Below are 60,457 nucleotides of genomic sequence, written 5' to 3' on the forward strand. Positions count from 1 at the left end.
TAAAATAATATGATACATAATTGTGACATAAATTAATACTATCCAAATCAATCATACAACACACGTATAAGTGTAATAAATTAATAAAGTGATGTCAAATAATGCCTTATGTGTCATTCAGAGACCATCTAGTTTGCCAAATGACTTTAAATTTAGAGAATAAAAATGTAAGCAAATGATTAAAACATAGCTAAGTCTAGTAGCAATTACATCAGTTTAGACGAGCCCATCTCCAATCAATTCCTATTTGTGCATCAACAAAGACCTACTGGGGATGGTCCAGCTGAAAGCCAAGTTAGTCTCCTGGGACTTGGACAAAGCATTCTCCAGAAATGAGATCAACAGAGAGAGTGAGGAACAACCCAGAGTTTCACATCTGCAAATCCCCAAGTCCCATCTTCTTCCCTTGTGAGGAAGCAGCAGGGACGTGTTGACACAATCTAAACATATGCTGTCCTCTGAGAGAGGGGACTTTGCAGCCATTCTGCTCCACGGTTCCAAAAATATTAAGAGGATCACATTTTGGTTTCCTTCAGCCTCAAGTAAGGATGTGCTTGCCAGCCAGCCCCTCTAGGAAGAAGAAAGGAAGGATGGAAGGAAGACCTGAATGATGGAGCCAGAGCCAAAGGCTGGACCAATGAATGCTCTTCACCTTGGGATATTCTGACCCTGTGAGCAACTTCCTGATGCTGAGTTATAAATGATTCGGACCATCAAATTAACCACTATTTTATGCCAGTGATATCCACCACAATAATAGTCTTCTACACAGATATCCTTGCAGGGGATAAGAGAATAGATCTGTCTCCCTAGAAATGTGATCTGTTCTCTAGGTTGCCCAAGAGTAGTGAAAACAAGTTGTCTACTCTCATTTAGTAGGAGAACATGCTTTGTTGAGACAGTCAGAAAACATACTCTGGGCTGGGAAGGTGGCTCAGTGGTAGAGCGCTCGCCTTGCATGCATGAGGCCCTGCGTTCGATTCCTCAGCACCACATAAGCAAAAAGAAAAAAGCCAGAAGTGGCGCTGTGGCTCAAGTGGTAGAGCACTAGCCTTGAGCTGAAGAGCTGAGGGACAGTGCCCAGGCCCAGAGTTCAGGCCCCACGACCGCCACCCCCCCCCCAAAAAAAGAAAACATACTCTAATTTATACTCAGGTTTTTTTTTTTTTTTAAACTACACACCCAGAAGCTCTCTGGCAAAGGAAAGGCTCAGATATTGGTGACATCTTTGGAGGTGGTATGGGTGACAATGCACCTGAGGAGAACACATTACTGAGCGTTTATATTTCCTGGGTAAGAAAAGGTTTAGAGATTACCAACCCACCTTCAAGTAGCCGAAGCTGAACAACCAGGAAACCAGTTTGAGAATCCAAAGGAAGCTGGATATTGGTGGCTCATGCCTACAATCCTAACTACTTAGGAGGCTGATATCTGAGGATCTTAGTTAGAAGATAGCCTAGGCAGAAAAGCCATGAGACTCTTATCTCCAGTTAAGCAGCAAAAAGCTGAAAGTGGACCTATGGATCAAGTGGTAGAGTATCAGCCTTGAGCAAAACAAACAAACAAAACTGCTAAGGCTCTGGCACAAAAAATGAACATGGAGGAAGAGAACTATTAAATACAGTGGGAGCTCACAGTATTGTCACCCTTATTCCATTGAGAAGACTGCCAGCTGGGAATGAAGAGATTGGAGATTACTTACTCATTCATAAATGCTGTGGATGAAGACAAAAAAGGCAAGACTGAATTTTATTTGTATATTATACTTTAAATGTCCTTAAAAAATAGAATACCTTAAATAAAACCTGAGAACAACAATCAATGCATAGAATAAAAGTCAGAGACTATATAGAAATAGAGGTTATCTACTTATTCTTTAAATTGGGGCGGAGCAGTGCTCATTAATTGAATAGCAAGCTTAGTTCTGTGCTTCCTAGCAGCTAAGACAAAAAGGGGAAAAATCAACTATGTATCATGTGTTCATTCAAAGAAACGTGTGTGTGTGTGTGTGTGTGTGTGTGTGTGTGTGCACGCGAGGGTGCAATGAAAACTCAGGTAAACAGCCTGTCTGTAAAAGTGTATTTATTTGGAGAACTGAAATATCCTGAGGTCTTAAAGCAAGCCTCAAATATTCTCCACTGAGAAACTTATTTGAGGAGTAAGTTTGAAAGATGTGTTTTCCTGGTGCTGTGATTCAATGCACAGATTTGGCTGCAGGAAACAGACTCATTGTTTCTGACAATGACTGGAGGAAGTGTACATTTATTGAGGTAAAGGCTAGAATAAGCCTGGGCATGGTGGCTTATGCCTGTAACCCAGGTATATGGCAGGTATGGGTAGGAGGATCATGGTCTCAGACTGCACCTAGGAAAATTATGAGATTATGAAATTATGTAAAATAGCTTAAGGCCAAAAAAAGAATGGATTGGAAGCATGGCTCTGGTGGTACAGCGCCTGTCCAGCAAGCACAACCCTTGGTTCAACCCCACTACTGACAGGACTGGTATGGGCGATAAAAAGACTTCTTTACCAACCTCAAAAGTCTGGAACTGTGAGTTAAATTTTAAAGATTATCCTTTTCTTTTTTTTTCTTTTTTCTCGGTTGTGGGGCATGAACTCTAGGCCTGGTTGCTGTCCCTGAGCTCTTCAGCTCAAGGACAGCACTCTACAACCTGAGCCACAGTGCCACTTCTAGTTTTCTGGTGGATACTTGGAGATGAGAGACTCATGGACTTTCCTGCCCAGGCTGGCTTTGAACTGTGAGCCTCAGATCTCAGCCTCCTGAGTAGCTAGGATTACAGGCGTGAGCCCCCAGCTGAAAGATTATCTTAAGAAGATGTAAGAGTAAAGAAAAGAGTGAGACAAGGAAAGGAAGAAAGCAGGGAAGTGCAATTGTACAAAAAGCTTAGCTAGGGCTGGGAAGGTGGCTCAGTGGTAGAGCACTTGCCTTGCATGCATGAGGCCCTGGGTACGATTACTCAGCACCACATAAGCAAAAAGAAAAAAGCCGGAAGTGGCGCTGTGGCTCCAGTGGTAGAGCGCTCGCCTTGAGCTGAAGAGCTGAGGGACAGCGCCCAAGCCCAGAGTTCAGGCCCCATGACTGGACCAAAAAAAAAAAAAAAAAAAGCTTAGCTAAGATCAAGAACAAGTTGGTTCTGGAAATGAACAATAGAAGCCACGATTTACAATTAGCACCATCTGGGACAGCACCTGTGTTTAAGTGCACAAATTTTTATGGTCATAGCTCAGTGTTATGAGTATAATGTGTACTTATCAATGTCACCCCTTAGAGTATTCTTAACTGGGCTACCTGTTTTAGGCTTCCCATGGTAGTATTTTGTTGTTTTAGATACCACACAAACTTGCTCTGAAATGCATTTCTACTGACCACAGACAGTGGAAGGACAACTGAATGATGAATTGTAAAATAAGTTGACATGCAAAGTAATGTTCCCTTTCATGTATTTCAATGAGTTTTTATGATCTGCTATGTATGATTGTCTGTGGGGAAGCAGTGAGTGTTGTGATATTTATGGAGAGGAGGGTAGAATTCAGGGAACCCATAAAGGCTGATGAGGCATTCAGGGCCAGCAATGTATGGGGGCTGTTTCTACCCTTGGGTGCTGAGTGATAGGTGAGCATTAGCTTCACTAGAGCCATGGAAGCTGGACCATCTACCCAGAGCTGTGGTCACAGCAGGTGTGGGTGTGGTGCGTGTGAGGGAAATAAATACCTTATCTTTATTTCTGCTCCTCATTCTCCTACTTGTTCACAGTGTTCATAGTCTCTCTTTTACATTTTAAAAATTATTTTAAGTAACTGTACAAAGAGGCTTCAAATCAGCAAGAGTGTCACTCCTTTCATTATTCTTCACCAGTGTCACTCCTTCCGTTCATTATTCTCCTCCATCTTGTTTGGCCAAACCCATTCAGAAGCTGGATGCTGGTGGAGCATGTCTGTATTCTTAGCTAACTGGGAGAAAGAGACTTAGAGGATCATGGTTTGAGGTCAGCCCAAGCAAAAAGTTCAGAAGACTCTATCTCAACCATTAACTATGGTAGCATCTTCCTGTCATCTCCAGCTATGGTGGAAAGTGTTAATAGGATTGCAGTCTAGGTCAGCCTACACAAAAAGTGAGGTCCTGTCTCAAAAACAACTAGAGCAAAAGACGCCTGGAAATCCGATTCAAATAGTTAGAGCCCATTCTAAGTAAGTATGAAGCCAGGAGTTCAAACTCTAGTGCAGCTAACAAACAAACAAACCCATACGACCCAGAAGCCAGAAAGTGAAGGGAGTTCAGCTGATGTAGTCCTTAGAGACCAGCCTCTCATGGGGGGAAAAGAAAGGTAGGTCATGGATCTAGAGGTCATTGAAAAATAACCAGCCAAACCTTCCCTCTGTGAATCAGGTTCCTCAGGTACCAGATGTGAAAGGTTCATGGAGGTGAAGGATATAGAATAATATCATTTAGATCAGGGCAGAGGAATTTCAAGGAAAAGTGAGTAGCTTACAGCTTCAAATGAAACAGACAAATTTTTGAGGGTTAATTTTATACCCTGCTATTTTACCAAAGTTTTGGATCAGCACGAGTAACTCGGGCGTGGAGTCCATGAGGTTCTTTAATTAAAAGATCGTATCATCTGCAAGAGGGAGAGTTTTACTTCATCGTTCCCTATTTGGATCCCCTTTATGTTTGCATCTTGTTTTATTGCTCTAGCTAGGCATTCTAATACTAAATTGAAGGGGAGCAGAGAGAGCCGACATCCTTGTCTTGTTCCTGAATTTAGAGGAAATGGCTTAAGCTTTTCACCATGAAGTATAAAACAGAATAAAGTCAACACTTCCTGTTAGATTGAAGAATTTGGATATCTTTGGTGACCCTCATTAAGGTGGCCTCAGGGAACATAGGGAGTGGGTTCGAAACCAGATTGCTTGTGATAAAGAATAGTAAATGGCTGTTGTGGGAGAGACAGGGAGGGTTTGGAGGATGACCTGACATGGATGGAAACTGCTTTATACCAGGGGAGGTAAAGTTGCTGTTGAGGGGAAGTAGATGGAAGTAGATCTTCAAGACAGAGAAAACATGTTGAAGAAGTAGGAAAGGCCGGGAGCATGGAGCAGCGTGGAGGAGAGGCTGGAGGCTGAAGTGAAGAAGGAGAGAAGAGAGACGGTTCATAAGGATCAGAGAAGTTTGCACCGGTCTTGGTGAAGGTCACAAGGGAGCAGGTTGAGGCTCGGGGAGGGTGTTGGAGATGATAATGGCACTGTTCCGGGTGTCACCAGTGAGAAGAATTTTGTGATTTTAGCTTCGTCCCGGTGGCTATAGAGATGGTGAGTATTACAGAAAGTCAACAGAATTGACATGAGGCCAGAGAGTAATGAATGGCAAACCTTGCTGGGAATTCAATGGAAGGGGAATGCATTCGAGGTCTTAGATGGACAGAGTGTAGTCCTAAAGAAGCTCATTTTGTGGAGCTGGAGACAGCAAGAGGTAGAAAAGGAGTAGTATCAAAGATTATGGGTGACATTTGTGGAGATTTCAATGGGGCCATCTACATTAATTTTGACAAAAATCTTTAGTTGCATCCTATTGTTATCTTTATGGATGACATAATGGAAGCAGAAGAAAGAGCCCACAAGATTCCCATATGGGTCAATTCAATAACAAATTAGCAACTAGTCAGCCCAGTTGTAGAGACTGAACTCTTGAAGAGGACATAGCATGGTTTAATATTTGTGTGTGTGTGTGTGTGTGTGTGCGCGCGCGCATGCACACGTGCTGATGTGAAGATGTGAGACAATTCACAGCAACATTATCCATGATAGCCAGTAAAGTGGAGACAGTTCGTTGCCTACGAAGGGATGGATGGACAAGAGATATGTAGCACACATACACAAATGGTAATACTTTTGACTTATCATACAACATGGATGCACCACGAAAATAAAATAAGCTTGATAAAATAAGCAGGACGTGGTAGGAATTTGATTCTACTTATGTGAGGGATGAGATGAGGCAAAGGCATAGAGACCGAAAGCTGAATGGAAGTCATACTGCATGTTGGGTATGGAATTTCTGGATGGCTGGAACCAGGACTTGAGTGGATCATCTTAACAGTCTGTGAACCTGATATTTATCTGTCCTCAGGGGCAGTGCCTGTGTCCTTAACAGACCCAATGCATTGGACATGGAAGAAGCAAATCAAACTGGGGTGATCCTCTTCCACTTCCGCCCCTTCTCCAAACTCCCTGAGGTGCAGATGTTGATTTTTGTGGTCCTCCTCGTCATGTACCTCATCAGCATCAGTGGAAACAGCTCCATTTTCCTTACCATTTGGATCAATCCGTGTCTCCACACCCCCATGTATTTCTTCCTGGCAAACTTGGCAGCTCTGGAGATCTTCTACTCATCAACCATCGCCCCTCTGACTCTGGCCAGTGTCCTCTCTACAGACAGGACACTCATCTCCCTGCCAGGATGTGGTACCCAGATGTTCTTTTTCATCTTTCTGGGCAGTGCTGACTGTATCATGCTGGCGGTCATGGCATATGACCGGTTTGTGGCCATCTGTCACCCTTTGCACTATACGCTCATCATGAGCTGGCGCTTGTGTGTCCAGCTGGCCCTGGGGTCCTTGTTGCTGGGGTTTGTCTTGGCCATGCAGCTGACTGTGCTTATCTTCCAACTCCCTTTCTGCAGCAGCAAAGAAATCAGCTTGTTCTACTGCGATGTCCTCCCCGTCATGAGAATGGCCTGTGCCGACACCCACGTCCACGAGGCCACTCTGTTTGTGGTCAGCGTCATCGTCCTCACCATCCCCTTCCTTCTCATCACCCTCTCCTATGTCTTGATCGGGGCTGCTATCCTGAAGATCCGCTCAGCGGAGGGGAGGCACAGGGCCTTCTCCACCTGCTCCTCCCACCTGACTGTGGTCCTCCTTCAGTACGGATGCACAAGCCTCATCTACTTGTGTCCCAGCTCCAGTTACTCTCCTGAGAGGGGCCAAGTCGTGTCTGTGGTTTACACATTCATCACCCCGATGCTAAACCCCTTGATCTACAGCATGAGGAACAGAGACCTGAAGGATTCTTTGAAGAAAGCAATAATGAGGCTCCTTCTGCTCTAAATGCAGTAAGCAGTCTGAATTTCGCTCCACAACATGGCTGGGTAGAGGCACTGAGCTGACTGTCCCAAGATGAGGGGACAAAGGCTGGCACATCCTTGCTGTACACTGTTTGTTAGTCTTCCTGGTTGGATTACTTTCCAACAGTCACATTCCCTTTCTCAGCCTCGGGTTGGTTAATCTCCAAAACAGGGAAAAACAATGGTTCCAGTATTTAAACTTTGGGAAATCTGCCCTCCATTTTTCCATTTACTGATCTGACCTCTGCCCTTGACCTCGCTCCCACATGACACATGTTCCAGTTTTCTGATATTCATTTTGTTAAGCTGTAAGTTAGGGGCTGGGAAGGTGGCTCAGTGGTAGAGTGCTTGTCTCGCATGCATGAGGCCCTGGGTTTGATTCCTCAGCATCACATAAGCAGAAAAAGCTGGAAGTAGTGTTGTGGCTCAAGTGGTAGAGCGCTAGCCTTGAGCTGAAGAGCTGAGGCCCAGAGTTCAAGCCACATGACCGACAAAAAACAAAACAAAACACAAAAGACAAAAAACAAAACTGAGCCAGGTGCCGGTGGCTCACACCTGTAATCCTAGCTACTCGGGAAGCTGAGATCTGAGGATTGCAGGTCAAAGCCAGCCCAGGCAGGAAAGTCTGTGAGATTCTCATCTCCAATAAACCATTAGAAAACCGGAAATGGTGCTGTGGCTCAAGTGGTGGAGCGCTCACCTTGAGATGAAGAGCTGAGGGACAGTGCCCAGGCCCAGAGTTCAAGCCCACGACTGACCAAAAAAACCAAAACAAAACCAAAACCAAAACAAAACAGAAACAAAACTGTAAGTTAGTTGTTCAAAGAAGTGACACCATTGGAATTCTCCTATGCTTTAGTTAATATGTTATGGTATATATACATCTGCTGCTGAACCTTTGTTGAAAAATGTGTTGGAAGCTACCATTGACATTGAATCCTGAGATTTCAGAAGTGACTGAAATATTCCAGGCATTTCTCAGTTTGCTATGTTCTTTGGGAAAGCATTGTAGCCATGAGAAGTTAGAAGTCATCTTTTCAAGAGGCTGCACGGGGCAATTGATGATTTCTACATGTGAACTTATTTACCTTCATAAAACCCATGAGCTGTGTATTATGAACACCTCTGTGTCTAGAGGATGAAACAGAAGCACAGGAGAGGAAATACATAAAAAGTTCCAGAATGAGTGAGCAATGATAGAACTGAGATTTGACCTAGACAGTTGGGTTCTATGGCATGTAACCACTAACCCTCCCAAATGTTATTATAGTTTTCTTTGTGAGCATGCAAAAAAAAAAAACCAACCCCACCTTATTTCTCTAAGCTTAATTTAATTCATAATAAAATGGACACAACCTCTACCTGAAAACTTGTTTTTACTAGTTTTACTAAAAACATGTTTTTACTAGTTAAATAGAGGTTAGAGTAGCACAGACTTTTTTTTGCCTGGGCTTGGCTTTGAAGTATAACTCTTAGACCTTAGTCTTCTGAGTAGCTAGGATAATAGGAATGAGCCACTAATGTCTACCTTTGAATATATGATACTTTTGACTTTGAAAAATCAACAATTATTAGTTTTGGGAGTTATTAGTTTTGATCATTTTCCTTATTTGATAGAAAAGAAAGTAAATTCTGTGATGTTAGGTGACAAACATCTCATGATAGACTTAGATCTATAACTCAGACCTTCTGGCTATGTTTCTATTACCATCTAGCAACTTTCCTTGCTTGAAAAACCATCATAGGAGAGATTAAATTTCTTAAATGTTCCCATAAAAGTAAGGATCAAGCTGGATGCCAGTGGCTCACTCCTGAAATCCTGGCTGCTCAGGAGGCTGAGATCTGAGTTTCACGATTCAAAGCCAGCCTGAGCAGGAAAGTTTGTGAGACTCTTATCTCCAATTAACCACCAGAAAACCAGAAGTGGTGCAGTGGCTCAAGTGGTAGAGTGCTAGCCTTGAGCTGAAGAGCTCAGGGACAGTGCCAAGGCCCAGAGTTCAAGACCCACGACCGACCACAAAAAGAAAAGTAAGGATCAAGAAATAATGGAGGATGCTATAGGGAGGAAAGTCTTTGTTCTGTATAGCAAAGAACTTAAATTTTTTTAAAATTATCTTTAAGTGGTTGTAAAAGAAGTTCCCCTTCTACAAAACAGTATATGAATACAAAGTGTCTGACAACATTGTCACCCATGGCTCCTAACCCACCCCTTCTCTCATTTTTCAGCGAAGAACTTTTTAATACAGTATTGTTCAACCATGGAAGGTACTAACTTGCAAAGGTCTGGAAAAAACTGAAAAAGTCAAAGTGATAAAAAATGAGAAAAGACTGTTGGGTATTCTAGCAGATGCAGCCTAAGGAGACATTAACCCATTAACCAATGTGTCTGTCTAGTCATCTGATCATCTGATTTTATAGTGATGTGTGCCTTCAGAGGTGTGTGTGTGTGTGTGTGTGTGTGTGTGTGTGTGCCAGTCCTAGGGCACGTTTGCTGACCCTGAGCCTTTTTCTTCTTTTATTTCTCAAGGCTACTGCTTTACCACTGGAGCCTAGCTCCATTTTCAGGATATTTTTTGGTGGTTAATTGGAGATAGGAGTTTCACATTCTTGCCTAGGCTTGCTTTGAACCTCAATCTTCAGATCTCAGCTTCCGTGGTAGCTAGGATTATAGTCATGAGTCTTTAGCACAACTCCATAAGCCATAGAAAATTGATGGATGATTTGTGTCCATAGAGATGCAAATGAACTTTGATTGCACCTGTTTCCTCGCCCTCAAAGCCAGTTTTTTTTTTTTTCTTTTTTCTTTTTTTTTTAAAATTTTATTTGAGAGCATACTGTACAGAGGGGTTACAATTACATGGGCAGGATAATGCATACATTTCTTACCAAGCATTGCAGCCTCCTCCTTTGTTTACCCTTCACCTCCCTTCCCAGCCTCCCCCCTCCCCCCCACCCAATCATACCCCCCCTCCCCCCCACACCGACATTGTAAAGCTGGTTTTGACATGACATTTTGTACTTCTCATTGTTGCAACAGGTCCACCTGAATCCTTAAACGACTTGTTTGTCCCCATCTCCTCCACCTGTTATACTGACATCAAATATAGTGAAAGCAGGGGTTACACTGTGGGGGAGGGACATACAAAGCAACCAAGAAATAATCTTATAAATGCGTTAGAAAAACATGCATGAAAGAAACAAAAACATTAAAATACATATTTGAGGGTTCGTTTTCCTAACATCACATTATCTGACTTTTTCCGCTTGACTCATACCTATACTAGATATTGCAAATAAGGGAAACCATGGGACCTATGTTTCTTTGGGCCTGGCTTACTTCACTTAATATAATTTTTTCCAAGCCTTTCCATTTCCTAACAAATGGGGCAATGTCATTCTTTCTGATGGAGGCATAGAATTCCATTGTGTATATATACCACATTTTCTTGATCCATTCATCTATTGAGGGGCATCTGGGTTGGTTCCATATCTTAGCTATGGTAAATAATGCTGCAATAAACATAGTTGTGCTGGTAGCTTTAGTATGGTCTTTTTTGTAAACATTAGGGTAAATGCCCAAAAGTGGGATTGCTGGGTCATAGGGGAGCTCTATGTGGAGTCTTTTGAGGAACCTCCATACTGCTTTCCAAAGTGGTTGAACAAGTTTACATTCCCACCAACAATGAAGTAAGGTTCCTTTCTGTCCACATCCCCTCCAGCATCTGTTGTTGTTAGAGTTCTTGATTTTTGCTGTTCTAACTGGAGTGAGGTGATATCTCAATGTTGTTTTGATTTGCATTTCTTTTATGTCAAAGCAAGTTTTGTAAGGATTAACTTATACATTCCAGCATTCTTGTTGCCTACATAATATGATAACCTATTTTTTTCCATTCTCCTCTGGACACTTATAAGTCCTTTCTTGTTTCCTCATTAATGAACTAAATAAAACATTTAATGTGTATCCATTTTATAGTTGTACAAGAGCCATGATCTCACCCTTTTGGAAGCAATTATGTTTTAACCTGAAACCCTGGGTGTATTCGGGGGTGGGGGAAGGGATGAAGGACCATTTCTTTTAACTGTATTTTTTTCAACTTTTCTTTCTTGCTACTGGGGATCGAACCCAGGACCTTGCACTTGGTAGGTAAGCGCTTTGCCACTGAGCTACATCCCAGCCCAAGAAGGACCATTTCTTGATTGCTGCTGAGGCAAAGATTCTTTACTCTTAACTAGTACGTTCTTTCTTTTTTTTTTTTTTAAAAAAATTTTAGGCGAGAAGAGTTATTCATATCTGTATTTCCCCCAGGAGGCTAAATTACCTAGTTATTCCCAACTAACATCAAAAAAAGAATAGTCAGGTGCCTGTAATTACGGGTTCACGCCTGTAATCCTAGCTACTCAAGAGGCTGAGATTTGAGAATCGCGGTTCCAAGCCAGCCAAGCCAGCCGGGGCAGAAAAGTCCCTGTGAAACTCTTAACTCCAATGAACCACTCAACAGCTGGAAGTGGAGCTGTGGCTTAAAGTGGTAGAGTGCTAGCCTTGAGCACAAAAAGGTTCAGCGACAGGGTCCAGGTTCTGAGTTCAAGCCCTACGACTGACAGGAAAGAAAGAAAGAAAGAAAGAAAGAAAGAAAGAAAGAAAGAAAGAAAGAAAGAAAGAAAGAAAGAAAGAAAGAAAGAAAGGAAGGAAGGAAGGAAGGAAGGAAGGGAAGGAGAGAGGGAGAGAGAAAGGACGGAAGGAAAGAAAAAAGAAATTAAAGAAAAAGAAAGGAAGGAGAGAGAGAAAAAGGAAGGAAGGAAAAAATTAAAGAAAAAGGAAGGAAGGAAGGAAGAAAGGAAAGAGAAAGGAAAGAAAGAACCCACAACCGACTGGAAAGAAATAAAGAAAAGGAAAAGGAAAGAAAAACGAAGTGTTTCATTTCTGATTGACCCACCTTTCCCACGCGCGGCCACCAGGGGGCGGGAGAGCCTGCGCGATCTCCGGGACGGGACTGCCCGTCCACGGGACTCAGGGGGCGGGAGGCCTCGGTGGGACGTCCGTGGGAGGGAGAGGATTAGGGCTGGGAACCGCAGGGCCAGTTCAAACAGCCCCACCCCGGTCTTTACGGCCGCGGGTGAGTCCGCCGGCCTCGGAGGAGGGCAAAGTCCGGACAGAATTGCGAGTTAACCTTGGATGCACTGAACGAACAGCTTTGCTAGCCGAGGACGACATCCGCGCGCCCCAGCCCCCTTGAGGGCGCTGCCCGCCGCTGACGGGTCACGGGTCCCCACGACGACAATCGGGGGAGGGAGGGGTGATGGGGAGCACCCCCACATCGCCGGACGGGGGCGCGTGGCGGTCAGGAGGACGCGCGCTCCAGTGCCCGCGAACCCTGCGAGGTCTCCGGAGAGGGGTCCCTCGGTTCTCTCGCCGCCAGCTCCGAAGCGGCGCTGGATCAAGCGCAGGCGCCGTTCCACTCGTGTTTCCACCACCCGCAGCACACCCCCACGGCCTCGCCGCAGCCGGGCTCTGGCGGGGTCCGTCTCTTGGGTATCGTACATTGATTGATTGGTTGATTGATTGAGGAACCGAACCTGCGGAGGGGCCGCTGGGTCCGGTGTGGATGGAGGGGTTAACGCGGGACTCGAGGGTCTTTCTACCCCGCCCGGCAGCGCTCAGGTGCGGCTGGATCCCGAGCGAGGGGAGGTGTGGCGCTGGCGCGGGGCCGGGCGGCGCTGGCCCTTTAAGGAGGAGCGCGGGGCGCGGCCCAGGTGCGGGGCGGGTCGGCGGGCGGGGAGCGCGCTGCGCGCCGGCGCTCGGCCCCGGGGAGCCGGATTTGGAGCGCGGCGCCGGCGGGGGCCGGGAGGGGGCGGCGCGGCGGACCTCGGGGGCCCGGGACGCTCCTCCGACGCGAGCGGCCGCCGGCCCGGCTCCGCCTTGCGCCCGGGAGCTCCCTCGGCGCGGCCCGGCCGCTGGTCGCCGCTCCGCCGGGGCGCGCTCACCTGGGACGCGCTCCCCGCCCCGCGGGCACCTGGGCGCCGGGATGAAGGACCGGCTGGAGCAGCTGAAGGCCGTGAGTCGCGCGGGGCCGGCCGGGGGTGGGAGTGTGGGAGGAGGATCGGGGGATAGATCGGGAGGATGGGGGGTGTGGATCCGGAGGATGGGGGGGGCGGATCGGGAGGATCGGGGGGGGGTGGATCCCGAGGATCGGGGGGGGAGGATCGGGGGGATCGGGGGGGCGGATCGGGGGGGCGGATCGGGAGGATCGGGGGGGCGGATCGGGGGGGCGGATCGGGAGGATCGGGGGGTGTGGGTGTGGGGGGAGGTTCGGGGGATAGATCGGGAGGATCGGGGGGTGGATCCGGAGGATGAGGGGAGGGCGGATCGGGAGGATCGGGGGGAGGTGGATCCGGAGGATCGGGGGGGCGGATCGGGAGGATCGGGGGGGGGGGGGGGAGGTGGGTCGGGAGGATCGGGGGGAGGTGGATCGGGAGGATCGGGGGGGGGGCGGATCGGGAGGATCGGGGGGTGGATCGGGAGGATCGGGGGGGGGGGCGGATCGGGAGGCTCGGGGTTGGGGTGGGGAGGGGGGCGCTGGGACCCTCGGGGAGGCGCAGCTGCGCGGGGAGCGGCTGTCGCTGTGACTCCGCAAGTCCAGGCGGATGGCGGGGGGCGCTGCTGAGGCCTGCGCTCTCCCTCCCCCCCCCCCCCCCCCCCCCGCCACCCCCCTCCTCGCCGCATCCCGCACCCTTCCTTCCCGGCCGGGTCATGTGCTCGGTGATTCATCCCGGGGCAGCGATTTCCCTGAACGCCTCTTAACGTTCCACCGCCACGGGGCTGGACAGCGGCTCCCCGCGAGCCGGAGGCGCAGGGCCGGGGTGGGGGGGGGCGGGGAGGGGGGCAGCTGGGGTTCACCGTGAGGTCAGCCTGCCCGTGGCTGCTTTTGGCCCTGTGCCTCCTGCCGGGCTCCCCCTCGCCTTCTCTTCCTATGTTACTCTCCTGGGGGAAGGGGCGGGGGGGGGGGGGACCAGGCCCGGCCACCCCCCCCACTCCCCCCTTCCTTCGGGGAGCGGCTCCGACCGTCAGTCACGCGCTAGGAGGGGAGTCTGCTTGGAACAGCTGTAGTCCCGGCCGAGGCTCAGCCCGGGGAGACCAAAGCTGGGAGCTTTGGGTTACTTCCTCTTTTGAGACTGCTTCCTGATCTGCCCCGTGGGTTATGAGGATTGAGTGGCCAGGGCACTTGTTCCAGCCAAACGTTCACGCGTGGTTTTTCCAGGCAGCTATGCATTGAGTCATTGAATAGTAATTATTAAGTGCATTAGGTGTGTGTGTGGGGGGGGGGGAGCAGGGCAGGAGTACAGCGTCAAACCTTGGGTGACCCAGTGACATAGGCTGTACCTTAATGGTATAGTTTAAAAATCTATCCCTGGAGCTAGCCAGGCAGTGGCTCACAAGTGTAATCCTCGCTGCTCAGGAGGCTGAGATCTGAGGATCAGGGGGAGTTCAAGCTCCAGGACACACACACACACACACACACACACACACACACACACACACACACACACACACACACACACACACACACACACACACACACACACACACACACACACACACACACACACACACACACACACACACACACACACACCCCAGCCTTGGATACAATGTATTCTGTCTACTTGAGAGCTTGGTAGAAGTGTCTCCCTTTAGCCCCCAGTCTATACCTTCCAGATCACACACACACACACACACACACACACACACACACACACACACACACACACACACACCAGCCTTGGATACAATGTATTCTGTCTACTTGAGAGCTTGGTAGAAGTGTCTCCCTTTAGCCCCCAGTCTATACCTTCCAGATCACACACACACACACACACCCAGCACACACACACACACACACACACACACACACACACATCCAGCCCTGGAGCCAGCCAGGCAGTGGCTCACATGTGTAATCCTAGCTGCTCAGGAGGCTGAGATCTGAGGATCAGGGGGAGTTCAAGCTCCAGGACACACACACACACACACACACACACACACACACTCACACACACACACACACACACACACACACACACACCCAGCCTTGGATACAATGTATTCTGTCTACTTGAGAGCTTGGTAGAAGTGTCTCCCTTTAGCCCCCAGTCTATACCTTCCAGATTGAACTCGGCTGGATCTTTCCAGGTAATGCACAAGCACATTTGGGAAATGGACTGGTTTAGAACTGGGGTTTTCTCCTGGCCTCACTGCTTTACTGCCCACTCCTTACACGACAAGCCTGACTTGTTCACTGAAAATATGTCTAGTTGTCCAAGCTAAGTGCTAGAGAGTATGCATGCAGAAGAGCTGTTTGGTGAGTGGTGCATAGAATATCTTTGAAAGGATCATGTTGCAATTTAGTTTTCTTTTTTTGGGGGGTGGGGGGAAGGAGGGGCAATACTGGGGCTTAAACTCAGGACTAGACCCTGTCCTTTAGCCTTTTCTATTCAAGGTTGGTTGAACCACAGCTCCACTTCCAGGTTGGTCCGTTCCCTCCCCCCCCCCCTCTTGTGGGGCTTGAACTCGGTCTGGGCGCTGTCCCTCAGCTCTTCAGCTCAAGGAGAGCACTCTACCACTTGAGCCACAGCACCACTTCCTTCTGTTTTTTTTTGGATTGGAGAGTCATGGATTTACCTGCTGGGTCTGGCTTTGAACCATGATCCTAAGATCTCAGTCTCCTGAGTAGCACCCAGTTTACAATGATTTTTCTTTCTCCTTCTTTATTTGGGTGAGATCTTCATGACCCTGTCATGGGCAGGCTGCCGAGGTGCAGAGGGGCTTATTGTGGGAGTCTGCCTCCCTGTCAGCAGAGTCTCTGGGCTTCCTGGTTACCTAAAAGGGCAGAATTTATTGCCCCTGTTTTATAGATGGGAAAGCTGGAGCTCCACCTTGGTAGGGAGGGATGCCTCAGGCCATACAGCCGGTCTGGGCCCAGCTGGGAGAGGAATTCAGATTCCTGATGCTCATCCTGGAGCTCTTTCTTAGGAGCATGCTGAGTGGGGAGGCAGAAAGGAAAGAAGAGCCTGAATTGGAACAATTTTCTAAATCAGCACGCTCACCAATTATAAAGAGGGGCAAAAGCAAATGGCTGTCAGAGAGAGGCAATGTCCTTCCACAGCATGGTACTAGGTGACTTGTTTTTTTTTGGTAGTTGGGCTTGAACTCAGAGCCTGGGTGCTGTCCCTGAGCTGTTTTGCTCAAGGCTAGTGCTCTAGCGCTTTGAGTCAGAGCTCCAATGTCTGGTTTTCTGGTGGTGCATTGGAGATAAGAGTCTCACAGACTTTCCTGCCCCAGCTGGCTTTGAAGCTTGATCCTCAGATCTCAGCCTCCTGAGTAGCTAGGATTAGGGGCATGAGCTACCAGTGCCAGGCTCTGTGACTTTTTTCAATAGCTCATTGTTCATAGTCTTAATTGAGCTTTGAATTCCAAGAGGGAACCCAAGTACCACCCTTCTCCTTCCAGTGCTTCAATGGTCACCCTCCAACATGTTGAAAGTGGAGCTGTAGAGGTGCTGGTTTGGGGGAGTCTTGTTCTGGAGACATGGAGGTGTGGGGGGTGCTGTAGGCACAGTATGGGCTAGGAGAAGTATGGCCTAGCAGAGCAGAGCCGAGGGAACTGGGCTGCAGGTTTTAGAGCCTCTATTGTGGCCCTGCCAACTTCATAACGATGTTCCTTTTGTTGCTTCTGTTGCCTCTCGATGAGTCCTTTGTAAAACTAGGATTTGGGGCAGATCTCAGAAACCCTTACTGGCATTCTCAATAGTTTTCTGTGCAGCATGTTACAGTTTGTGTGGAATTTGGTGGGCGGTTTACCTGTTCTGTCCGTTACCTATCTCTTACCCCAGGAATTGCCTGCCCTGCAATCAGGTACACCATCTTCTCCCTCTGATTCAAGTTAGCCATTGCATGTATTGGTTAGCCAGGACAATCAGTCCAAAGTCTGTTGAAACACTCTCTCAACCCCAGGGGAGGGAGATGATAACTGCCATCAGATAGCCAGCGGATGTCTTGAGTGAGATTAGTTTTTCTCTGGGTGGGTAGATACAGGGGAAAGATGGGGAGGAGAGGAGGCTGATGGGTAGAAACCAGGAACTTGTAAGAAAGCATTTTCTTCTTCTTCTTATTGTGCCGTTAGTGGTGGGCCTGGGTGCAGTCCCTTAGCTTTTCTCCTCAAGACTGTGATTCTACCACTTGAGGCACATCTCCATTTCCAGTCTTTCGCTGGTTAATTTGAGATGAAAAAGTCTCATGGACTTTACTTCCAGGGCTGGCTTCCAACTTCAATCCTCAGATCTCAGCCTCCTGAATTGTTAGGATTGTAGGTGTGAGCCACTGGTGCCAGGCCACAGAAGCAATTTCGAGTAGTCAAGAGTTGCTCACAGAAGGAGCAGGCTGGTTGGAGAGGCACGAGGGACAGGCAAGAAGCTTGCTGGGATGTCCAACTTGGCTGTAGAAATTTGATCATCTCTTGGAAGGCCTCTGTGAACCCTGACCATGCTTGCTTCTTCAAGATGATTCATTGTTTATGAGTCTGTCCGAAGCCTTTGGAATCCATGAGGCCTAGGAGCTCAGAATTGTACCTTGTCATGCGAGAGTGATGAGATGAGGTAAGCTAGGAACAATCACGAAGTACAGCAAGTATGAGTTCTCTACACGGAAGGACAGAGCTTTGAGGTCACATGACCTGATCTATCTTATCTCTCGACTAGCCCTGCTGCTAGAGAGGGGTTCCCATTGGGGGCTGCTTCCTAGCTGATCTAGCAGCATGTGGTGAGGAATGTCCTTCTTTATCTGCACCAGAGCTGAACTCTGAAACGGCTGAGTCTGGAAAATGCTTGGTTCAGGGAACTTTTGCTTGGTCCTGTTTTCCATTCAACAAGTGTTTGCTGACTATAGTAAGTGTTACTTACTATGTGCTGCCTCCTGCAATAGGTATGGAGGAATAGTAGTGGTCACTTACACTTGTTTTTGTCCTTTAGGAAGTAGATGGTCAGGTTGACAGGCACACATAAACAGATAGACCATCCTTGTGATGGAAGCAACGCCCTGTTGGCCAACCTCTTTGAGATGGGAGATGGATGGGATTCCTAGAAGAAATAATGCCTGAGCTCAGGTCTCTCTTCAGATGCATGGAGTCCCTTAGGAGGAAAAGCAAGAATCCTAGATTTTTCCAACCACTGTCTTCATCGCCAAGTGCTTTCTGTACACACTGATAAGGGTTCTATCTACTCAAGACTGTTATTGGGGGCATATAGAGAAATACAAGTTCTGCTCTAACCACCATGATTAGAACTTTTTGACCCGTATTTGCCATATGATGTTAGGGAAGATGATGATATAAAGTGCTAGTCTTAAAAGATAGCCCTATGGGGAAACACCGAGATAGATTTCATAAAAAAACGGATCAAAAAATAAATCAGAGATAGATACTGATAATGGAAAAGCCAGTGATATATGGAACAGCGATCAAGGACTTTGCACTGCATTGGAGAGGATATATTAGAAGGATCTTCGGAGGGCTAGAAATGAGTGGTATGTACTGGAACTCCCAGAACAGCACCAGTTAGGGAGACATGCATGAACTCAACTAACCACCTGGGGCTTTAAAGGCCAGACTCAGTTTTTTTGTCGTCTTGGTGCTGTTTTGTGTTTGCTGTTTTCTAACATGGAGTTTCCTGTCCTTGCCCACTAGAAGTTGAGGATTTCCAAGGGATCAGAGAGCCTCAGGTTAGTGTTATACTATAACCCATCAGAAATGAGGAGCTGTGCTTTCCCCTTTTAAAATTTAACTTGGTGTTCACTGAGCGCCTATTGCATTACCAGGTGCTATGGGTCAACCCCATTGAGATTCCTTACTAGTCAGGATTCCTTCTTCCTGTCCTCTCTGTGTATCTGGGATGGTTCCTCTCCTGGGAGATCTGTTTTGCTGTGAGCAGACAGGAAGCTGAGAACAAGAAAGGAGAGGAGAGTGATAGGGATTGAGTAGGGATTATAGACTCATCAGCTGGAGGCCAGAGAGAAACGCCTGGATGAAAGAAGGGGATTAATTTTATTTTTATTCCAGCGAGCAGTGGGGGAGGATGGGGGACTGGCAGGAGCCCAGGGAGAGATGCTTGTTTATGCCCTCTTCCCTTCCATCTAGCGCTTCTTCCCTGTCTTTTGCCAGAATTCTTACACACATTGAAAAGTTCATTTCCTTCAACTGTGCCTGGAAATAGTCTCCTTCTAATCCTGCAGCTTGCATTGACTGTATGTTGCTTTGCAACACTTTTGTATTGTCAGAAGGTTTAAAATTCCCCTCCCCCCCCCAGAGGGGAGAATGATGGAAGGGGTGATGTGGACCAAGACGCATTGTGCTTGCAAACTGACAGACTGAATTGTAATGCAAAATTTCCACTGAGTGGGTTCTACATTAGCTTCCATTTTACTTTGTTATTAGGAGTTGGATTCTTTGCCTTCCATGTCTGTTATGTTTAAGATTGGTGATTCTAATTCTTGACACGCAATCATCTACAATAAGATGGCCATGTATTGAATAGCTTGCTAATGGACTATTGTTTGGTTCTTAACCTATCTTTCCTCTACACCTTTCAACCCTACAAGATTCTAGATAATGTAATGTTTCATCTCATTTTATAGATGAGGGAGTACAGGGATCAGATTTATTTCCAGCTGGGAAGTGGTGGGACCAAGAATTGAATCCTTAGTTGGACACTAGTAGCTCATACCTGTAATCCTAGCTCCTCAGGAGGCTAAGATCCGAGGATCACAGTTCAAACCAACTGGGGCAAGAAAGTCCTTGAGACTCTTACCTCCAATAAACTACTCAGAAAAAGCCAGAAGTGGACTTGTGGTTCAAGTGGTAGAGCACTAATCTTGAGCACAAAGAGCCTCAGGGACAGCTCCCAGGCCCTGAGTTCAAGCCCTAGGACTGGCCAAAAATAAGCATAAAAACAATAAACCAAAAATTTGAATACTTGCCTCATTGGACCATCATCCTGTACTGTCCACTGCAGTGCCCCTGATACAGTGGCAGATAACGATATTCCTCTTGTTCCCCTGTGGATTACACATTGGTTTTGTTGGCTGGTTTATAACGGCTTGGTCCTTACCTCTTATTATTTGTCTTGACTTATTTTCTCACCCCACTCGCTGTGGATTTGGTGAAAAACGTTCCCTGACATGAAATATTCACTCAGGGAATCTCTGTATTCACTGGCATATAGACCAGAAGGCACCTATCTGTCACCCAGGATGGATGAGTTCCTAGTCTCCTACCTTTATGGAAACCCAAGGTGATATGGAGGGTTGGGTCTCACCAGAACAACACAAGGGTGTATGGATATCTCAGTGAAAATCCGAACACCTCATTTTCTTTTCTCCTTGCAAAATCCTGCTCTTCCCCTCAGGTTGGGCTGGCTACACTGACCAGGGCTGTGCAGATTCTTTCTATGTGTTGTTATGTAAAAAGAGCCATATGGTATTGCAGAAGCTGTTTACCTTGTCAGGTCTAGGGCTCTGGAAGTAAGCAGAGACCATGCATGGCTCATTCTCTCTTGGGTCTTTCCTAGCCTAAAATCCAGCCATATGGTGGATGAATGGGGTTATTCTGCCCATGTGTTTACCGGTAGATTCTGTAATCCCTGAGGAGCCCGCTCTCCAGCTGGGGTTATACCGGGCTCTCATCCGCCTGTTTCTCCTGCCACTGTCTTCCCTGTGAGGTCAGCTTGAGTTCTGGCATTTGGCTGTTTCCATGGCAACGTGCCCTAGTGTCTGTGGAGACTAGTGAAATTCAGCCCCCACCTGAAGAGATTAGTGGAGCATGTACTGTCTGAGCGTGTCAGCTATCTGGTTTTCTTTTCTTTCTTCTTTTGCAATTTTTTTTCTTTTTTTTCCAATAGTCTTTTAGATTTACAGAAAAACTGCGAAGATAATACAGAGAATCCTGATGTTTCCCTCACCTCAGTGGATGCTGTTTGTTCTAACTATGACTTGAGTATTCTAGAAGGATCATGTTGGGAAAGGAGGTAGTAGGGCAGGTGGAAAGGAAGGATCCGGGGAGGGCTCAGGAAGGATTAAGACCCTGTTAGGAAGTTGTAGGAGGTGTGAGACTGAAGAAGAGGAGGAGGGAGAAGTCAGAAAGAGAATGTAGAAGGCTGGGCTGAAGGTCCCTTTGGCGAAGCTGAGCAGTCCAAGAGGAAGAAGAAGGGATTATTTTAATTTCCTTGAATGGCTCCAGGATGAGCCTGAAAGCAGGAAAAGGGTGTGGTGTACCTAGAACAGCCTTTCTGTAGGTTTCCTAGGATTCCACCGAGTCTTTAACATTTTCCCCCAGGAGTCACCACTATCAACATTCTCTGATGGGTCCCTCCTCTCAGGCCCTATCTTGCAGCCTTGTGATTGTGGGCACCCTGTCCTTTTCTTCATGTATAACTGCTTATATTAAATGCAGTCGTCAGTCATCGTGTGATGGTGTAATAGTCTTACTGTCTTCTATCTGAGACAGTGAGATTCTGGTCAGCTGGGTGGTGCTGTTTGCTCAGATTCTCATCTCTCTCTCTCTCTCTCTCTCTCTCTTTCTCTTTCTCTCTCTCTCCCCCTCCCCTGTATGATTGCCAGATAAACATTAGATGTTCCATAAGTAGTGTTGGATGAATGAATGAACACGAATCTGTTACTCTTTTTTTTTTTTTCCTTGTTATTGGTCATGGGGCTTGAACTCAGGGCCTGCGAATTTGTTATTCATGGAACCTCGAAGTGAGGTGGAAAAGGTATGGATGTTGGCCACAAGACTTCTAGATCCTGCCAGAGTTAATATAGTAGTGAACCTTGGATGGACCTAATGAATGTGCCCAGAACTGGCTTTTGTTCCTTTTTAGCTGGGTAACTTGGGAAGAATTAAACACAGATTTCCCATTTGTGTAGATAGCTACCATTCGTCCTCCTCTCCCCTCTTTTACCAGCTTCTGCTGCTTTTCTTCCTTGAGAATGTTCACTGTTTCTAGGCTGGTCCTAGTCCAGGTTTTAAGAAGTCAGACCAAGTGATGATAGTGTCCATTACACATAATGTGGGTTCTTTAGAAACACACAAAGAAGGTTAAGAAAAATTGACCCTATATTAAGACATGAAACAAGTGTCAAATTCTACATGACATAAGTCATATGTTTCCTGAGAGGGATTGATATCAATACAGATTAACAATGCGGTCATAGTCATCCCCTCCCCGCCCCTCCCCTCCCCGCCCCCACCCTCCACCCCCCACCCCTGTTTGTCCAGGTTGGAAATATAATAAATGCCTTTCTAATGAACTCTTAGCTTAACATTAAATTGAAGCAGAATGACAAACTATGTAGAAGTGAAGGATAATGAGTCATGAGGGTAGCAAATTTCAAAATTGGTGAGGATATAGCAGAAATAGAATCCAGCAGCTTTATTCTATAAGTTCATGTACCTGAAAAATTAAAGTCTTAAAAATGAATGAAGTGAGCCGGTGGCTCATGCCTGTAATCCTAGCTACTCAGGAGGCTGAGATCTGAGGATCATGGTTCAAAGCCAGCCTGGGCAGGAAAGTTCGTGAGACTCTTATCTCCAATAAACCGCTAGAAAACCAGAAGTGGTGCTGTGGCTCAAGCGGTAGAGCACTTGCCTTGAGCTGAAGAGCACAAGGACAGCACCCAGGCCCAGAGTTCAAGCCCCACGATAAAAAAAAAAAAAAAAAAGAATGAAGTAAACCAAACACTGGTGGCACATACTTTTATTCCTAGTTACTCAGAAGGCTGAGGTTTGAGGATTGTGGTTCAAAGCCAACCTGGCCAAATTTGAGACTCTTATGTCCAAATGACTAGCAAAAAGCCAGAAGTAGAAGTGTGGCTCAAGTAGTAGAGCACCAGCTTTGTGCAGAAAAAGCTGAGCAAGGGCACCAGGCCTTGAGTGTGAAGCCCAAATACTGGCACAACAACAACAACAACAACAATAATAATAATTGCTAAATTACAGCCACTGTGGATTTTCGTCTTCCGCAATCACTTGCCTTCTAAGAACTGGCTGGCACTGGAGTCTCATCTTCAGCAGAAACTATAGGGAAGATTAGGCCCCATTCTCTGCTTCAGATGACCCGCCGTGGCATTAGTGGTACCCAACCTTGCTCTGAACATTTCATGTGTGATAGCTAATTTTGTCTCCACCATGGTTTTCTGAGATTATCCTGGTTATGTTATACACAAGGAAACGTAGGCAGGAAGGAATGAAGGGTTTTGCTCAAGGTTACATCCTTGAACAGAGTGATAGTGCACATCTATAATCCCGACTACTCAGGAGGCCGAGTCAGCCCAGACAACCACTTCCACCCTCTCCTGCCATCTTACCAGACAAGCTGACATGATGGTGCCTGAAATCCTAGCTATGGGGGAGGCACAGAGGGGAAGGTTGTGGTCTGAGGCTGGTGGTCTCGGGCAAGAGCAAGACCCTAAATCAAAAATGACTGAAGAGTCAAGAGGGCTGAGATACAGCTCAAGTGGTGGTGTACCTGCTTAATAAGTAAGTATAGGCTCTGAGGTCAAAACCCCGTATTTACCGCCCCCCCCCCCCAAAAAAAAAAACAAAAAGAAAAACAACATCACCGATACCCAGCAACCAAGTGACAGAGCTGGGGATTTTGTGCAGGAAGTCAGCTGTAATCCTTGCACCTTTATACCACGGCATTATAGGTGCCAGCAGCTTTTTCCTTCACGCATGTAGATGAATCCAACACGGCTTAATAGATGTTGCTGCATTCCCTGAAATAAGTAGAGGTGCGCCCGCTGAGAGCCCCCGCGGTCACACGGAATTTCTGCCTCTCTTCTTTGTGTGTTTGCTTTTTTTGTTTTGTTTTTTGTTTGTTCTGTTGGTCATGGGGCTTGAATTCTGGCCCCCCCCCCCCCAGCTCTGTCCCTCAGCTCTTCAGCTCAAGGCGAGTGCTTTACCACTTAAGCCACAGTACCACTTCCTCCGCTTCTTTTCCATTCAAGAGGAGGGACTAGAAAAGCTGCTGCCGGGCAACGTGTGTAGGGAGAAGACAAGAGAATTTGTGCTCACCTGTACTTGTCTAGAGGGCTCTGATCCACCAGCTGATAGATAGTCCTTCCTTGATGTAATGTGGACAGTAAGGACCACGTGTCCTTTGTCTTCTACTGGTTCTTCTATATGTCTCATTTCTTAGAAGATGTCTATTTTTCTACTTCAGTAGTTGGGTCCTCCCCCCTCCCCCCCTCTTTTCCTCCCTCTTCTCTTCCTCCTTTTCTCCCTCCCAATTCTCTCTCAGAACTTAAAGCAGCGAATGTGCAGACTAACGAGGAGAGGCCCAAGAGTCCCCCCATCTTCTCGCTTCTCCTCCCCGATTTCCCTATGTGGTTTCTGAGGCACATTTGGGGGATATCCCGGGGTTTTCTCAGGCCACAGGTAGAAAGCTAAGCTTCTTCCTTGGTGAGAAAAACTATCGTTTAACTAAGACTTGTGTCGTGTTATCCCTAAGCTCCACAAGACCTTGCAGCTGGGGCGATTTCTGTAGGGCCAGGTTGCTACTTCCTCACTGCTCTTAGTGGCAGACCTTCAGCAGGGCACAGTATACTAAGATGGGCTTAGGACTGATGACCTGTGCCTGAGCCCTGGCTCCATAGCTGGGAGACTTGGAACTGCGTCTAGTTCTTCTGGCCTCCCGTTTCTCAGCCGCAGAACCTAGACAGGATTTCTTGCCCTCGGTGTATGAGGAAGCAGGTTGGGGTTCAGAACCTAGTTGGGGTTCTGTAGGTGGCATATACATTTATTAATGATCTGAGTTAGTAAAGAAGAACTCTTGCAGTTAGACTAAGGAGGATAGAGAAAGTTCTTGACAGAAAGACAGCAGTGAGAACCATAGTAGCTTCAATTGCTTGAGATTAGATTCTGGACCCACGATCTCTTCCCACCGAGTCCAGAGAGGAGGTTATCACCCTGGCTGTTGTCTCTGAAATGTGGCATCTGTATGATGTTGGAGAGGGGAGATGATGTCTGAGTTCCCTAGTCAGCCAGGCCCAGCCCAGTGGGCTGAGAACCTTTACTTTCTTTGCCCCTAAGATCCCCCAGAACCCTGGATCTGCCAGAGAGCCACCTACGTTAGAAGGGAAGGGAGCCCTGCCTTGGGATTTGGTGGGTTCCCCGCTGCAGGGAAGGCTGTCAGTAGTTTGGGGTTCATCCATCCCAGGTAGCTTGTGATGGTATATATTACAGTTTGGTGTTACTTTATGGTTATGGGTGTGTGTAGATAACTCTGAATGGGAAGATCTCAATCTAGGACCCGAGTGCTAGTCCCACCTGTATCAATAACTGGTTATTTGGGCAGAGGCCATGCTTTCGTCTTGTAGTAAGGTAATTTAGTGGTAAAAGCTTCCAAGACCTCAGTCAGCTCTGAGTCCCCTGTTCTGTCTCCCCCACCCCTTCACCTTGCTTAGGTGAAAGCTATGGGGAAATTGATGTGGTGATTCCATCTTGTGTACAGTTAACTTCATGGAGTTCTGCTCTTACGTTTGACATTGCAGGAGAACCTTTACAGTATTGTTTAATTCATGTAACAGTCCTGGTATATGCCTGTGTATCTCTATGTGTTTATTATTATTTTAAGAGGACATTTATTTATGTATTTATTTATTTGTGCCGGTCCTGGGGTTTGAACTCATGACCTCAGTGTTGTCGCTGAGATTTTGTGCCCAAGGCTAGCATTCTACCACGTTGAGCCATAGCTCCATTTCCAGCTTTTTGGTGGTTAACTGGAGATAAGAATCGCATGAGTCTCACAGACTTTTCTTGCCCAGGCTGACTTCAAATTGTGCTGCTCTGATTACAGCTACCTGAGTAGTGAGGATTCCAGGTGTGAGCCAGTAGCACCCTGCTAAGAGAGGGTATTCACTTATTTTAACAGGGTAAATCAAATTTATTTTATTGGAAGAGGAGACACTTTTTTTTTTTTTAAAGGAGGGGACTTCTCTGTTGTTGTAAAAGTCAGGTAGTAAAATTCTGTCAGTGGTATTAAATCCATGAGTAGGTAAAAATATCAGACAGGTGTGGTACTTGATTGATCTCTCAGAGCCAGGGAATGTGTTAGAGTAGCTGTGGGTGACCCAAGGCTTCTCTTTCTCCCAGTCCATTGCTTTTTTTTTTTCCCCACAGAAAGTAGACGAGATTGTTTGTTCAAAGCCCACAGGTGATCAGCTTGGAAGGAGGCGATCCCTGTACAAATTCTGGAGAGGTTTCAAAACTGAGCTCATGATGGGGGAGAGTCCTCATGATGGCTGCCCTGTCACGCTTGAGGACACAGCCATTTCCAGTTTCCACACACTTCTGTAATCCACCCATGATGTAGCCTCCTCCCATTTCCTTCACAGCTGGGCTTGCTGGAGTCCTGTCCTGTGGATGATTGTGTGTGTGTGTGTGTGTGTGTGTGTGTGTGTGTGGTGTACACATGTGTACCTGGGCTCTCTCCCTCAGTGTGGGTATTCGGATGACCTCTGAAGAACAGCTTTTTACCCAGCCTGCCTGAGAGGAAGTCAGTTCCTGTTTTCTAGTGAGGATAACAGAGGTTTGGGCAATGGAATTCTGAGGAGCGTGCTGATGCTAGACCATGCTTGTCTCATTGTAGATCCACCAACAGGTGGATCCAGTTTGCAGGTCTCTGTGAAAGGTATTCATTTGATTGGAGTTGGTTTGATTTTGGTTAGATATGTCCGGAAATGTGATGTAAATTAAATCCTGACACGTGCAGTGCAGGGGAAATGACAGATCCTGGTCCAGTGAACACAAGAACTGTATTAGAAGACTGCAGTTCAGCTCATCGAACAAGTACTGGAGAACCTGCCATAAGCCAGGGGCTGGCTCAGAACAGCACAGGGATAGGGGTGTAGGGGGGAAGGGGAGAGGGGGCGGCAGATGTTGGGGTGGGCAGCTCTGCTGGGGACAGCCATTCATGATACACTTCTCTCACAGTCCGGTCCTGATGATCATGTGGAGAAGGCTAGGGGTAGTCTGCAGAGAAAAAAATGCCTTGTGCAGACAGACAGACAGACAAGTCTGACAGATACAGATACATAAGGCAACTCCGAACCCTCGGAAGTTTAGAGTCAATGAAGAGAGATTGCTAAATACAGGGATAAGTAATGGTTGCAATGGTTCTTATAGAAGGTCTATATAAAGCACAGGGGATTTAGGAGGTTTTGAATTTTGTAAGGGGAAGGTATGGATCAGGTGAGGGCTACAGGACTGAGCTGAATTTATTATTATTATTATTATATTCAGTTAGTTGGTCCTGGGCCTTGAACTCTGGGCCAGGCGCTGTCCCCGAGCCTCTTTGTGCTCAAGTCTAGTGCTCTACCACTACAGTGCCATTTCTGACTTTTTCTGATTAGTTTATTGGAGTTAAAAGAGTCTCACAGACTTTCCTGCCTGGGCTGGCTGTGAACCATGATCCACAGATCTCAGCCTGCTGAGTAGCTAGGATTACAGGCATGAGCTACTGGTGCCCGGCTGAATTTTTATTTTATTTTATTATTTTATTTATTAGCTTCAAAAATGATTTTTAAGTTGTGGTCCCAAGGGGTTTCAACTCATGTCGATTGATGAATACAGTGCATCTTGATCTGTGTCACCCCTTTCCTCATCCCCTGCTCCCCCATATCTGAGCTGAATTTTTAAAGACTAAGTAAAAAATTGCCAGTTGGACAAATGCCTTTCAGGCTGAAGGCCTTGTATGACAGTGGTGACCTAGAATGAATGATAGTGTAGGAAGTGGGAGGAATTTCAGTGGAAGGAAAGTGGGTGGGGCTGGAGTGTATGTGTGTGTGTGTGGGGGGGCGGGGGGCTTGTGACTGTCAGGCTTTGGGTTTTAATCCTAGAAGGGGAGCTGTCATTAAATCACTTCAGGGAGCAGAGGGACACAAATCAGGAGATGATTGTGGAGACAAGTGGGAGAATGAGATGCTGGAGACTTCCCACCCATGGTGGCTCCCGGTAACTCCTGGCTCTGAGATTTGTGGGGATGGCCCTAGGGGAGGTGACAGGGCCCTCATGGCTCCCCTGTTTGTGGAGTTGTGAGAGCAATGTATCTTGGGTTTAGGTGGCCACAGGCCATTGAATTGTGGCAAAAGCATTTCTCTTCCCATTCTCCTCCCCCCGCCCCCCCCCCCCCCCCCCCCCCCAGCCAATTCTCTCTGCTTTGAAATCTCCATGGCAGCCGGCATCTGGGGAGAGCCATCAGGAAGAATGTAGGAACAGTGGAGGTCCTGTTGCTGGGTGGGAACAGAATTATTTCCTGTATGTAGTTGGGTTTGTGTGTGTGTGTGTGTGTGTGTGTGTGTGTGTGTGTGTGTGTGTGTGTGTGTGTGATTTTTGTGGAGGAAGGTGTGAGTGAGGTTGAGAAAACTTCTGTCCTCAGAGGTTGCTGGGGCCTTGGTGTGAGGTTCCTTATGAACTTGAGCTGTCTTACAGGGAGAAAACAGCACTGTTTCCTTTGTAATTGCTGCCGGCGGGGTGGGGGTGGGGGGTTAGTCAAAAGAATGGGGAAATCTTAAGTTCGGAAGCTCTTGCTGTGGAGGAAGTGTGTTTGGAGCTGGTGTAGAGTTGGGCAGGGAGGGGCCGTGTCCCATAGATGGCTTAGAGTCTGCCCGTCTTCCTATTTTAGGTATGCCGCTTGGGCTAAGTTGGTAAACCACCCCTAAACGTTAGATTTCTCAACTAAAGTGAGTTAGTGTGTGGGGAGAGATTGGTAAAGAAATAAACCACCACCACCGCCGCCACCAGCAACGACTACATGATATTTGAGTTGAGGCATGTAGTTCCATGGCGGAGTGTGTGCCTAAAATGTGCAAGACCCTGGGTTCAGTCCCCAGCTCTGCAAAAACTTAGAGCAGAATAACAACAACAACAAAAAGCAAACAACAAAACTCATTAACATTTATTGAGCATTTATGGTATTGAGCATTTATGGTATGCTAGGCCCTGCACATTTCGTCCTTACATAGCTCTTAAGAAGAAGGTAGTATATTATCAGTGTTTAGCAGCTAAGGAAACCCAGACCCACGGAGGTTAGGAACTTGCTTGATTCTATTTTTTTTTTTTTTCTCCTTCCTCAATGTTTGCACAGAGTTCAGTAGGTGGTCAAGCTTGGCTTTTGATATCAGACAATGCAACAGCAGAGGTCGATATTGTCTTAGAGTTGCTCATGACTTTTCAAGGAAACTATATACAGAAAGCCCAGGGTAGCTCTTGGGGCTTAGAGGATCATCACTTAAGGTGGCTGCTAATTGTGTTTTGAATTCTCTCCCCGCTCCTTTGTCTCTTACAGAAGCAGCTGACGCAGGACGATGACGCAGATGAGGTGGAGATTGCCATTGACAACACGGCTTTCATGGATGAGTTCTTCTCTGAGGTGGGCAGCCTTCCTTGATTGTTTTCTGAAGGAACACGAGGAAACACAGCTTCCTGAGTAAGAGCAGAAAACCTCAGATCTTTCCGAGGAAGGACAGACACAGTTTTTACTGGGCTGTCATAAACCGCTACAGGGAAATTCTCTTTTTATTTATTTCTTGGGAGGATTTGAACTTTTATCTGATTAAAGTAGAACATAAATTAGAAGTACCTGAAGATATATATTGATTCATTCACGCATTCATTTTGGTACTGGGCTCTCTGCCACTGAGCCACACCTCTACTTCCAGCTTTTTGCTAGGTCATAGGAGAGAAGATTGTCATGGACATTTCTGGTCCAAGTGGCTTCAATCTGGATCCTTGGTCTCCTGAGTAGCTAGGATTATAGGTGTGGTCCCAGAGAAGATATACTTTTAAAGTCTTAGGCTAACATTTTAATGAATTTTTTTTTTCCCTTAAAGGACATAGTTTAAATGTAGCATCAATCCAGTGTCACAGCCAGGAGTAAAAATCCAAAAAACCAAAACAACAAAAACCCTATTCCATCTTTAGACTTGTGATTCAGATAAATCAAATTTACTGCTTCAAAGCATTTCATGGTCCCTTTGACACTGTAGTGGTAACAGAAATGCAGATGAAACCAGCTTATTTCTGTGACATTCAACAGGGACAAAAATAGGTTGCCCAGATGTGCAAATATACCTGTTCTTTGATCTTGAAGGCCCTTGTAGGGATCGTGTTGTGGTGGATAGTGAGGAGTTGAGAGCTAAGCAGAAGTTGATCAAGGAGAAAAGTACTGGCTTTGGCACCAGGTAAACTTGGCTTTGTGACTGTTCCTTAATGTGCTATTATATAGGGTGAGATCATGCCCATAAAACACACACAGGAGGGTCAGGTATGTATGCACTGGAGGAGTTGTATTTATAACACACATACATGTTGTCATTGAAGCATTGAAGTTTTTGACATTGTCCTGTGGTTTCTTTAGTTGTTTTTGTTGGTTGTGGGGCTTGAACTCTCATCCTGGGCACTATCCCTCAGCTCTTTAGCTCAAGGCAAGTGCTCTACTACTTGAGCCACAGCGCCACTTCTGGTTTTCTGGTGGTTAATTGGAGATAAAGAGTCTTTCCTGGGCTGGCTTTGAATTGCGATCCTCAGCTCTCAGCCTCCTGAGTAGTTAGAATTACAGGCATGAGCCACTGGCACCCGGCTCTTTAGTTTGTATTTCCCCTAGGTGGGCAATAGAAGGCATTGTATTCTTTCTGCAGGGAGACTCAGGCACTTCCTATCTCTTGGGGTTGTGGATGTGGAAAAGTAAGTTCACAGGTATCCTCCACATGGAGTCGGCGGGGCCCATTATCTGCCAGGATAATAAATAAGTGGGTTGAAGAATAGCCCTGAGTATGTGGAGGCCTGACAGAGAGGTTAGCTATATGAGCAGAGGCCTCTTGTAGGTGGGCCTTGTCTTTTTGGAGAAAGAGAGAGAGTGAGATCGAACAATACTTGGGCTGTTCTCCTTGTGGACCAGGGAAGGACAATGTCCTCTATTGAGCGGACTCAAGGAGATGTTTGAAGACATTGTGGCTTGTTCTGCAGTCTTGCCCTGGGCAACCACAGAGACTAAAGAATACCTTCTCTAATGAAAGGAACCTTCTCCAATGACCGGTTCCCCCATCCAGCAGCAGGATGGTTGAGAGGAGCTGGGGAGCCGGTGAGCTTCGGCCTGTGGGACCCTGGCTCGTGTCCATCCTCAAGTATTTCATAGCGCTGTGACCTTGGTCTCACGGAGCTTTCACTTCCTTCTGGAAACTGGGAAAGGTAGTCTTTACATTTCTGGGCTGTTGAGAGGATTGGATGCTGAGCCTCACCCATCTGGCAAACATTGTGTGGACAGAAGAAAGATTGTCTGGGTAGAGGAAAGATTTTTTTTTTTTCTCAAGAAGCCCTTCAGAGGCCCTGTTCTGTTTCTAATCCCTTTATCTTTGTGAAAGGATTTTCGGTCTAGAAAATTCCCACAAAACCCTATCGTAGCTAGGGCAGAGAAGGAGACAACATGGTATGGAACTGTTACCCTCCTGATCCCAGTCTCCTGCTGTGGTAGCTGCCTTGACAGGCATGTGCCCTGTGCTCAGGTACTGGTTGAGAAGGGATGGATGGAGGTTTTTAAAAACATTTATTTTTATTTTTTGTTTTATTTGTAGAGGTTTGAACTCAGGGCTTTTTGTCTGCTAGGCTGGTGCAATGCTACTGAGTCACACTTCTAGCCCTTGTTTTTCACTGGTTATTTTAGGATAGGGTTTACTTTCTACTAAGAAATGCACCTGAACTACAATCCACCTGTTTAACGTTTCCTGTTATTGCTGGGATCACTGGCATGCCCCTCTGTGTCCAGCCTCCCTCCACCGGGGCAGTGTCTCAGCCTTCCCTGCCTGGGCTGGTCTGAGCCTGTGACCTCTCAGGCGCAGCCTTCCTTGGGGCTTTGGGATGATGGGCGTGGACCACTGGCCCAGCTATAGGAGCCTCATCATCTTTTGGCCCAAGTTGGCCTCAAAGCACAGTCCTCCTGTTTGTCGTCTCCCTCATAGTTAGGATTGTAGGTGTGAGCCACCATGTCCATCTTAGGATGATACTCTTGTGACAAAACTGGCTTTTTGGCCTGGCTCCTACAGGTAACCCTTTGTTATTTGCTACCTATAGATAGTGTGAATCACAGTTTGGTCATATAAGCCATTGCCAGAGGTAGATGGAATGATAGAACCAGTGTGTATTCAGAGTACAATTTACACTGCAAAATTCTAATGGCATCCCCAGCCTCCCATTACCACAGGAAAGAGCTGTCCTCCATGTTTTCAGTCCATTTTGACCAATCAAGAGCTTGGTAAATGATACACTCCAGATTTTCTTTATTTTTGAGTCTCATTTGGAGTTGTATATATCTCCCTTGATCATTTCCTTAGTTGGGAGAGAGAGAGAACAAAGTTTGAGGAAACGTCTCTGTGTTTGGATGTGGAAATCTTAAGGATATATCGCTCTGTATTCATTCAGTGAGCCAAATGTATAAGTGCTTACTGTTTTGATTCAAGCCAGGGTGTAGGTGCTGTGGATGCAGTGTTCTGGGTGATCAGGCCCTGGGCTCTATGATGGCTCTTCCCTGCTAAGAGAGATAGAGTTTTTAAATGATACAAAAACTTACCATATCATAGCAGAAATATCAACCTGGTACTATAGGAGCTTAGAAGAGGCAGCATCGCATTCTTCCTCAAGGAAGGCAGGGGTCTGGTTCTTTAATGGACTTGCACATCACACTCACTCATAGAGATACTGATGTGTAGAACCTGCCATGGCTCAGACTTGGATTTCTCAGTTCTTTCAGGTGATGGAGCTGGAGCGCATCATGTTCATGTTGAGTGCAAGGAAGCCAAACTCTCAAAATTGATAGTATACATTCTCACTCATTTGAGTAATATAGACTTCAAATGATGATCATAGAAATGGTAATGGGACAGAATTGTGAAAGGAAGACTATGTAGGAGAGGATTAGATGGTGAGGGTGAGGGGGAAGGAAGGGACTGAGGGGTAAAGAGGATCAAAGGACATTTCACACATACACAAACAAACATGTAAATGTTTGCATATGTTGTTGGGTCTTCGTCCTTCCCACGGAAGATGGACGCAGTCCTGGGTCCGAGGAAAGGTAAGTGCGGCACTCCCCGTTCCCCAGCCTCCCTCAGCCCAAGAGACAATCAGACACAGTGGGGAGCCAAATCCAGCAGGTAGAAAACTCCTTCATTAACAGAGAGCAGCCCTTTTTAAAGCCAAAAAGGGCGGGTGGCATGGCAAGGAAGGAAGAGGAGCCAATCACTGTCAAGGTCAGACCCTGTCATGCACCTAAGCCTTCACGGGCAGGTTAGGCACTGATCGGAAGATCAGTTGGGCTCTGCCCACTCTACTCTCTCCCAGCGCCATCTTTGCTGCCCATGTGCTCTACAGTAAATTGGGCTCTGCCCACCCAACCCCCTCTCAGCGCCATCTTTGCTGCCCATGTGCTCTACAATATGCATATAGGAACACAGCATAATGAGCCCCACCAAATGCTGCTTGTAAAAGGAGGGAAGAGAGCAATGGGAATGGGCTGGAGGGGCTGAATGTGTCGAAAGGGCACTGTTTCTACATAAATGGAAATTTCCCAATAAACCCTCCTCATATTCCAAACTCTAAAACAGTAATGAAAAAAATTCTAATGAAAGAAACAGGAAAGCAGCAGCAACAAGAAGTTCTTCTAGATGGTATTGCTGCCTTCTACAGTGATGAGCCACTGTGGAGCGTGGGGGAGAATCTCTGAGGATTTAAACAAGGAAATGATGGGTTCAGAGAGTATTTTAGAGAAGCTGACTATGGCAGTGCGTGAAGACATGCAGAGCCCCAAGAGGAAGACCAGCAGGTGCTGAGTTCTGCTGGCTCTGGGACCCTGATGGACAGTACAGTGTGTTGATGAGGATTGTTTCGCACAGGGAGTGTGGAGTTGGGGGTTGGTGCAGGGCGTCAGAGGTAACGGGGCTCCAAGGCCAGCCTCTGTGATGCCTCTGGTCTCTCCTCTTAGGATTGAGGTAGCCTGTTCTGATGACCAATTCTGACAAATCACCTCAACGTTTAGGGGGTGTAAAGCAACCTGGAAATGAGGAATTTGGATAAGGCAGAGTCGAGTTAGTCTATCTCTGTTCTCTAAGACCTTTGCTGGGAAGAGTTGAATAGCCAGAGGCTGGAATGTTAGAGAGTACTGTGTTCTAATGTCTGGACCTATTCTTGGCCTTTATTGATGATAGCTTGAGGTCCTTAACAGCATGGTCCACTGAGATCTTATTATTACACCAGAACTCAGGGGTGCAGGGCGAATGTTCCAGCTACTGTGTAAAACTTCTAACAAGGTAGTCTGCCAGATTCAAGAGAGAAGCACCTAGAACCCACGTCTCATTGGGAGGAATAGTAAAGAGTTTGCACATGTTTTTAGACCACTGCAGAGTTACAGTTCCATTTGGTATAATTGTTGTGAAAATGGGAGATGCTAGAATAGCCCCCATGTCATTTTATCAGGGAGGGAATATGACTCATCCCTGGCTGCCGCTGGATCCCGTGGCCGTGACCATCCCTAGTGTGCAGGGACCCCGGGAAAGCAAGCACTTAGCCAAGAGCAGATAAGAGTCTCATGGACTTTCCTGCCCAGGCTGGCTTTGAACCGTGATCCTCAGATCTCAGCCTCCTGAGTAGCTAGGATGACAGGCATGAGCCACTGGGCGACATGGACTTTCTTATAAAAGGATGAATGGACACATCAAGGAAAATGCTCCCCCTTCCTCCCTCCCTCCCTTCCTTCTTCTCTCCCTCTTTCTTTTCCTCCCTCCTTCTCTTCCTCCCTTTCTCTCTTCTGGCTGTCATAAAGCAGCATAGACTAGGTTGGCTTATAAGTAACTGAGACTTACTTTCTGTAATTCTGGAGTCTGAAATTGAATTCAAGGCTTCAGCATGGTTGGGCCCAATGGAGAGGTCTTATTCTCTATTGCAGATTACCAATGTTTTATGTCCGAGCATAGTAGAAAGAGAGCCAACCTAGCTCTTTGGTCCCTTCATATAAGGCTACTAATCCCATTCATTAGAGCTCCACCTTCATAACCTAATTGCTTCCACCTACAAATAGCACCAACATTAACTGTTAGTTGCCAACATAGGAAATTTGGTTGTGGGTGGGAGCACATCCAGTCCATAATAGATGAACTTAAAAAATTTGAAAACTATTTGTCTGGTATATTAATAATGCTTATCACTTGAAGTGACTTGTATTCGTGTATTCCTTCAACGGAATCTACTGAGTGATACCTTAGGCTTGACACAATAGTGGATCTGAAGTATTTAAGATGGGAGAGCCACAGTTCCAGCACTGAGGAGATCTGGGTCAGGAATGGTGCGCACAGGCAAAGTTCTGTAGGGCCTGGGCGTGTGGGGTAGGACAGGGTAGCACAGAGATTTGCTGTGTGGGCTTGATTTTTGTCAGACCAGAGAACCTCAACGTGAATATTACTTGGAAGTTTAGGCATTAAGTCAAATCTAGCAGGTTAAAGACTTCTTAACCCTTTAAGAAGGGTATTTGGATGACGGGGTCATACTAGGCAAGGCAAGCTGGTAGATCCTGCATTGCCAGGCTGTCCCAATAGGGAAGATAGGGACTCCTGGCAGTCGTTTGCCTATATTTGCTCTCAATTAATCCCAGCCCCTGTTCTGTGTTGCAGGGAACTGTAATCTATAAACCATACTTATTACACAGATTAATGAGTTTCTCTCATATTTCCATGCTTGCATTTATCATGCTTTGTTTGAATCGCCCTCCCTAATGCTCTTCCTGATACCCTATTCTCTCCATTGTGTGTGTGTATAACAACACACACAATTATCCATCCATCTGTTGGCAGATACCTAGGCTGATTCTATATCTTGGCAATTGTGCATATTACCACAATAACCACGGATATGCAGGCATTGCTATTGTATGCTGACTTCATTGTCTTCCAGTATGGTATGGTCATTTCGCAGTTCCACTTTTAACTCTTTGAGAACTTCCATATTGTTTTCCATAGACTCTGAACCTAGTTTACCTTCCCGTCAAAAATGTGTAAGGTTTTCTTTTCCCCCAATATCCCAAATTAATTAACTGATTGATTTTGAAAGGGCATCTCATTGTCTTTTTGATCTTCATTAGAAAATTACATTTACAGGTTCTCTTGCAAACTAACTTTTAGTATGTCTGACCAAGAATAATGCTCTGGAGTGAATATTTGTGGGTTGTTCCCTGAATTTATATGCTGAAGCCTAAATTTAATAGATTTCCCAGCTTGCAGCATTGTGAGAAATATAGACTTACTATTTAGAAGATGGATGTGTATCATGTTTGTCTAAGAGGAGTCTGAACAGACTAGGCAGGAGTCAGTAGCAGAAGATTCTCCTGTCTTGACATGTCTCCTCAATGGATGTTTCTTTCATTCGATAGATATTGCCTGTGTTGTCCCAGTTCTGTAGGTCAAATCCACCGTGGCCTGGCTATCAGCAGAAAGCCCTGGCTTTAGGCTCTGTTGACCCTGTCTGTTGTTGTTCATTTTCAGGGTGCTTGGTTGGTCCTTCTTTGCTTGGCTTCTTGGCCCCTCCTTCCTTGTGGAAATGTGTCCTTGTATTATATTGCTTTGGCTAAAGTAACTGATTGGCTTTTGTCTTCCTGAATAAAAGTTGAGAGATGCACAGCTCAAATACACACAGTTGATTTGAGATTATTGCCTAAGAAAACGTGCTTTTGCTGGTCAGTATAGTTCTGAGTCAGTATAGTTCATTAAAAAGTTGAAACACTAGACTTAGTCTTGTTAAAACCGGATAGCGACTTTGGACATCTGTTGCTTGACTAACTGAAGCCTTCCTTCTTGGAAGTGCTGCTTTGTTTTTTTGAAGCAAAGGAAGTAAAGCGGACATGACTGAGCAGCTCTGATGTGAAGACTGTTTTGGGTTGTGTCATTGTGGGGGAAAAGCAAAGGTGTACGAATTGTGAAAAGGAGAATTTATTTATTCGCCTGTACAAACCGCATTACTTTTGTCACTTTAGAAGGGTGATTCACAGTAAGTTCTCTGTAAATAAAAATGCAATTAATGTACAATTAATGCAAAAATGCAATTAAAGTACATAGGAGATTAGAGGAAGCAGAAGTTAATTTGTGTGTGTGTGTGTGTGTGTGTGTGTGCGTGCGTGTGCGTGTGTGTGCGTGCGCACGTGCTGGCCTGGGCATTGCTCCTGTGTTCTCTTGCTCAAGGCTAATGCTCTACCACTTGAACCACAGCTTTATTTCTAGCTTTTTGTGGTTAATTGGAGATAAGAGTCTCTCGGGCTTTTCCTGTCCCAGCTGGCTTCCAACCTAGATCCTCAGATCTTGGCCTTCTGAGTAGCTAGGATTAGCTGCAAGCCACCAGCTCTCGGTTAGAGGTTAATTCTTAAGAATAAGAACCAGAGCTTGTCGCTTAACCTTTCCACCTTAGTCCACCACAACCTAACAGTTCTCCAAAGGAGTTTTGCTTTCTGTTGTCTAATTTGACTCTACTGGTGAATTAGGTCCCAGAAGGAAGAGGCCATCTATGACTTCAAAAGAATTTCCTTCTTTTAGCTAGGTGATACCAACGAGTGTACTATGGTAGTCATGATTGCCAACACTCACCATGAGGGACCTGCTGTCCTTAGATTTCCTTGATTGCTTTCTGATGACACAAGAATATCTTGTGAACATTAGGGTTGCGGTCTTGAGTCACATGAGACACGCTTGGGAATATGTAGAGTACTATCTAGCATACAGAAATAGGAAGTATTTATCATTGTTATATTTATCATTGTTATAATCTAGCATTTACTCAGCAGTTGTATTAAGCATAAAACTAGTCTGTTTCATATTTTTTTAAAATCCTATATTATCTGAAGTCCCATATTGCTGACAGATCAGTGAACATACATTTTAAAAGTCAACATATATCCAGGCACTGGTGATTCACACCTGAGAACCTAATCTAGCTACTTGGGAGGCTGAGATGTGAGGATTGCAGTTTGAAGCCAGCCTAGGAAGGAAAGTCCATGAGACTGTTAGACTCTTATTTTTGATTAACTACCACCAAGCTGGAAGTGGAGCTGTTGCTCAAGTGGTAAAGTGCACAAAGGCTCAGGCTCTAACTTGAAGTCCTAGTACTGGTGTGTGCATGTACACTAAAAGCCTTGAGCAAAAATGCTCAATGGATAGTGTCTAGGCCCAGAGTTCAAATCCCAGGCTGGCACACACACACACACACACACACACACACACACACACACACACACACACACAATATATCAACATGTAACAATAAGAAGTTGGGATGCATTAGCTGCAGATTTAGCATGGGGATTGTTTCCTCAGCACTGTTTCTTTAGTGCTCATTTAGGGAACTGTGGTCCAAGGACAAAAACATGAGGCCATGAACTCTGTGAAATGCAACTGAACCAATTTCTCAGAAAGGACATGCACATTAGCCTGATGTGAGCTGAGTGCACATGAACTTGGGAGAGACGATGGTGTGTTCTGTAGCGGGTCTTGCGTGGAGATAGTGATATTGCGGGAGTCTTAAAGAATTACGATGCAGGAGAAGTGGGAGCAGAGGCAAAGTTTATTTGAATGGGAGAGTAAAACATCAGGAAACTGAAGCAAGACACTTAACTACTGGTAGGTTGTTACTGATCCCCTACCAGAACTCCTGGTCAGGAAGGCCACCAGATGCCATAGGAAGCCTTGTTCAACTACTTCTCCAGGTGCGGGAGGGGGAGGCAAGGGAGGAGGGACCAGGATGATCAACGTTTAGGCCAGGACACTGTCCAGTTCTCCAACGAATCTTCCAGAAGAGATTCATTTTTCTAAGGCAACAAAAATCCATTGACCATGTAGTATCTAAGACCTCTTTGGTTGTCAAAAGTTGCTCATTTTAAATTGTTTAGTGTATTTTATTCTAGAAAGATCCAATCTTTTTTTTTTTTTTCAACATCAATTCCATTAAAAGTGTGGAGTGGAAACATGGTGGACTCAGTGCTGCTTTTTGAACTGGAGGAGTTGGTGTGAGAGAGAAAGGGGAAGGTAGGGACACGTGGTAATCTGGGGAGGTAGTCTAGAGTTCAAGTGTGGTAACACGTGGTAATCTGGGGAGGTAGTCTAGAGTTCAAGTGTGGCAACCGAGGCCACCCATTTTTTTAAATTGTTGAGTAGGCTCAAGACTGCTAAAAGAGAAAACAGTATGGAGAAATAGACAAGTCTCAGATCGCGGGGATAAAGCATACCCGCCGGAGTCTGAGTGCAGTGTTTGAACGCTCTCTCTACCGCTGGCTATGGGACCTATGACTTCTGAAAACTTGAGCTTTCTCATTTAAATATAGGTGCTAATGCCATCTTGTAGGGTATTTTGCCAGCTTAAAGTACTTCACAAGTATATGAGTGTCTACTTGTATATTTATTTATACTCCAATGATGTAATTACATTGAAATTTTATTCTACATTTTAAGGCAAGTGACTGTATAGTCCGAGTATGGCACTAAGCCAATATATTTATGGCAGGGTAGGGATAATTGATTTGATGGTTAGAGAGCTTTTTATTAAGCCTATTTTCTGTCCAATTTGGAGAGCTGCCATCAAGTGTATCTATCTATCTATCTATCTATCTATCTATCTATCTATCTATCTATCTATCTATCTATCTATCTATCTATCTATCTATCTATGTCTAGTACTAAGGCTTAAACTCAGGTCCTGGGTACTGTCCCTGAGTTTTCTTTGCTCAAAGCTAGCACTCTACCCCTTGAACCATGGTGCCACTTCTGGCTTTTTGCTGGTTAACTGGAGATAAAGAGTTTCACAGAGTTTTCTGTCTGAGCTGGCTTTGAACCTTGATCCTCAAATCTTAGCCTCCTAAGTAGCTAAGATTACAGGTGTGAGACACTGGCACCCAGCTTACCGTTTTTCATTAGGTTTTTAAAAAGAAGTGGACCATTTACTTGAAGAAAAGGACCCTGGGAGATTCTTTCACACTGAGTTGTGTTTTTGTTTCGTCTTCAGTGGGAAGAGCCTGCTGCGTGGCATTTTACAAGGTTTCCATTGGTTAGTTGCAGTGGGAACGCGCCCCTTCATTCTGGGGTGAGGTGATGGATCGGAGTGTTGAGGTCCCTTCTGCATGGGTTGCCCCTGTACACTGTAGCAAACACTGTGGTGCTGGTTCACTTGTGCATTTGAAAAGAGACCTGAGAGGCCAGGGCCATAGCCCTGAGGTCAAACCCCAATACTTCCCCTCCTTGCAATTTTTTTTTTAAAGGGACCTGAAATTTTAGTGTTCGTGCACCAGTGGTGTCTTGTGATAGAGTTCTGTCCAGGAATGAAAGGCTGCTGGAAACACCCACCTCAAGCAACAAATGTGCAGAAATGGCCGCTGGCCCTAGCTTCTGACCATTTGCAGGAGTCAGCTTGGTAGAGACTGTGTGTGCACCACAGCAGTGTGTCCAAGACAGCTTGGCTGTCTCCTCACCGACGACCCGTGTATCTCCCTATTCCTCTGTCTTCTCTCTTTTCCTTTTTCATATTCTTCTGTTTTTCACGCTGCTCTTTCCCCCTCCAGCTCCTTCCTTCCTTCTTCAGTTCTTCCTTTCTTTCATTATTCTTTTTAATTGTTATTATAAAGGTGATGTACAGAGGGTTTACAATTTATGGCAGTCAGGTATCGAGTACATTTCTTTTGGATGATGTCACTCTTTGCCTTGGCACTCTGCCAGTTTTCTCCTCCTACCCCCCCCCACACGTGGTATAGTTTATTCTTCAACAGAGTGTCCAGTAAGTACCATTGCTGCATTTGTTCACCCTTTGCCCCTCCATTTCTGTACCTCCCCTTGCACTCCCAAAGACGGGTAGATGCAGTTCTTACTTTACGAAGCTAAAGAATCTGCTGACATCTTCCTTCTCATTTACTTTTCATGGGTTTTCCCGATATTCTTGATTCTGATCTGAATCCTACCACGTAAGGTAGAGAGAAAAGCACGTGGCTTTTATTTTACTTCACTTTATTCTTCATTAGTTGTACAGAGGATTCCAATTCAGCCTGTCAATTTATCAGTCTATCTTGATCATCAGTGACCATCTTGATCAATGTCACCCTTCCACCATTTTCTCCCACCTTTCCCAACCCCACCCATCGCCCCAAGTTATCATGTTCCATTCTCATATCTGTCCATGAATATTATGACTGTTTTTGCCCATGCTTCCTCTCTCCATTCACTTTCCTCTTTTCTCGTGACTCCTTCCTCTTTAACATGTATTCCGGCTTCCTGCTATTCATTTTGTTTAAACTGTAAGTTTACCTGCGTATACTGTATACAGTAATTGGCATATATGCAGATGACCCTGTATATGTTTGAGTATGGCTTTTTACATGACGAGTGTGTTAAGATTAATTTTTCTGACCTGTGAAGAGGCCACTTGGTGGGTAGATGACACCTTTGCAATCATTACTTTCTCCCACAAATGGAGAGGGTAGATGGCGTGCACCCGGGACCTCTTCTAATCATCCATCTCTGCCCTGTACATGTTCTTCTTCCTCTTTGATGGTGATGGTTCTTGTCTTTCTGATAATAGATTGAGGAAACTCGGCTCAACATCGACAAGATCTCAGAGCATGTGGAAGAAGCGAAGAAACTCTACAGTATCATTCTCTCTGCACCAATTCCCGAGCCAAGTGAGTGTTTACTGAGTTGAGTCACCCCACACTGACCCTTTGCCTTGGGGCTGAGCCAGTCTTTATTTTCCTTCTTTCTGTGAGTAGCAGGGGATCACACACATTACCTCCCGCTGTATTCACATCACACAACCTCCCTGCCTCCTCTTCCAGCTCCAAGCCCCCACTGCCCGGCCTCTCTCGGCTCTTCCCTTCATGCTCCCACTAGAAATGCTTACCCAACACGTACTCCATTCTCTGACCCACCTCTATGTCTTTGGACTATTTTTCCTCCCTGAAATGTGTTTCTCAGCCCCCTCTCCAGATCTTCCTAAATGTAAGTTCATTTCCCTTCCCTCTATGAGGTTTAAGTTCAAAGGAATCTCTCCTGTCCCTAAACTCACATTTTGTGACTGCCATGAGGCAAACTTTGCTTTCCCTAACAGCAGTTCCACATTTTGAGAGTACAATTTAGGGCTGGACTTTCTGTTCCTGAAGACGAAGGATAAGCCTGGTTTCCTGTCATTTTATGTCAGCTATGGGGATTGGAGCCCAAGATTTTACTTACTAAACATATGATTTGTTTGTTTGTTTGTTTTTTTGGGTCCGGTCGTGGGGCCTGAACTCTGGGCCTGGGCACTGTTCCTCAGCTCTTCAGCTCAAGGCTAGCGCTCTACCACTTGAGTCACAGCGCCACTTCCGGCTTTTTTCTTTTTGCTTATGTGGTGCTGAGGAATCGAACCCAGGGCCTCATGCATGCAAGGCAAGCACTCTACCACTGAGCCACTAAACATGTGATTTGTAGTTACTGAGCAACACTCCTCGTCTGTATACGCCTTTTACAAATAAGCTGTCTCTCAGACTGTAATGACAGATTGTAGGGAGCACATTGGGATAAATGCTTCATGGGTTGTGGGTGCCTGAGAAAGGTTTATTATTACTATTATTGTTGTTGTTATTATTGTAACTCTTTTCTAACCGATTCTACTTCCTTTGTTTACTCAGAAACCAAGGATGACCTTGAGCAGCTCACAGGAGAGATCAAGAAAAGGGCCAACAATGTCCGGAACAAATTAAAGAGTAAGAAGGGAGCAAAGGGATCGAGGAGCCAGGGCTCTTCACCATCAATGACAACACACACACACACACACACACCCGTGTTCACCATCAATGGCAACACACACACACACACACACACACACACACACACACACACACACCTGTGTTCACCCATTTTACTCTTTGCATGGGTACTGGCCCTGGAATGATCTACTGTAGTCTTAGAAATTTTCTTCCTTGTGGATCTTTTTTGTTTTGTTTTGTTTTTGTTTTTGGGTCCGGTAGTGGGCCTGAACTCTGGGCCTGGGCGCTGTTCCTCAGCTCTTCAGCTCAAGGCTAGTGCTCTACCACCTGAGCCACAGCGCCACTTCCGGCTTTTTTCTTTTTGCTTATGTGGTGCTGGGGAATCGAACCCAGGGCCTCAAGCATGCAAGGCAAGCGCTCTACCACTGAGCCACCTTCCCAGCCCCTTCCTTGTGGATCTTGACTACAGTTGAAAGAATTTAAACATGAAGTAAAGGGATGGGAGTTAATGTGTGTTTTCAGCTACTGACTTGGTACTTTAGGCTGAGTTCTTATTCTTTTCTCTTAATGGTTCTGTTTCCCCAGTACCTGTGTCCATTAGAAAGGTGTGTAGATGCAGGGTTTATAATTCAGTCTGTGGATGTTTTGCTGGGCTTGGTATTTCTTGAGGTGAGCTTCTCATTACTGCCCTCCTCCCCTGTATCACATACAGTGAAACTGTTGTCATGGATTCATTTCTCCAGGGGTACCCCACAGGTTGATTTAGTTCCATTACCCAAAATATTTGGTAAGTTCATACTGTTGATCAGAGGGGAAAGTGAACCACTCAGCCCAGTTTATTACTTCCTTCCCAAGAATATGTTATAATAACTATGTTAGCCGGTGGTGCCATGCCTGTAATTCCAGCATTCAGAAGGCTGAGGCAGGAAGATTGCCAGTATGAGGCCAGCTTGGGTTATGGAGTATGGTCCTGTCAAAAGGCACAGAGCAAGCTGGTTGCTGGTGGCTCATGCCTGTAATCCTAGCTACTCAGGAGGCTGGGATCTGAGGATCACAGTTCAAAGCCAGCCCAGGCAGGAAAAGTCCATGAGACTCTTATCTCCAATGAACCACCAGAAAACTGGAAGTGGCACTGTGGCTCAAGTGATAGAGTGCTCACCTTGAGCTGAAGAGCTCAGGGACAGTGCCCAGGCCCAGAGTTCAAGCCCCAGAACTAACTTAAAAAAAAAAAGAGCAAAACAAAGCCTGGTATTTGAGTGAGTATATATAAAGGGCCATTAGGAAGGAGGGAGGATGATGATAGCATGGTTACCACTGCGATAAACGTGGTAGGTGAATGCTTATTTAATCTCCACATTGATATTATGAAGTTGGTACTGACGGGCTGGCTAGTCCAAATCTGAAAACCCAGACTTGACACTGCTCCAAAGTCTGAATCTTTCTGAGTAACAAGATGATACCACAAGTGGAAAATTCACACCTTCACTCACGTGGCAGACCTCAAAGAATAGGTGCATTAGAAATACAGCACAAAGCTGGGAGCTGGGAGCTCACATCTGTAATCCTAGTTGCTCAGGAGGCTGAGGTCTGAGGATCACCATTCAAAGACAGCCCGGGCAGGAAGGTCCATGAGACTCTTACCTCCAGTTAACCAACCAACAGCCAGAAGTGGAGCATAAGAGCTCAGGGACAGTACTCAGGCCCTCAGTTTAAGCCCTAGGATCAGCACCAGCCTCCTCCTCCCAAAAAAACCAAAACCAAAAACCCTAAACAGTATATAATTATCTTCAAGCTTTGGTTATGAGGTATATAGGAAAATGAATTTTATAGTCTGTCTTCAACATAGATCATTATATCCATGCAAGTATTAAAAAATCCAAAACACTTCTTTTTTTCTAGAACACTTTTGATCCCAAGCATTTCAAGTTAGGGATACTCAACTGTCTGGTATTTATTCCATTTTGCAAACGAGTCAGTGGAAACAGATTAAGTGGTTCCTCAGTCACACAGCTAGTTAGTGGCAGGGCACAGATTTGGGCGTGTCTCTTGGTGACCAAGACCCACACCGTTAACCGTTTTGCTAAGGAAGACTTAGTAACAGGAAGGACTGACAGAAGCATGTCTGTGTACAGCTCACAGTAGCTGACCTCTATAGAGATGCCGTCTCTCCGTTACTCCATCCCCAGGGGTTCTGTGTAAGAGTGGGCGGGGAGGTCTGCACTGACCGCGGTGTGTCTTGGAAGGAAAAGCAGATGTGTTGTTCAAATAACCCTCCTTCCACTCTAGGCATGGAGAGGCACATTGAGGAAGATGAGGTCCGGTCGTCAGCAGACCTTCGGATTCGGAAATCCCAGGTAAGTTTGTCTCTGGTCTAACAAACGCCCGATTATTAGAATTTCCTTTCCTTGGAAATCCATTGAAGACCTGGCAAAAGGGAATTGTTGAGATTGAAGCAGGAGTCCAGCCTTTTTGGCCCTTTTCTTCCAGGATCCTTCTCAAAGGAGGTTCCTCTAGTTCCCAGGGCACAGCCTATGTATAAGCAGAAATTGGTGTCTTCCCTCTAAAGACTCAAAGTTATTAGATACCAAGTTTGGAGCAAACATGCAAAGCTATGATCCTTCTTCTTAAACAACCAATACACGTTGGGAGCCAGTGGCTCATGCCTATAATCATAGCTATTCAGGAGACTTGAGATCTGAGAATTGCAATTTGAAACCAGTCCAATGCAAGAGAGTTCATGAAACACTTATCTCCAATTAACTACCCAAAAGGCCACAAGTGGAGCTGTGGCTCAAGCGGCAGAGCACTAGCGTTTAGCGCAAAAGCTCAGGAACAGCGCCCAAGACCTGAGTTCAAGCCCCAGGACCAGCACACACACACACACACACACACATTCAATATGACATTCAAGTGGCACAAGATACTCATATAGGACCCAAGCGAGAATAGTGTAAGAAGACATAACTAAATACATGGTGCTCTCAGCATTGAATGATCTAAGGAGAATTAGCTGGTTGCCAGAGGAAGTTGGGTGTTGGTCTGGTAGGAGTGTAGTCAGACTCAGGTCATTCCCCCTCTTTGAGGGACGTGGCGGTGGGAGTGGGCGGGTGCATGCATGTGGACATACATTGGCAGCAGTGGTGGTGGTGCTGGTGAGTGGTAGTGAGGGACAGACAAGCAGAGAGCAGCTTATCTGGAGAAAGACATTCTGGTTAGAGAGCAGAGGCTGTAAATTCAGTAAGTATTACTGAATACCAGGCTGTGATTTGACTCTGATCCTTTTTTTTGGCCAGTCCTGGGGCTTGAACTCAGGGCCTGGGCGCTGTCACTGAGCTTCTTTTGCTCAAAGCTAGAACTCTACCCCTTGAGCCACATCCACACTTCCAGCTTTTTCTGTGTATGTGGTACTGAGGAGTCAAACCCAGGGCTTCATGCATGCTAGGCAAGCACTCTACTACTAAGCCACATTCCCAGCCCTTGGCTCTGATCTTGTAGCCTATAGTCCTTTGTTTCAGGCTGCCATGTGTTATGGAGGATCTTATGGTAGCTGTTGGAAAGCTATGAGTGGAGAAGAAGGAAGAGGCTGGTAGATCCCCGGTGGGGTTTCTGTGGTGATTTTGGTCTGAATTTTCAAGGTGGTAGTAGGTTTGGAAGAATAATATTGGTGATTTGTGAAGGAGAAATTGTTGGGGCTTGATGAGGAGAGATGAGCAAGGAATAACAACCAGGAAGGTCTGAGCTTTGGCATCCAAGGCTATTGAGAGACTTTATCTACTTATAAGCAAGGACAGTTGGGAAGATCAGGTGGGGTAAACTCCAGGATCTTTGGCAGACATTCCATGTGGAAAGGGAGGCTGACATCTTTAGAAGGCAAGCCAAGGCTGCACTCGATAAATGCTACTTGTCCAAGTAGGTGCAGGGCTCTTGAGATTCCTAGAGATTTTCTTGTTTCATCTGACAATTACTATGTGAAGTCAGCCAAGCAAATAAATAGGTATGGAAACAAAGGGTAGTGGACTTTTCCCAAGACCACAACACTAGGAAGCCAGAATGTAGGATCTTTTATTTATTTGGTCTTTTGATTTCAAGGCCAGTGGTGCTCTAGTTTTGCTGGTACCATCCAGCAGTCACTGTGACAGTGGATGCAGAGAGTAAAGAGTCCATGTTAGCGCTGGGTGGTTTCATTTACAGATAGAAGGGCACAATCCAAGGGGCAGCTAACAGGACATCAGGAAGCAGTAAGGTAAGGAAGTACCCACAGGCACTCACTTTGGACAGAATCACCGAGTAAGGTCCAAGACTCAGAAACTAGTGTCTTCACTCAGACATAAGATAACACACACAAACCCGCACTCTTCTGGTGGCATCAGCCCTTCTTCAATACACACCATCCATTCATACTTCCTGCACCCAGTCACAGCTCCCAGCGGGTCTAGGGACCCCACGTAGCACAGGCCTTATGAAGTGGGAAGGGGATTCTACAACAGTTTACAGGCTTTCCCCCTTTCTTTCACCTCCTGGGGAGCTTCCTCATGTAACTTTGCTCCCTTAGCACTCCGTCCTCTCGCGGAAGTTTGTGGAAGTGATGACCAAATACAACGAGGCTCAGGTGGACTTCCGTGAACGCAGCAAAGGGCGAATCCAACGGCAGCTTGAAATAAGTATGTATTTGAAGTTTGGTGTAGTCCTCGCTACCAACTTTTTCTGCCATTTCTGTCCAGTTGAAATCTTGAGACACTGGGAGAACAAAGCAGCGGTCCTGCTTGTGGGCTCTGGGTCATATTTTGTGCCTTGTGCACATGTTACGGCATCGACACATCCTGAGTGCTGTTCCTTAGGCCGAGGAGTGGCCCGAGTAATTGTACTCCTATAGATCCAGCCCTTCCTCATCTAGAGGAGAAAACCACGCTGCTAGTTGCTACCAGGAATCAAGAATTTTATAAAGCTCTGCCTTCTGGGAATTTAATAATATGGAAGACGGGGCCCTGGAGGGAATATGTGCTTTCTTCCATACTATTAAATCTTTGAAGGAATTGAATGAGCCAAGAGTTATCAAGGAGGAAAAAAAAAAAAAGCAAGTGTGTTTAGGAGTGGCAGGCTGTCCAGGGTCTGGGAGAGGGTGTGTTTGGGGCTGCGGGGTAAAGTTAAGAAGACTGAGGGAAACCTACCCATCAACTGTGAGTTACCTTGAGGGCCTTGAACTCCAAGGTGTACGCAGTAGGGCTAGGTCATCGTCTAAGCCAGGAAGAAACGTAAACATTGTGATACGTGTTTTTGGATGAGCACTGATTGCTGAAAACGTTGAGGATGAGTTGGACTGAGAGAGCAACCAGAAGAGTCAGGAGGCTACTGGTGAAGTTTTGTGGAGGCCCAGTTCTCTCTAGTAAAGATGCCATGTTCCTAGCTTCCAGGGAACTTCTAAAGTGTGGTTATGCTTTTGTCTTATATTTGATGTTCTACTTCTTCTGTTACCAAGCTGGCAAAAAGACGACCGATGAGGAGCTGGAGGAGATGCTGGAGAGCGGCAACCCTGCCATCTTTACTTCGGGGGTGAGTGACCTGGGTGCCATGAACAGGGATTGACCTGGGAGCTTCACCTGCTCTGGCAGGGGCAGGGCGGCCTGCAGTGGGCCTCACGGCCTGACTGTGCATGGCCTGTTGTAGATCATCGACTCTCAGATTTCCAAGCAAGCCCTCAGTGAGATCGAGGGCCGACACAAGGACATTGTGAGGCTGGAGAACAGCATCAAGGAGCTCCACGACATGTTTATGGACATCGCCATGCTGGTGGAGAATCAGGTAACCGCAGCAGGGCTCCTGGGGAGGGAGGGGAGGAAAGCTTGGCTTCTCCTGAGTATGGTGAAGGGCGGGTGAGGTGGAGCGGGAGAGTCAGGGAATTTGTGTAGTGGATGGACAGAGAGATCCATTTGTTCCATTCATAAGAATCTGATCCCATCAGATGCTGACACCTCAGCTTTGTCATTAGGGCCTGTTGCTTTAGTCTCCCAGACATTCCTTGTGAATGGAGGCTTTGATGTTTATGTCAATTACCTGTTTCACTCAGCCTCAGGATCTTACTTCCTCCCTCCCTCCTCCTTTTTCTTTAAAGAATTAAAGCGAGGGTTTCTTGAGATATGAACTATTTCTCTGATGATATTGGAAGTGTCCCTTTGTTCAATTCTCAGTGAAAATTTTAGTGAAACATGAAGATATAGAGGGTCTGAAGCTGGGTATGCTGGTAAACATCTGTAATTTCAGCACTCGAGAGGCCAAGGCAGGCTTCCTAGTGAGGGCCTATCGAAAGTAACAAGCAAAAAACTAAAACAAAGCCAGATGCTTTTACTATTCTCCACTTAACGCTTTGTTCACCCATGTTTCTCTAAGAGTTTTTGCACTCCTTGGTATGGAACAAGAGCAAACTTAAATGAAGAAATAGAACAGAATGTTTACAGACAGATTTGAAGCATTCATGGTACTTCATCTGACAGCTTTTCCACCCAGACATACTTGCTGAGGGATTGAGTTTTACTTTTGGTGATACCGAGGCTTGAACTCAGGGCCTTATCCTTGCCAGGCTGGCACTCTATCAACTTAAGCCATGCCTCCAGCCCTGTTTGCTATTCGTTATTTTGGAGATGGCGTTTAGGGAATTTTTCTACTTAGGCTGGGCTCGAAATTGTGGTTTTTGTTTATTCCAGAGCTCGTTCTTCTGAGTAGATAGAATTACAGGCGTGAGCCACTGGCACCTGGCACAGGATGGAATTCTATATTGCCTGCGTAGGTGCCCACATGACTTCTAGTACTTGTGATGGGTCATCACCCTGTGCCGCTTTTACCAGGAACTTCCCCAGCTGTTCGGCCACTGGACAGGCCTGGGAAATGCTTCCTTAGTAGACAGACTGCAGATCCTAGTTGAAGCCCACGCTCTCCTTGACTCATAAGCTCTCTGCTCAGGGGCTGGGTGCTTCTCTCTTTCTCTTGTGACCTTTGAGACTCTTTCTCAAGCTTCTCTATCCCTCCTTTCTCTCTCCCCCTCCCACTGCCTTGCCGAGGATCTGGGTTGTGATGGAAGCGATGGTAAGTGCTTTGCTCTGGTTATGAGGGCCGTATGGTGATGGGTTAGGTTGAGGAAGGCCCAGGCAGATGAGCGAGCAGAATGCCCATCCTCAGATGCCCAAGAAATAATAGCCAGGAAAAGGTTGGAAAGCTTTGCAAGAACCTGCTGCCTAAAGAAGAAGATGTCACTGAGCAGCATGGAGAAATCTTATCTGTCACTTGAAAGGGGCCTGGGAATTTCTCTTGGAAGACAGCAAATGTTCTAGATGTCAGATATTCATAGAACACCTACTGTGTGTGCTTGTAGCTACCGCTCTATAGCTGTTTAGAGGCTGACAACTTGGTGATGGTTTAGAGCATGGGATAGTCTTGATTTGGTTCTTGCACCCCATGCTTAAGTGGCAAAAGAAGAAAAAGATGGGAGTGGAATTCCTCAGAGGATAAATCAGGCACCTAGAAAGTTTGTGTCTAACACAGTGCTGGGCACAGAGAAATGCCTCTTGAATGAGTGACCCGCGCCCCCCCCCCACCCCCCCCCCCCGCCCTCCGCCAACCAAGGGGCTACAGGTAGTCATGCTCAGAAGGCTCCGTTGTCAGATTTCTGGATGCCAAGTGGGCCTCTCCCCTACCTTAGCTGGGACTGTGGTGTGGCCGGGTTCACTGGGTGTGTGACGCATGTCTGTTCCTTGCAGGGGGAAATGTTAGATAACATAGAGTTGAATGTCTTGCACACGGTGGACCACGTGGAGAAGGCCCGGGACGAAACGAAAAGAGCTGTGAAGTATCAGGGTCAGGCCCGGAAGGTGAGATTCTCTTGCTGTTTTCAGAGAAGATGGTTTGTGCGATGTCTCTCTCTCTCTCTCTCTCTCTCTCTCTGCACCCTCTTCCCGTTTCTGCTGCTATCGCCTCTCACACGTGGCAAAAGGGAGCCATGATTGATCGTATTGAGAACAACATGGACCAGTCAGTGGGCTTCGTGGAACGGGCGGTGGCCGACACCAAAAAGGCTGTCAAGTATCAGAGTGAAGCACGCAGGGTGAGCGCCTTGCGCCCCACTAGTCTCCTCGTCTCCTCTCTCTCCAGCCACTCGCACCTGTGTCTTAGAGCCTGCGCCTTCCCTCTGTGTCCTGGCCTCATCCAAAAGCCCCTACACCAGCCTTTCCATAGAGACTAGCTTCCTGCCCGGCCTTCTGAGGATGCCTTGTATGGATCTGGCTCACGTGTTCTTGCTCAGGAACCCAGACTTGGAAGGTGGTCCTGCAGGATGGGTGCCGGGCACACACAGGTGTCCTGCTGCTCTTTTCTTGAATGCAGCTCAGGATCCTTTCAGACGTTCACACACCTGACTCCTCTCCTCTTCACCGTCTTCCCTGAAGGACCTCCTTCTGCTTTCCTCTAGCTCAAACCTAGGACAGTCCTCCTTGCTGTGTACACATTAGCTCCCAGCGAGGGAAAGTACCTTGTTTTTTCAACTTTTAGAGGAAGCAGTTGAAGGTCAGAGGTTCAGTATCTGGCTTCAAGCCACCTGGTAAGGTTAGGAGCTGAGATTCAAATTGAGATTTCAGTCACGCTCTTTTGGCCACACTGTTTGCTCCCTCTTCTGGCCTTGTGGCTCCACGACTGCTTTGCTTCTCTACTGACTGTGGGTATCCGGCTCTGCCTCATGTCTTCCTTTTGCTCTTCTTGATTTCCTTTGGACTCTGATATTTTTGTTCCTTAGTTCTTTGCTTTTCTTTCAACTGTACCTATTGCTTACATAGGTATTTAGAGAGATGGGATGTTATTTTGTATGATAAAGCCATGCTGGGTCACACTTTAGCACCTGCTCAGTGCACCTGGTCAGACAGGTAGGGGTTGATTGACTCTAGGCGGGCACAGATGAACTGGAATTAGAACGATATCAGAAAACATCTTTACAGTTCATTCTAGCAGAAGAAAACAGAGTCACTTTACATCTTGTCCAGTTGCTATTTGGGGATGGTATAATATTGACTCTTAGTATATTTGTGCAGATATTGTGTGAGCTGAGCCATATTTCTGTCGGTTGCATTGCTAGTCAAGATGCAATTGAAGAAATGTAAAATATCCTAAGCTGCTTATTTGGTTAATAAAATGCTACCTGTATAGAAACGAGAGGGGGTTGAGTTTTAGATGGTTTGTTCTTTAAGAAATAGTAATGATTTTTTTTTGTCTTATTCTTTTCTCCAGAAATTGATAATTATCATTGTGGTAGTAGTTGTGTTGCTGGGTATTTTAGCATTGATTATTGGCCTTTCCGTTGGGCTGAAATGAGTGGCCCGAGGGACTCTGGCACTGAAATGTAAGTAAATGAATGGTTCTTCCCAACTGTGGGTTGGCTCCTTATTAGGACATTAGCCCGAGATTTCAAATTTTACTTTCTTTATTGACTGTCCTTTGGCACAGTGAACTGTCAAAAGCTTTCGGTAGCCTGTGGATTCTTTCATTTCCTTTACATTCCATTTCGGAGTTCTGACTGCCATCCGTGGTTCAGGTCTTCTGTTCTTATGCTGAAAAATCTGTTCTGTGTGTTGTCTACCTTACCTTGTGTTTGCCCCTCTCCTGGTTGTTGCCCAAGCATCTTACTCTCCTTTCCAGGAAACATGGTGGGTGTTGGGTACCATCTATGTCACGGATCTGGGGTCTGCCTTCTGAGTTCTTTCCTGGTTTTCCATGGATGTTGGGTTTTGCTTTTCATGTCCTGTTCATTTTTTTAAACCTAATTATTATTATTTTTTAAATTAAGGGTTGAGTTCTCTGAGAGCTTTGTGGGTGACTGTTTTAGAGCTTGAATAAGGGAATAGCTAATATTTTTGCAGTAAGTTGTGGCAAGCAATCTTTTTTTTTTTTTTTTGTCGGTCGTGGGGCTTGAACTCTGGGCTTGGGCGCTGTCCTTGTGCTCTTCAGCTCAAGGTGAGCGCTCTACCACTTGAGCCACAGCACCACTTCGGGTTTTCTAGCGGTTTATCGGAGATAAAGAGTCTCACAAACTTTCCTGCCCGGGCTGGCTTTGAACCGCGATCCTCAGATCTCAGCCTCCTGGGTAGCTAGGATTACAGGTCTGAGCCACCGGCGCCCGGCACAACTTTGAATCTTTACCACAGGTAAAGGTAGTTTACAATGTACATTACAGATAATACAGTTTAATATACAGTTTACACATAGATGCTGGAGCCTGCCGGCAACGAAAGGGAATCCTGAATTAGGGGGCGAGGACGAGAAAAATAAAGACATAAGACAAAGGATGGGGTCGGGAGGTCTGCAGCTCAAGACTGCAGCACCATTTATTTTTAACTTTCCCTAATATATACAATTAGAATTCAAGAGGTAACATAAGATTACTGTAGTCCAGAAAAACAAGGAAAATTTCAGTAAAAACAGAGTGCAGTAAAAACAAGACAAGGTCAACTGGTAGAAAGTAAAACAAACTCTGCAGACATAGCAAAGCAATCCCGGGCACCTGGTGTTTTTTAAGTAAGCCAGTTCCTTGTACGTGTCTTCAAGTGAACACAGGGTCAAGATGGCCTTAGAGCTTTACTGTCGGCTCCCAACATATAGAGGAGCTCAGTTTCAAAAGAAGTATCAGGGCCAAGTTCACGTTGCCACAAAGGGACCAAGAGAGTATTTGCTTTACTATATCTTGGCTTTTTTTTTTGTAAAATGTAGTAGCCATTTGCCATTGTATACAAAGTCTAGAGGACCTTAGAGGATTGTGACTTTAAGTGTTAGACTAAAGCCAAGTGCTGGTAGCTCATGCCTAGAATCCTAGCCACTCAAGGAGGCTGAGATCTGAAGATTGTGGTTTGAAGCCAGCTCAGGATTAAAAGTCACCATGAGACTCTTACCTCCTTAAACACCTGAAAAACAGAAGTGGTACTGTGGCTCAAAGCAGTAGAGCACTAGCCTTGAGCAAAAAATGCTCAGGGATGGAGCCCAGGACCTGAGCCCTACAAGCCCTCCCCCCCCCCCCCCCCCAATTAACGTGAGGCTACTAAAATTCTAAATCATTTAACAAATTAAATTATTTAAGTTATTTAGCAAGTCTTTAAAATTTGTTAAATAAAATACAGTTGACTACTAGCTCAGCTTAAATAGCAGTTAACTTGGCTATTGGGACTATGTGACATATAAAATACTTTTTTCTTCAGAAAGCATAGCATGTATTGTTTCAAAGGGCTACAAATACAGACGAAGGAAAGGAAATTATAGTATTATTGCTGATAATCTGTAGCCTGTTCTCTTGACCACCCCCCCCACACACAGTTTTACATAATTCAGACTACAGTAACTATAGTTCTGAGCATAGTTACAAAACCATATGCATCATTGCACATCACTAAAATATTTTTTAAAATCTCATTTTCAGCATAAGACTGTGGATATATTTAAATACATAACACTTCCTCAGTGTTGGAGTTGATGCTGTTATTTTGCTCTCAACAGTATGACTTTCTATTTTTAATTTTTTTTTTTTTTTTACTGTTTCTTTCTTTTTTTTTGGGTCCAGTTGTGGGGCCTGAACTCTGGGCCTGGGCTCTGGCTCTCAGCTCTTCAGCTCAAGGCTAGCGCTCTACCACTTGAGCCACAGCACCACTTCTGGCTTTTTTCTTTTTGCTTATGTGGTGCTGAGGAATCGAATCCAGGGCCTCATTCATGCAAGGCAAGTGCTCTACCACTGAGCCACCTTCCCAGCCCCCTTTTTTTTTTTACTGTTTCTTGATTCATAGATGTTGAAACACTGAGCCAATAGGTACAAGCTTTCTTTCTTTCTTTTTTTTTTTATTTTTGTCCCTTGATACTAGGGTTTGAACTCAGTTCCTCACACATGCTAGGCCAATTTGTCCATCACTTAAGGCATGGGTCCAGTCTTTTTGTTTATATTTTGTTCTTGAGATAGGGTCTCTTTTGTTACCTTGACTTTATATTTGTAATCTTACTGTCTTTACCTCCCAAGTATCTGGGATTACAGACAATCACTAATATGCCTGGCTTAGATAAAAGCATTTTGACTTGGTAGGTACTTCCCTTCCATGTTGATGCCCATGGCTGATCCTTCAGTGTCAGTCCTGGGTATAAAATCCAGTTATTGAACATTTAATTAAATTCTTCTTTAATTTTGCTCCAGTGGTCTGACTGGAAGGTCTGAAAGTAAGATGATTTTATCACTAACTTCAGCAGCAGTGAGGTGACCAGCCTCTCATTGGCATTTCATAGTTTGTCCCCTCCCCCCTTCCTCCCACCACCCCGCCCCATGCATTTCCCAGCTAGTCTATAATGGCTTCTTGCTTGTAAAGCTTGAGTTCTGAGTCTTAACTATCTCACTGAAACATATGGTAAAATTTTTAAAAGCTGTAATATTTATCTTTTCATCTTCCTTGTGAGGTGAAAGATGTCTTGTGAATCAGGGGTATGCCTTAACTGTCATTCCTAACTCCAGGAACAGAGGTAAATGAACTCTTCTTGAGGAGGTAACTCTTCAAAGATGAGGAGTCAAATATATAATGTGTAGCGGTCTAACTCCATTTATGAGACACTAGCTGGCTTAGCAGTTTAGAGGGCTGCCATTGTTTTCCCCCCCATATTCTCTACTTAAGACCATTACGTGGTAGTCCATTGGCAGTGAGGTCTCTGAACAGGAGAGAAGGCAAAGCCATCTTGTGTATACTTTCTAGGTGAATGGCAGCTATAGCTCTATGATACTGTCATACGTTCCAATTTACAGATGTGGAAGTCCATTGAAGTTCAACGAAGTTAAGAAATTTGCCCAGATTTGCAGAGTTTGTAATATGGAGCAGCTGTAATATGTCACCTGGACGTTTCGATATTCCTTCTGTTGTGCCTGCCCATATTCTAAGAGAAAATGTGTGTGGTTAAGGGGTTCATGGAGAAGATAGGAGTACCGGAAAGTTTCCAGATCTTGTATACAGCCAGGTGCTGGTAGCTCATACCTATAATCCTAGTTACTTAGCAGGCAAAGGTCTTGATGATTTTGTTTCAAAACCAGCCTGAAAGACAAATCCACCATAAGACTCTTCTCTCCAGTTAACCAAAAAGAAGTCAGAACTGGAGGTGTGGCTCAAGTGGTAGAGTGCCAGCCATGAATGACAGAGGTATATCACATAAGCCTAAAATGCCTGTAGATTTTGTTCATTTACAGTGGAATAGTTAATTCCAATTCTGTCCTTAAGTTTGTTGGCATCGTTTAATGTTGCCTTTCGCATTGTTGTCCTTCTTATAATCCGTTTTCTTTACTCCTCTCAAGGCTGCTGCTCTACTTCTTGAACCACACCAACCTTTTGCTAGTTAACTGGAGGTTAAAAGTCTAATGGATTTTTCTGCCTGGCCTGGCTTTGAACCTGACCCTCAAATCTCAGCCTTCTGAGTAGTTAAGATTACAGGTACAGGCTTCCAGCTCAGCAATTTCTGACTTTTGCTGTCCACCTTCTAGGTTTGTGGCCGGTTTTTCCTGCTGTTCCTCACCATCAGCCTGCACACTGACCAGCTCCTCCTCTCCCTGCCTTAGAATCCGATTTCACTCCAGCCTGCTATGGCCACCCTTGTCTTCAGAGGGGAGTAGAGTTTGAATGGCCCTCCTGAGAGTGAGGGGGGCCTGGCTCCTTTGTTTCCTTGTAACCAGCCTCGGACCTGCCTCAGCGATCTAGCCCTGATGGAATCGCATCCACTTGTTGCAACCCCAAGGTCTCCTCAAAGTCACATCCTGCCCCAGCACCTTCAGCACCTTCCCTCCTGGAACCAAACCCGTCTTTCCTTGTCCCTGTGGTGTCAAATTATGCCTCTTACCTGGGAAGGCTGGTGTGAGGCATCCTAGGGTGCTGCATTTCTACCTCATGGAGTATTCTCCCAGTAATTGCAATGTATTTTCTTTTTAAAGGAGTATCTTTAACAAAGCAGAGGATTCTCCTACCTTTGGCATAGATTTGGATTAGAGACTTCTACCTAGCGGGATTCCAGTCCTCACAACTGGTTGTGATATCCAGATGTGTCTATGTTCGCTTGTTGTCCCGAGTCCTGAAAACAGGACGGACTGACAGATAGCATTTTGGTCTGAAAAGTTAACTTGTTTGAAGCTCAACCTTTAATTGGGCTCTTGGTAAATTAAGCTCTGGGGCCAATTTGATCTTTTTCTGTGTTGCATTCTGTCACGTTTACTCAAAGAGGGGCCAAGATTGAAGTAGTCATCTGAGGTTACCACGTGCAAAGGCTGAGGGTGTGGAATGTTGGTTTCTATATCTGATTCTTAGAAACCGGCTGTTCCCTCTTGGTGAAGCCATTGCTTTGAGGCCAAAAATAAGGGATGTAGACATGGGCTGGGGATAAGGTGCTAGAGTCTCAGACTGCAAATGCTTCATGAGACTGTGCAAGTAATTCAATCACTCCAGGTTTATTTTTGTAATTGTGTGTGGAATGTATATAGAATATGTGTCTATTTCTCAGGAAGTAGGAAGCTAGAAGTGGAAGGTACTATGTCCTTAAAAAAAAAAAGTAATTAAGCTAGGCTAAAAGTTATGTAAGGGACATGTAAAAACAAATCATGGTAGAAATAGGATCTTCCTGGGCCATCAGGAAGCTTGCTTCCTGGCTGAGTACTCGGGGCAATCAGGACTGAGTTGATTCCCATTAAATGCTTCTGCACGGCAGGTGAGAGGCGGCATGTACCGACACTTACTCTATCTGCTAGGCAGCTCTAGGTTTGTTTGAAGAACTTCGCATAGCAAGCTGATATTACTCACGTGGCTCTGGGACTCAGTTCTGTCTTGCGCTAATTTGTATGGTTGTATGGGAGAGACCTGGCAGTATGGGATGGCCCTTCCTGCTACCTGGTTAATGAGGGTGATAGGTTCTTTGTCACCTCTAATGCTTGTCATAGAGGAAGAAACAGATGGGATATCCTCACGTGCATTGGCTGTAACTCACTGTTAAGCCTCTTAGGTACCTAATGATCTCCTTGATTTTTGGGTACTAGCTGTATTTCAGCTCTGAAGCTAATGCTTTCTAGATAGGGTGAGTGCTTTAATCTAGGCACTGCCTGTTAGCTTCCTCTGCAAAGGCTCCTTATCCAGTCATCACCTAGCACCCAGACAGAGCCACAGGGATGCCCTCCTCCTATGGCTATGATGTCAGGAGCTGGCTCCAGCAACAAGGGGAACATACTCCAATCAGAGGCCTTTGCTCTCTTCTGAAATTGAGACACAAAGCTTAAAGTTTGGAATGTAACATGTGAAGGGTTTTTTTTTTTTGTTGTATTTTTTTAAATGTAAACTTGATTATTTTATTGCTAATTTAAAAAAATAAATGACTTTATATTGATTGATATATACTCTGGCTCCATCTCCCTGTAAAACTTGGTGATCTGCTGCCACCTCATGGTGATTTTTGTTTAGGTTTGGAGTGGGATGAAAAATCTCAACCACCTGGTTCCAAAGTGCAGTACAAATTTTGGTTCAAATTTTGACCCCCCCCCCCCCCCCCGCCCTTTACCCCCCCAGTGAAGTCTAAGGGTATTTGAGTTTTGAGTTGAGGAGTTGCCTATGAAAGAATCAAGGAAGAAAAGTCAACACACTCAACATCTGCTGACATTCTGGGTAATCTCATGTTTGAAACTCTTACCTGGACACATTCTGCAGACACTCTGGGTTCCGGAAAGCCAGATCCATCCCTTTCTCCTGCTCCCTGTCCCCTCCAACCCTCTTCCATGTCCAAATGCACCTGTCTCCCTCCAGTCATAAATGTCTACATGCGTGGTGATGCCATTTCTCATGTGCTTTTTCTTCTTTTGTCTGGATGAGCAGAAGAAGATCATGATCATGATCTGCTGCATTATACTTGCCATCATCTTGGCTTCTACCATTGGGGGCATATTTGCCTAAAGAAGGTGAGCTCTTCTTGTCTGGGGAACATTAGGCCTGTTTTATTCGACACTTGTGTCCTGGGGACTTTGACCAGGTTCCCTAACCTGGATGGGTTGGGGAGGTTATATGTAAAGGTTAGAGAGAACTAAGGACAGGGATGTTTCAGGGACAAAAGAGCCTGAGGAATGAGTTGGTAGCAGGTGAGAAGAGGAAACAGAAGATAGTAGTTTGTCTCATAAGTAGAAGAAACAGAAGATAGTAGTTTGTCTCATAAGTAGAAGAATGCTTTGAACTCCTCTAACGTATTGATTTGAGCTTCAAAATTTGAGCCTTGGCATCTGGGAATGGCCAAAGGAACAAAGGTTAGTTCTTAAATTAGGTGAGCGCTGAGCTCTGTGGACTAAACACGGTACAGTTACATTTCTTCCCCCAAGTGTAGGGGAAGCTAGCACAGACTTCGACTCGTCTTTCACCCCTATAGGAGAGGCACTGATCCCAGCCATGAGCACCATGCTATATAATCCGTTTTTCCTTCCAGTCTTGTTACCTCCTTCTGCTGTCACAGCCGGATCCTCGACTGGCATTTGTCACCTTCCTCTTCCTCCGTGGTGCTGCCACTTCTCCACTGCAGACTCATCATCTATGCCTCTTTTTCTTAGGAACCTTCTTATGACCCAGAGCAGCAGTCAACTGCTTGTTAAAAGTGTGTGAAAGGAGAATAAGTATAGAAACTGGGCAGGCGTGAGGATGGAGCACAGCAATAAGTAGTTGGTTCCAGCAGTGTGCACGGCCAGGGATAGATGGGGGCAAAGAGGCAGGTACTGCAGCACACCCAGTTCCACAGGGTCTTAAGTGAACTGCTGTGAGTAGCGTCCTTGTTACTTCTGTGCTTAAGTCTCACCCTTGGCCTGCGGTAGCCTCCCTTCTGCAGGGCCCAATAGTCTCTGAAGCGAGGGCTGAAGGACAGGCCCCAGGCCTGCGGTGTCCCAACTGCTTAGCACTGTGCCTGCTACTCAACAGGTGCCGCAACACCTGCTGGTTCACCTCCTAATCTAGCTCTGGGCTCCTCCACAGGTGAGTCCCTAGGTTCAGCTCTTAGAATCTGACTTTTTATAGGAATACAGCTTGTTACTATGAGGGGCTAAAGGCTGGTCCTCCATGTTGGGAACCTGGCTCTAGTAGAGTGCCTGCCTAGACAACTGAGCACTTAAACACCATTAGATGAACAAAAATTAAAAACAAACACCAAATGACAAAAACCTGCAACAGGCCCCCCCCCCCCGCCCCCTACCAAGTATACTTTGAAGTGCTTTTCTTATGAGTGATAATGGTGGAGTCCTATCAGTAGCCTCTCATTTAGCAGAGATGGCTGGTCCCAGGATGGTGGTTTATTAATACATACTTCTAACAAAAGAAACAGGTTCAGACTATTACTGAGCTCCCAGCAGTCGCCATATGGTGTGATCCCTAACAGATAGGTGAAGGTGTTGGGTAAGCTGTGAGGTGGGACAGGGCCTTCACTTGGG

At 45.9% G+C, this 60,457-nt stretch overlaps 2 protein-coding genes across 3 annotated transcripts; both read left to right on the top strand.

The window, feature by feature from the left end:
* The first annotated feature begins 6,169 nt into the window (after positions 1–6,169).
* Positions 6,170–7,127, top strand: LOC122105287 (olfactory receptor 10V1-like). The gene has a single exon (XM_042676468.1). The coding sequence runs from the start codon at positions 6,189–6,191 to the stop codon at positions 7,125–7,127; it is 939 nt and encodes a 312-aa protein (XP_042532402.1). The 5' UTR covers positions 6,170–6,188.
* Positions 7,128–12,958: 5,831 nt separating this feature from the next.
* Stx3 (syntaxin 3) lies at positions 12,959–59,694 on the top strand. 2 transcript variants are annotated; one of them, XR_006146987.1, is made up of 12 exons: positions 13,115–13,197; positions 29,533–29,616; positions 41,826–41,925; positions 42,910–42,984; positions 45,274–45,341; positions 47,540–47,648; positions 48,464–48,537; positions 48,652–48,786; positions 50,736–50,846; positions 52,252–52,363; positions 58,872–58,954; positions 59,470–59,694. XR_006146987.1 is itself a non-coding variant. In XM_042675830.1 (11 exons), the coding sequence occupies exons 1-10, from the start codon at positions 13,168–13,170 to the stop codon at positions 52,333–52,335; spliced, it is 870 nt and encodes a 289-aa protein (XP_042531764.1). In that variant the 5' UTR covers positions 12,959–13,167; the 3' UTR covers positions 52,336–52,363; positions 56,510–57,552. The 2 variants fall into 2 exon arrangements, 1 of the variants encoding a protein (XP_042531764.1); XM_042675830.1 differs by lacking the exons at positions 58,872–58,954; positions 59,470–59,694 and adding an exon at positions 56,510–57,552 and having other exon boundaries at positions 12,959–13,197.
* Positions 59,695–60,457: the final 763 nt, after the last annotated feature.

Source organism: Dipodomys spectabilis, unplaced genomic scaffold (assembly GCF_019054845.1).
Source record: "Dipodomys spectabilis isolate Male_0828 unplaced genomic scaffold, ASM1905484v1 ptg000030l, whole genome shotgun sequence".
NCBI lineage: Eukaryota > Metazoa > Chordata > Mammalia > Rodentia > Heteromyidae > Dipodomys > Dipodomys spectabilis.

Bases quoted from the DNA above. Each gene is read 5' to 3' on its own strand.
- Stx3 (XM_042675830.1), top strand. From the start codon at position 13,168: ATGAAGGACCGGCTGGAGCAGCTGAAGGCC. The intron at 48,538-48,651 runs GTGAGTGACCTG...GGCCTGTTGTAG, and splicing joins CTGCCATCTTTACTTCGGGG to ATCATCGACTCTCAGATTTC. The intron at 48,787-50,735 runs GTAACCGCAGCA...TGTTCCTTGCAG, and splicing joins CCATGCTGGTGGAGAATCAG to GGGGAAATGTTAGATAACAT.
- LOC122105287 (XM_042676468.1), top strand. From the start codon at position 6,189: ATGGAAGAAGCAAATCAAACTGGGGTGATCCTCTTCCACTTCCGCCCC.